Source organism: Anopheles coluzzii, chromosome 2, assembly GCF_943734685.1.
Source record: "Anopheles coluzzii chromosome 2, AcolN3, whole genome shotgun sequence".
Classification (NCBI taxonomy): domain Eukaryota; kingdom Metazoa; phylum Arthropoda; class Insecta; order Diptera; family Culicidae; genus Anopheles; species Anopheles coluzzii.
In genome coordinates, this window is record NC_064670.1 from 40,005,316 (window position 1) to 40,073,869 (window position 68,554).

Sequence of the window (68,554 nt, forward strand, 5' to 3'; positions counted from 1 at the left end):
CAACATCCTGTCACCAGCCCGCTTTTCTCTATTGGTTTGTAGAAGTTGACAAACCCTCTGCGGCTTTAAACGCTTCTCGGTAGATTACTACTGTAAAGTGCTTTGTGGTACTTAAACCCACAAGCTAAGCCACCCGTGCTATCATTACTATTAGCATACACGTACCGACCACGTATCGTGTTGACTCATGGGTTGCTTAGCTATCTCCAGGCAGTGCTAGATAATTCAATCATCCCATATCTATGAATGATGGCAAAGATGCTGCTGCTATCACACTGTAAACGTTATGGTTGGACAGCAAAAGACCAGCAAAGTAACTCGGTGAAAGATGACAACTGGGCTATGGTCTGCTTAACCGCAAGCTAATGAATTCGGTTAAGCAATTTGGTCCCATTGTAAGGTGGGACTGCTGGGAAACTTTAAAGTATGCAAATTTCTTTCTGGACCGTCAGCAGTAGGTAGGGTGGAAAAGTAATTTAATGAACATTCTCACCTTTCCGACACCGGTAGTAGTGTGGAGGGATGGATAGTATTGTGAAAGGGATTTTAGCTTTTAACTGTTTATTAGTTGCATCCAAAATTAGAAACTAATTTTCAAATAAGAAAAATACTCTACACAATTACAGTACACTTTCGCATAATTAGTTTAATTTGTTCCGATGACTTGTTTATTATACGAAATACTCATTATGCGGGAAGCTTTTTATTCACATAATTCATTACATTTCCAAAATAATGTAAATAACTATTTTTGTTGTGTATTTGTCAGGTATGAAAGTGACATGACGCTTCCACAGCACGTCTTCTTCAACTGGCAGCCGATATGACTTAATATATGCCATAAATCAAATCCTATCCCTTCATGAGTAGGTAGAAAAAATTAAGAAAAAGTATTCTTTTCCACAAAATTTTGTTAGGCGCTCGAATACTGTTGCTCGGTAATAACATTTTATTGGCTTAGCAACCGTTATGTCTATTAACTGTTATGTTATGTCTTATCAAAGAGGTATCGGGAGAATAAAGCTAACATATTAGTGATTAAAAATGTAGCTCTTTAAATAATGCTTTAGCAAAGTTCTTCAAAATATGTTTTTTTAGTTTACTATTTAAAACTGTGTAGTATTAAATTGTTTTCTGATCAATATAATTTTTCATGGCAATGAAAAAAGAAGTAGCGTTTGTGTAGTATGTGATCGAATTTGGTAAAAAATATCTTCTTCGGTTTACTCTTTCCACCGTTGTATGTAAATTGTGCGGCTAGGCCAATGTCCCAAGGCTAATTGTTTTTATTGCCCTCGCTAGACTCCATTTTAAAATGCATCGATTCAAATGAAAGCAAAAAAATAATCTTGGCCGCAACCATGCAGATCGGTCGACGGGCGATAGTAGGGTAAACATAAAACCAGGAAATTCACCGTTATCGGTTAACGCACTTTTCTCTTGCAGGTGGAAAACTCTAACGCATTGACGAAAATTAATGCAAGCATACTCATTCGACCGCACACTACAACAACGGTTGTTTCTTTAAGTAGCTAGAACTCTTATACATTCGGGAGGGCCAACATTTAGCTGAATTTTATTAACATGTTCAGCCTGGAGAAAATTCCTTATCACACAGATCGTGAATTTAAAAATGCCTCCATTCTACGAGTCGCCAGTTAGGCTTCCCGTTCTTCTCTAGGAACTTGTGTAAAGTGTTTTGACTCGTATTTCTTTGTTTTAGCCAGTTCCGAGAGATTCCAGTGAGGAAAGTTTTGGCTTAATCCGTTTTGCTGAAGATTAATTTATCGTATCGTACAATAACGGCAAGCTGCATGTCACTTCGCGCGAAACGGTTCCTCATCGTTTGCAGGAAGATTATTAATGGCGTTTTTCCCCCCATCCAGGCTGATTGTGATGATAAAGGTTCTTCTTTCGATTAATTTGCGAATTGTCGGATCAGAGCGTTTTTAAACGTTGTATTGTTCCATTAAGCTCGTTTCTACTTAGCGTTATTCATCCCTCATTCCAAACATTTAGTATCGCTTCCGAGTAAAATGAAGTACAAACTGTAATCGCTTGGATTAGATGAAGCTTGATGGGAGTGTGAAGTAGAGCAAAGCGCACAAACCCCTTCCCGTGTTCTTCTTCTCCTAGCGAAAGCTCGGAAACACGATCAATCGATAAATTGTTGACAGTTTGGTTTTTCTCTTCCGGGTTTTGTATTCTCAACTTCGAGTTCTTACATTCCTCGCTCCGGTTGTGTTTGATATTTATTTACCAGAAAATCATCAATTCCGCACACTGTTTCAGCGGGCGTTGAATGAAGCGGGGGCTGGCAAAGAATACACTTTTAATTGAATCGGGTACGAAGCTTTTATGCGGGAAAATGAGTTTTTAAATTGTGTGAGTTAAAAATCCATTATACGCAGCCGCCTCGTTCGTGGTACGAGAGTTTGCGATAATATTTCCGAGTGGTACTTCCTTCCTGTGTTTTTTTCCCTCCTCTCTGATAAACAATTCTTACAACCCGATGTGACGTGTACGTGGGTTGTTGAAGGATACAGCAAAAAAAAAAGGTAATAAAAAACGTTGCTGGAAGTAAGTGTGTGAGCTTTCGGAAGTTCTTTCGATATGCCTGAAGCGCATGTTTTGCACGTTTAGAATGGGTCACAGAAGACCCGCACAGTGTAAGGCATGCTCCTTGCTCGTGCAACTACATTTCACTCGTTGACGGTAAGGATCTGGCCGTCGTTACTTTGGGCCTTGGTAATGTAATTTAAAATTCTATCATGCATCATTTCATGGCGAAAATGTTTCACGCAAGAGCGTAAGCGTCTGTTAGTGAGCAAGCGAGTTTTGGAGAGGCAAAAATGAGATTTTTCCTTCCCTCTACTCCAGCCAATTTTCGACAGCTTACATGATTAACACTTTCTGCAGTGTTTATTTTTGTGGAATATATTTTTCACACAATGCATTACACATCGTTAGCTTTAACATTATTAAGTGTGAGTGAACCGAAGGTTGAGCGTGCTATGTACTGTAATGCTGGCATTTAAGCTCATTTTCCAACGATGGAAGTTTTCCAATAAGCTTGAGATACGATTAAATATTTACCGTGGGTTTTGGTTCGGTGAAATGCAAACGACCGTATCGCATTGTTTTGATGTTTACACTGTTACATTGTTTTGATGTTTCAGAACAGCCGTATATGTGTACAATGGTGGTCAAATATGAAACATACAGAGGGGAGTAGCTTTTTTACGAGCCGAATAAATGCCGACGACTGATATAAAGCCTTAAAGCGGAAAAGTATAAACAGTAGATCCTTTTATTCAACAATTCTGTAACGCTGATATTTTTTTTTTACCATTGATCCTTTAATTAACAATTTATCCTCATATCAAGTTAGAAGTATCAAAAGTACTTACATTCTGTCACAAGAGCATCGATAATTGTTGATTAAAGTAGAGAAACTCACAAGCATTTTATTAATTTCTTCACTAAGATGTTGGCGAAACATTCGGCTGCTACGCAAGTTTTTAATATTATTTGTTAATTAGTATGAATTTGATTTGTAATTATATTTGCAATTATCTGTTGTACTGGGCTATTTTAACGATGAAATTAAGTATCAAACAAATAGGTTGTCTTCAATGTTGTGCTTTGGACGGAATTTTGTGAACAGAATAATTGAAAACACTACAAAAAGCTTATCGTGAGAATGTGTTGCAAAAAACTCGAGCCTACTAGTGTTCACGATCAATTGTACATGAAACGGCCTGATTTGTGGAAGGATGTCTCATGGATTTTGCATCATGACAACGCACCGTCTCACACGGTCTATAATCTCCCTGCTTACCTGACATAGCCCCCTGTCACTTCTTTCTGTTCTCAAAAATGAAATTACCACTCCACAGACGTTACTAAGAGTCCTTTCAGGTGCTCACATAATGTATATATCCTTTCCGCGAAATCGTGTTAACTCAATGTCCTTTCATACGCTGGGTTTGTTTAAAACGATGTTTCTCTTGCGAAATCAGCTCTAGTTTAAAAAACAAGTAGCTTTAAAAGTGACATAATCTATTATACCTTAAATTTGAATCAAAATCATACAATGATACAGAACATACGAATATTTGTGACCAACAAGTAAAATAACCCACAAGTCCCACAAAAAAAAACATGCACAAACCTATCATCTTGATATTGGAGGGTTCAACAATTTTCGTATTTTATTTATGCCGCTCCATTAATCGTCAACCGATACTGATAAACTAAGGAGGGGAAAAGTTACATTATGCTGTAAAACTCTCCTAAATTGTTCAATGTCCCTGCAGCACATTGCGAAATGAATTGATTACCGTGCTAGAAGTACGCTCTTTCCAAGAAGCACAGTCCCAAAGTGCTCGAGAAAGTTGTTTCACTTACAGCTGCCCCCTTTTTTAAAGCAAATTATGTCGCTTGAACGAAGAACCATGCCTCCTTCCACTAGGTGATGGATGGTTGGACTGGGGTTTCGCCGAATATCCCCGTGCCCGTCAATCACACCCCCAATGGACACCACAGAAGATGGCAACAATCTACTCAGCTCGTGAAGATACGCTAGCCATAAACAAACATTTGAAACTTTTCATCTCATGATGCAATTTCCACCATAGCTCTACTTATTCACCCAATGCATCATTTGACCTTTGTAAAAGGGTACTATTTAATAAAATGTGCCTTGCAGAGGGACACATCTATCATATTTCGGATGGGTTTGAAAAAGAGGGTAATCGCTTACGCTTAGCTGCCCAAGATGCCCTTGGGAGAGATTTTGGTAATAATGTTTTGAACGCTATCAGCTCCACCGCATAAAAGTTATGAGACATGTGACCAAGCTTTTAATATTGGGAACGAGGTAGACAGATGTAGGATGAAATGAAAGGATAGCACTTAGTGAAAATTGGCTCTAGCTTTACAGTACAAGCAAAGCAGTACAAGTAGGTGAGTAATAAGTTTTTGAAAATTGGAAATTACCATATCATGAATGAAAGAATGCTGCTCACCAATATTGCTGATAGTTTAATCGGTGTTTTAACCCAACAATCTCTCAAATAAAAAATTCCTTATTTGTGATGATACTGAAACGCGATACCGAATAAATTGTGCCCAACAGCGACGAGTGGTTTATTTTCTGCTAGAAACCGCAACAACGTCCTAAAACTACATTTCCACGATGTACAATTTATGTTGTTTTGAACACATTTTGCATGACAACAGTAACAAAAAGGCTCTGTCAATATTTCATGTTACCACGCATTGTCAATATTGTGTAGTGTATCAGCGTTTCGAATCGTCACTGTACACAGTATGTTATTTGAAAAAAGAAACAACCAGCAAAACCACATGAATTTCCGTTGGTGATGCAAGGCTTTTTGTTCAGAATTTGAAAAAGGTATCCCAGGGATTTTGCAAACATTGTTTTGATTGCATTGATAACATGGAGCTAGATCACCATTGTACCTTACATTTTCATGATCAATATCGGTGATGTATTGTTTTTCATTCGTATCAATGTTTCTATTCACACTTCCACAATGATGAAATTCTCGTCACGCATTTTGTATGATACAAATATACAATTGTGTATATTTGCACACACATTGCAGTGTAGAAGTAGCAGATTTCTTCGTCAAATGAACGACTTCAGCAATTATTTTACGACTCGCCTTGACTCTGTAATGCTATTTTCTCATGGATATCTGTTAGGACATTTACTTTTTGGTGATACTTTTACCCGTCACGGATCAAACGCTTCTAAAGGGTAGAGATGCATCTTCTCCGGCCAATTAGTATGTAGTAGGAATGCAATATTCCTTCGCAAGAACATCATGCCCATCGTTTGATCTTCGACGAACGTTTCTATAAATTGTTTGTGAGATTGTGTAGAACCTAGCCGCAGGGGTTTGCACATCATTGCGCGACACTGAGAGTAGTATCGAGCGGAAACATTGCTCCCACTGTTGGTCCTAGACCGTGTTGCAGTTTCCGTGTGACTCCGTGGAGGACCGAGCAGTACGAGGCTTTGCGTTCCAGTGCCACAGTGCTTTGGAAGCCGACTCACGACATCAGCGAGCGGATCCCTATCGCGTAATGGACGACGTGATGGAACTTAAATTGCCACTGCGTGGTTCGCGAAGCGGGGCAAACCGAAGCACATTGAACCGTTCGGCCGTTCGAACCAGCCCTCGGGAAGGTGGGTGAAGAAGGTGCACTAACGCGCAATCATTTTTGCGCCCCAACTCGTGTGTTCGTGATGAGCCGCGAGATCAACACGGGACACTAATCCGACCTGCTTGTGGTGGTGGATTTGGGTAGTTCAATAACACCCACCCACAGAATTGGGATATTGATTTACCGTTGAAATGGAACCATAATTGCAGCCTCATCAGTGACTTCCTGGTAAGGCGAAATGACAGTTTGCTGATGTCAGTGATTTTGTTCCTTCAAGCGGTTCGATTGCTGGAACGATTCAACCGGACGCGAGAACCTGATGAAGCTAATCGATCGATTTGCCTGTGATGATTTTGACCGATTGTGGGTCGAAATCGTGAGGACTGTTTGATGGGCGTGTGATATCATTATCGGTATGAGACGGGCAACTCACCACATCCGTTTCGTGGGAAAAATATGTTCATTGACATGGCTGAGTGTGATTGCATCTCAGAATCACTTCCTGTCTCCTTTAAGCTTTAAGAAGAACTGTCGGTTACTAGGACAATTCAACGCCAATGTGTCTCCTTAACGACTCGAACATTTGTTCGTACTTTCCATGAAAAAAGGATAAGCCGAGCCTGTCAAATGATGTGGATAATGGTGCCTTTCCCATGTGCGATTCTATGAAGGGTTCAATCAAATTTCCAATATCAGAATTCATTTCAATTGGCTCTTTGTTACAATTGAATTGGTTTTCTGGCAGAGATTCTGGTGGTGAAAGAAGAACGCTCATTTAATGAGGCAAATGATATGATTCAATCCCAAACGATGGTTGGTTGGTTGTTTGGCTTTTGAGCATCTCTGTTTCATTCGTCTCTCCACAAATGATTCGAGCTGCAATGGTGCACGTAGGTTTGAATTGATCTTTTTAATTAAAACCATCGGTACAAGCATTCCCGCTTCAATCACTACCAACGATTATCGACAACGTTTAATTGCAACAGTTAAGTATACCTTGCTTCCTTTAACCCAAAACTCGGCCCTTTAATTATGGAGCACGGAGAACGGTGAGAAAGGTAAGGGTTTTATCTAGATTAAAACATTTGCTATGGGAAATGCATTTATTTTGCGGCTTGCTCTGGGCGTTCTAGGTTGTGTCGCACTAGCAGGTCCGTTCGTTTGAGCCCGGGGAATCCATTAGCGTAAAACACGTCACGTACGCACGGTAAGAATAGTCGTGTCGAACGAGTACCACGACAAACGTTAGGGACGTACGGGAAACACACGTTAAATGGAAGGCACATTGGGTTAAAAGATGGTCATCGATATTGCAATAATAGTTTGACATAAATACCGCACGCCGTTTGTACATTGGCTATAACATTCTGATTACAAGAATAGCAATGGTAGAACATGTTAAACTATTCACATAATTATTATGCAAGTAGGATATCTTATATCTGTGATACCAATATCAGATGGAAGATGTTCCAATGATACATATTTTTGCATATTTTGAGGTGTGTGACGAAACTCTCGTCCTCAGTTCTTGTATCAAAACTAATTTAATTAACAAAACGAACTCAAAAGCACGATCAACTCATAGAACCAGAACTATGACTATCCGTCTACTACCACTGTGGCACAGCAGAACGATAGTTTTAGTGATAATCCTTAGCTCAAGTGTACGTGATCCGATCACAGCACGATTCGCCTCGATTCCCACTAGTCCCACGGCTCTGTACGGCTACTGTAAGTAATTCTAACAGGATCGACGACTATGTGCCAAGGAACGTGTGTCGTACCTTTTTATCAGGTCGATATCGTGTGCGTGGTGTCGAGTCGGTGTAGTGCTGCTTCGCCGGGGGCATCATTGACATTCATTTATCGCTCCTCCACTAGATGGTCGAAGTTGCTTCTGAGCGCAGCGGTCTCGTAATTTGTAGGCGTAAAGCGTGCGAATAGCTTTAGGTTATGAAATGCGTACACTATATATCTCACTTTGTTATCGCATCCTTCAGAAAAGCTTCAAGAAATTACCCATCGCTGGAGGAATGCTGTTTTGTGTTTTTTTTTTTAACAAGTCGTTATCAAATTACTTCGCAGTGTACTACGGTGTATTTATTATGGTATTTTTTAGATCTGCATGCTCGGATAATGCAGATAAAAAGTGTGTATTGTTGATGCTAATTTGAGTTCTTAATAATTTTTGGTACTATGAATAACGTTAAATATTCCTTTGGAATATTGAACAAAAATAGAATCGAAAACTGTTTTAATACATGTTTAAAATGAGCTAGAAACTAAAATTGTTAATATTCATGATGCATATTGATTTGCTGAGATACACCAGCACTGCATTTTTATGAAAACTGAAGCCTTGCTGTCCGTCAATAGTAATACCTTGCCTAAGTAAGATCCTTAGGCATTTGTAAGAGTTCGAATATTCAGGTTTGAAACCTTATAACTTTCAATCTCTCTTCCTACATTTAAGTTGATCATCTAATCACCGAATCATCGATGGTTCACAGTCCATCGCACGACCATCCTTGTCACGTTAAGCATACTGAAACAGGACCCACGAGAAGTAGCCTAAAAGGCAAGGCGGTACTATGGTTCAGTGACGCTATATAAGTAACTAATGTTCCGCTGTGTATCCAGTTGATCGCGTTCCGATTTGTTAGTAGTGTTCTTGCGTAGTTCCATGCCATGGAATAAAGGTCCTTTATGAACGACACGAATAAATATACCACCGGATAAAAGGTACACGGATAAAAAGGACTAGACTGTACGCAAACACTTTGCAAGCATACAAGTGTCGATGGTACCATTAACAGTAGTCGCACGATGACTCTAAAGATCCACTGAATATTAAAAGCAAAACCAAAGTAAATCTCAACGTTGGGTCTTCCTACGCCGATGAACTTTCCGAGGTTGTACTGGTAAGCAAGAAAAAGTAATTGAAAAGTTTATGCATTCTTTTTTTTCTTTTTTTTTGTAAGTTGAGTTCATTTTTGAGGTACATGGAACATGCCGAGATCGAAGTTAGAAGTGACGCAAAGACAATCTTCCATTATGGGGACAAAGTTGTACGCTACTTGGTGAGCCCTACATAATTCGTTACCGTTTAATGTCGTTTTGCCTTTTCATTGATGTGTAGCAAGTTTTTACTTTAATCAAAGTTTGGTTACATATCTTTTTAAACCTAAAGCTCTGTTATTCCAGTTAAAGCTGTTTTTTTGCTGCAGTTCAATGTTTCTGCTGCCAAGAATGTTGCCTGATGATAAACATCTAGTTTTGTAGGGCAGGTCGGCTCTGGAGCAGGGCCGCAAAAAGCAACAACAATCCCTCCAGTGAACAAGACATATTACTTGCTGTACGTTAATAATAATCATTATGCATTGCCATCCTTCAGGGCAGGCGAAATAAAGAAAGAAAGAAAGAAGGAATCTTCTGACAACGCGCGCTGTAAACACCGGCACCGGTCCGGGACAGCGAGTCCAGCATGGCTAATGTCTATGCATGATTTTTAAAATTTATTATGATAATGTCGCTACGATCTCTTCTGCTGCCGGTACAAGAAGCTCACTGGACTCACCATTAAGTTCTTTCCGTACCGATAGGTTGCAATGTTTTTTTTTTGCTACCTTTAGGTACCTTCAGGTATGTAAAAAAAGGATAATCGCACATCCGGTTGTACCTGTGTGCTTTAGTGCAAACGTGGTGGTGTGTCAGGAAGTGCTTCACGGTTTCATTCCGCTGCACGGACGACAGAAAGATCGTAATGTAAACGTGTAAAGGGACACGCAGGGAGTTGGGAACGAAGTTCAGAAAATCAGCTCCCTGCACCTTTCGTTATTCTCTCGCTTCTGCTGTGATAGCAAGCCTGAGTGCTGGTTAATGGTGTTTCTGGAGATTTTACAAAAGAACGCTACGAATGCATCCTCACCGTGCATCGTTCTAGAGCGTCAGGTGCAGCATGTGTCCGGGGTTGCGTACAGATGGCAACGCGAAAGCGGCAAGAGAGCGGGTTGATTCAGGCGTGATGCATACATTAGGCTGCTGCCTAGGTGGGCTTAGTTATAATGCAAGGATGATGGGTATTTTATCGTCAGAAGCATTTTGCAATTGCTCAATTATTCATTCCCTGTTCGCCGGTAGACGTATAAACACAATGTTGTGTGCCAATTTCAGATCCAGTGGTAGGGAGACATATTTTTCATGGTTAAGTCTGAAACTCTTCTACGGAACTTAAACTAGTGCACACTAGTTACATCCAATCGTGTCCCATTGTTGTTTACCTATGATCTAGAAGTTCCCAGAAGGGTTCAGGAATGAAACGGTATCAAATAAAATAAAAAAATCTAACTAGCAATTATTATTTGTAGGGATACATTACACAGGATACTCATCAACAGTCGCAAGCGGGGATGTACCAAATCTGGTGGTTTTATTTTTGGAGAAAAATCCACCGATAAAACGGGGCTTCCCTGGGATATTGGAGATTTTCAATGGCACAACAGCTAATATTAGGTTTTTCCATTTTGATGTAATGGATATCTATGATATGGTTACTATGCTACGGAGGCGGTCCCGTGGTACAGTCGTCAACTCGAACGACTCAATAACATGCCCGTCATGGGTTCAAGCCCAGAATGGCTTTAAACCGTCCCCCCGTAGCAAGGATTTGACTATCCGGCTTGCGTGGTAATGAATTAAGTCTCGAAAGCCTGTATAGGCCGGCATGTCCGCGTAGGACGTTACGCCAAATAGAAGAAGAAGAAGATATGGCTACGATGAGACTGTTAACAACCATCGATGCACGACGTTTAAGTGATCCCAGTAGAATATATCATACATGTAGAACATAGAAAACATCAAAGCCACAACGTTAAACAGAAAGCGCTTAAGCAGTTGTATGAAGATTTGTAGAGACTGTCAGCATATATTAAAAAATCATATGTTGAAAGTTAATCATTATATCGTTTCGAGAATTATGTTCATGTGGCCCGTCAAGACAGTATTGTTACAAATATGACCTGCATATCGAAAAAGTTGCTTATCATTGTTTAAGACATTTGCAATGCAGCTTGGCGGTTGTAGAGGAAACCAGTCCAAACATATCTTTAGTGTGTTATTTATCTTCAGAATCTGATAATTTTGCTGAACCATCATCTAGAACAACATTGGGAGAAATTATGCCCTTGCTTATACCGTAATTGTACAACGCATTTGTCAATTTCCAGCTCGATCAGTGGATAACCTGTTACGCTTTTTGTTGTGCATCCACTCAAGCTTGCTTAATGACATTGCCATAGTTGCTAAAACCCATTTTTACGACCTTGTTATGTATAAACTCCTTGAAGCTCTTTTTTATATAAGAAGTTGCAGACCACATTAGAAGTTGACCATTTAGATCTAATCTGGAGGATGCCAAATGTACCGGGCAAAATGCTTTGATTATTCGCGTTTGCCACTTATTGATAAGACATGCTATCTTAGAACCCATACAAATATTTGAGGTTTCAATTTGAAGAAAAGTGTTTGCTTTTATCGATTGAAGGTGTTGAAAACTTTATGAATAATCAGATCGTGCTTTTGAAAACATTTTACAAATCTCGTTTACAAATCTCGTTGACAAAAAAAAAATCTGGTAGTACGACATTGTCAATCGGGAAATAACGATGTATTTTCCTAAACTGCGTATACGTATATCGACACGTTGGTTTTATATAAATTTTCGAGACAGATTTTTAATGTAAGTGAAAAAACTAAATACCAGATATAAAGGTACAGCACTGCAGCTGACAGCAATTCGATGGTCATATTGAGAAGGAATGTGTATCTTTGGGTGAAATCGATGGTACTTCGACGGTTATTTCGGCAAAATATAATTAAACGCCTAATAATGTACTCAACTAATAAGTAAGTAAAACATTACTTACTCTTTATTTCCAGTATACATAAAATAATCAAATTTTTCGGATGATTCAATAAATATAAGGCGTACTAGTGACGACATTAATTAATAGTCGATGTTAAACGAATTATCGGCGTGAGAAAAAATGAATACAAAGCAAAATGTTACAGCTTTACTTACTGAAGGGAACAGTAGTTTTCAATTAGTTTTGACAGAACACGTCATATTGCATATTCTCGATTGTCAAGCACTCGGGTTTGCTTTGAAAGTGAAAGCATATTCTCGACTAAACGCACAGTCCCTCTCTGTCCCTTTTTTCGGTGTGCCCTACAGAGTGCAACCACTTTACCAATCTTTGCACGTTCCTTGCTTCAAAATGGTAGACCGTTGGTGCAAACGAACGAAATCAAGATAAAGGCTCGTGCTTGGCATAATTTAAAGCTCACCCCACCCCATCATAGAATGTGTGCTAGGATTGCTTTGGCCGAGGTTTCCTTTCACTCCAGAATGCCACATCGAGCGTGGTAGTGCTAAATGGCTTTCTCAATGCAGCGAATCAAGCTTTTCTTTGTATTTTTTTTTTGTAGAATTTCCATTTCACTTACTTTTCTCGTCCCGCCCGTGATTTCTATCATACACTTCGTGGAGCTTCTGAAGTCCGGAAAATGTAAATATTTTTACTCTTCCAACATCTTAATGCAATTGTTCGTTCGAGTTTTGCGCGGGAAAATGTTTCCCCGTGCCGAGTTCAATCCGTACCGTTGGAGACCGAGCGAAACCGTTCCGCAAGAAGGAAAAGGGTTTTTTTTCTCTTTGCTCAACCCGTCCCTCTATCTCCCGGAAGTCAAGGACTTGAGAGCTTTATCTCGTATCCTTACCAGTCTGCCCTAGATGAATCTAGCGTTTTGCAGCTGAAACGTTCCTACCAAGAATAGCTACCACGCCAGCCCCGAAAATGTTGTTGCGGGCAACCGTCTGGTGTCGTAAACTAGCACAAATGTGATAAATGATTCAACCACTTTCCTTGTACGCTCGTGGACCGGCCACAGCGCTGTATAAGGGCGAACGAGGACAAAGTTACGGTGATAACGCGGTTGAGCGGCCCAGAACGGTTAGCCTCACTTCAACTACATTTTAATTTTACAAAGCCAATAAAGAACAAAAAGTGAGGGAAAATGAATAAAATGGTCCCAGGATGGAACGGTATACATGCTTTTGCAGTACGGCAGCGGTTTTAGTACGTTGGGTGAAGATTTTTAGTACACTACCATTAAAACCGTTCCGCGTAGCGGTTGCTTCCCCACGTGCGGCAGATGACTTCAGCGCACGGAAAATCCCTTGTGAGAGCGTACGGCGAGTGCAAAGTGAGGGAAAATAAATTGCGCTCTAAATTCATTACGATAGAATGTAACTTCTTTAACCGAGCTCTCGAAAGAAGTAAGTGAGGTGCGATTGGGTGTTTGTTTTGTTTTGTGTCTTACCACGGTCGGGCGAGCCCAGCTTGCCATACGCGTTCAACAAACTCCGACCACTTGGCACGGTTGTGGTTTAATTCTTTCTTCAGGATGGTTCTATGAATAACAATGAAATAAAAATAACACTTTTCCATCCAACCCAAAAACAAGACGCCAAAAAAAGGATGATAAACATTGTGAAGCGTGTTCACATCCTTACAATGATGCTAGGAATGTTGCCATGCACCGAGCTTTTAGCATGAATGAAGCCTTCGTGCGGATTGTGCTCGATCGAACACATGCGTTCTTGCATGATTTATTTTTATTATCCTTGTATTGCTTGTAGCTCTTTTGTGCTGGTTTACTGTAAACAGGCTGAAGTGGTTAGAAGAAAACCAGGTGCCCATAAATTGATTATCTCATCTCGGCCGGCTCTTGTAGTCGCTTTTCGAGATGAATCGAGTTTTACCGGTTGGCATTGATAAACTGTTGACAATTTATTTGAGTGCATGTGCTTCGCTTTCCCTGCTCCAGTGGGTCGGCTTTCAATTGCTTACAAAGGATTGTTCCCTACCAGTAAGATAAGGTAAAAAATGACATACAGCATGCTTTTATTGGCTATTAGCATATCGTAACGCAACGCGCAGAATTGCTTAGCTCAGAAAACACAACATAGCTTGTTGCATGAAGCAGTTGATTTTATATTACTTCACTAGCTAACAGTGCAAACGGCGCGGCTCCCAGACAGTTTGCGAACTCAGCCAGCTGGCCGTCGTAGTGGGCAGTTCCGGCAACTGATGTGGGTCGGACTCGGCTTGTTTACTATACCCGACCCGACCTTCCAGATGGTGGGATTTAGTAGCTCATTAATCCATCGATTTCGACCAGACTGGCGTTCCAGCATGATGGATGAATTGACTACATATTTGCCCGCCCGCCGACCGAGACGAACCATTGTTTTTTGGGGCCAGTCTGCTTCGGTACCGGCTCTCATTTCGATCCTCATCGCATTCCTCGTTTGATGCCCCTCCCTGCGCTCTGCTGCACGTTCATACTCCTGGCATCCAGCATTATCACATTTTCCGTTAATCACCGAGGATAATCATCCGTAGTGTTTGTGTTCATGACTCGGCATTCGGATACATAATAAGCTGCCCGGTACGGATAGGTCGCTGGTCCTATTAGATTGTGGAAACGTGTAGAATTTCATCACTTTAAGAGGCTGAAAATTTCATGTTTACGAGCACAAATTTACAATGACTTTAAACCAAATCTCATTATTTTGGTTATAAATTATACGAATTCTATCGGATTTCTTACATAAACTTATACATTTTAGTATAAATTTAGTATAAATTATTTTCTGTGAGTTACGTTATCTTACACCTATTTTTCGTAGCTTTATATCTCTTTTTTAAATGATTTTGGTAGTTATAAAAAATACAAGTGTGATTCTAATCTTTTGTACGCAGTTTGTCAATCGAATTGTGCAGTAAAGCTGCACCCTACAAGGTTAAACACTTCTATGTTTAATCGTGGATCAATCCCATTACTGTGGAAAGCCCTTTTCAGGCACAAAACGATAGGATAAACGGGTAAACTCAACGAGAAAGCGTACCGTAGTCTGGGGGGGGAATAAGCACTACGCAAACTAAACGGTCGCGTGGGGCCCCAAGGTATCGAAAGAGCAACGAGAACTAAATCTTTAGCTAAAAACTTTTCTCGAATATTTTTAACATAATTATTAGCCATCTTGCAGGGTTTGAGGAATGGAGAATACAATACCGACCTGTTGACATTGTAATTATTAGTGATTTTTCAACAACACTAGGATTAATTGTTTGGTTTAGCAATTGAACATATCTTAATATTTGTATAAGATACAATACGATCATCAATTCATTGTTGGTTCATTGTTGATAGCACAGCAGGTTTTGTTGTTTAAATGCATTTAAAGTTTACCGTACTGGTTGTTGGCATTACTCAACCTATTTCACAGTGTCCGTACATTAATCCTGTTCAAAAGGAAACATGAATGGCGAATAGTAGACCTGACGATAAGACAGAGCTTAACGTAACATCATCCTGCTAAATTATTTCCCGCTCTATTTTGCCCCGATTCATCTGTGAGCCACCGACACAACACACAGAAGCATAGGTGCAGGCCAGCTACCTCATCGCGGTCAAAGGTCAAAGCTAGGCAATGTTGGTATTATTAAAACAGCACGGCCAGCTTTGCCGAACGTAGCAAAGTAACGCTAGACGTAACCATCCGTTGCGCCGTTGGGGAGAGAAAAAAAAAACTAACTCCTCTGTAATAATAGTCCATCAGCCGGGATGCGAGGGTCATACCGCGCCAAGGTTAGCAAAGGGCACCGCTTGCGATGGCTCGCGGGATTGCAGCGGGCACGTGGTGGACGGACAGGATCACTAATCCAGTGAACAATTAACCCCGTAACTGGTGGATGGGAGCACAACTAGAAAGCGGGGTATGAAAAAAAAACGCGTCCCACATGACGGGATCGCCACCGGCACCGGCTCGAATGCAGGCAAGATAGAACGAAAGAAAATTAATCTGACAACTACCGAACAAAGAACCCGATGCCACCCAACGGTAAGCCCCCGAGCCACCCACCAAAGGTCCTACAAACACTTACACACGTCTATACGCGCGCACACATCGGGCAAGAGCCAAACGGGAATATTTCTAGGAAAAAATGCAATCCGATGTCATTCGCCGGGGAGAATGGTTGATTGGATGCTGGATGCCATCGCCGGATGGCTTGACAGCATAACTCCATCCGCGCAGCCTAGCAACTCGCCCCGAAGCCAGGTTTAAAATGCAACGACATGCATTTGAAACATGTCGGATTCCGGTTGCCTAGTGTGATTGTCCTGTTAGGTTTTGTTGTGTGTTGTTTTACTTGTTCTTGTTGTTGTTGTTGTTATGTGCTTGCACATACACGGCCACTTCATCTCAGTGATGTTCCGTGCATTTTTTTAACCATTTGTTGTGGTAAATCCTCACAACAAAAACAAAGAAAAGCTTAAATCGGTAAAATTAATGTTGCATTTGTGGGTCGAGCGGTGTGGCAGTGCGAGCCCGTTTCCAGCCCGTTTGGGGTGGTACAATAACGTGGTAAGGTGCCGTTATGCCGATGTGACAGTTATATTCCATTTTTCTCATTTTCTACCGCTCATTAACTCTTCTTTGCCTAGCTTAAATTTGGACATTTAAAAAAATAATCTCGCTGCACTCAGTTTATCAGCGGCAACGTCCGCTCGATAGAGCAAGCACCGTGGTAGAAGTAATTTTAATGGATAAATGTCACAATGAATTGGGGACGGATTGTGTTTGGCCAGTGGGGAAGTACACAGAAAAGAAAACAAAAATCACATCCACCGATAAGGTTCTTGCTGCTTGACGGTGACGGTCCTGTAACTGGGTCAAACTTTGGTGCGTACCATGCACGCGCATCGAGCATAACTGGTGACGACGGTCCGGTGGAAAGCAATTAGCAGATTAACGCGTGGAGAGTGTTCAGGCAACGGCGCCCAGGATACACGTGATGGAGGAGGAGAGAAAAACAACTTATATTTTATTTAAAAAAAAACAAGCTTGCGGGTAATTGCTATGTTTTACTGAAAAAACTTCAAGCTTCGCTTACAAACAGGAACCATCGAGCAATTGTGCATAATGCATATCGAGTGTTGGTGTTTTGAAGCGATGTGTAATTAAGAAAATGAAATCAATCCAATTGAAGTTATTTAATCAAGAGATTAGAGCAAAAAACGTGTGAGTTGATAAAATAGGATAGTTTCTGTATTTCTGATGCATGGGTGGATGCTCTCGTGAGTATTGGTTTTTTTTATTTTTTAAATTTATCTTTCTTTATTTGTTTATTTACATTCAATGGTATTACGACATTGATCATTTATTCTGATTGATTTTTATGTGTTTATATAATTAAAGAGCAATTTTGTTTGTTTTTTTTCAAATGAAATGGGTGATAAAACATGAGAAACTATAAGAACTGTATAATATACACTTTAGACAAATTAACAGCAAATATTAATGATAAGTGAATAATAGTTATCAAATAATATTTTCTGTAGATATATTATTATTATTCGGGGACTTGCTGCACACAGGGATTTACTGCAAATAGGATAGCTATTTAGTATACATCCAAAACTTCACTCATTTGTATCCATTAATGTATGCTTAAAAAATGAACTATTTTCGGCTGGATGTAGAACAAAAAGAGAGATAATAGATTATTTCCTTGAACATCCTTTGAAAGATAAGTATTTAAGTTTACTTGCAAAAACTTTGCAAAATCTACGACCTTGCGAATTGACTTTCGTTAGTTATTGAGAATGTTTGCCATGGCTTACGAAGACATGCGTGTACGAATGTTATTAAGGCCTACCTATTTTTTTATCGATTCCTCTCGGTTTTCACGAAATTGTTGGCGTAGAGCTTTTGCATCATGTTGGTCCAGATAATTTCAATGGGACGCAGCTGAGGGATGATTTCTACTTCCTAATATGTTTGGTTATGCTGGTACTATTTCACTATTTTGCCCGTCGCATAGACTTCCCGGCCAAGCTAACGCTGCAATGTAACCACATGTCCCTCGATCTTCATTTTTAGCCTCCATTGGAACCTCAAGTCGCTCAGGGTCGTCGGGCATTCGATATTTGGCTTTCTTTCGATGCTCTGATTGTTGTCTATTAGTGCCAAAATGTTGTAAATGCTGCAACAGGCTTATACGACGACCACAACCTACCGCACGGTGTTCGTTTTGGACGCTACGGGGTGCCATTCTTTGATCGCGCACGCTCCTGAACGAAGTTGGCCCTGTCCATATTTTGTAGACTCTCAAAGTATACGCAGAGAAGCAAAGAACAAAAAAGGAGATACAAATAATATAAAGCAATACCTACATGTGGAGCGTGATGATGAAATAAAAAAGTTATTTTTGTTCATAGGGAAAATTTTGATTGGCTTCGAATATCCTTAGTTAAAACATTATCACACAGACAGGAGTTCGATAAACAAAGCCACGAACTAACACCTCATCCGTCCACAACGGTCAAAATATGACACAGAAACTTAATCTGATGTAGTCAAACACGACACCGGCATCTCGATCGGCTGATCATCGGCTGTGCGAACAAGCGAGCGTGGCAAAAGGGCAGATCACTTTCAGTGTCAAGTTCAAGACGTGAGTCATAAAAAAGCGCTTATCGTGTCCGTGTTTGGGTGCTGCGGGCTGGAAAATCATAACCCACCGCAGCACGATTTCATCACATCGCTCCGGGGCATTGTTTATCTGGTTTTCTGGTTGTACACCAAACAGACCGTATGGTTGGGGAATGTTTGGCGAGTTTTTGTGTTCCTTTTGTTGTAGAGCCATCATGATTGCTTGCTGTTGCAGTTTCTGTGTTGGGGGGGGGGGGGGGTTGGGGGTAATTTTTGGGTTTGTTTGTATGTCTGTGTATTTTAAACCCGTCTCGCGCGTAATATTCTTATGCTTTTTTGTTTCCTTTATTCGCCTTTCGCTCTTGTTGGCAAACAAGGCAGGTTTTTTTTTCCTGTTTAAACAAATCTGTGTGGAGCTACATGTTGCACAAAAAAAGGCATTCCACCAGCAACAAATGGAAAAGCAACGAGTGAGAATTTTAGAATTTTGTTTCGTGCTGATTTTCATCCCTCTACCTTTTTTGCTTTTTTTTTTGGGTGGTGATGAATCCCTTTGGGGAGAGGGTACTTATAATTCTATACATCAGGGTGTACGTTTTTTCTTTCGCTGGAGGAGACTGTGTGTGTATGTGTGTCTTTTTGTGGTGCTTGTTATTAACAACAACTGGAATGTTTGCCCCAGCGTGGAGCTTGTTGAGAGGATCGAACTCATCGTGCTTTGTTTCATGTTGAGGGGTTTTGTTCATTTTGTTGCTGTTTTCAAAGCTTTTACCGTGTGAGCAGTGTAGCTGCCCGGTCAAACAAGGGGAGTCGAATGGAGGGGCTGTTTATGTTTGCAGGAATTTTCTTCTACGCCCCTGGACCAACCCAAACGCGAGAATGCGTGCGTGCCGTCCCCGGTTCGACAAATCGACCAAGACAAAAGCGCAACAAGCACCACGGGCCCAAGCCCCGGAACGATTTGTTCCCCGAGGTTTGAGGTCCATTTGACGCGCTGTTGATGCTCTGCTGTCAGCCCGAAACTGTAGCTCCTACCGGCTGAGATGCTGGTTTTATTGACACTGTCACTTAGGAAGCCAGACCAATCCAACGACCAGACCCAGGGTGGATGATGTAGCAAGTTGACCGATGGAGAGATAGGTACAAGGCCCCGGTCCGCGGACCATCGTTTGTTTGGGGAATCAATTTGAGCCTTCCCAACAGCACGCACGCATATCTGATCGCAAAGCGTCCACGCCACGGTGATCCCCGTCTGGCATTTCTCGCACACATCCAATTTGCCATCAAATTGTTACGCTTCTGATGCGATCCGATCGAGGGGGGGGGGGGCCTGTGTGCTTTGATCATGTACGTAGGGGAAAGGAAAAACTTCCATTTTCAACCCCAAATAATTCGGCCGATTTGTAACGGTGAGGAAAGGTTGATGATCCGATCCGATGGGCGGCTGATCGGAGATGGAGTTACCGGGGGCTGATTTTTTGGCTCGGGATAATCCGCTTCAAAGCCGGTTCTACTGTAAACAAGGGACAGGGAACGGTTTTTGTCACGACCGCGAGCTATCGGTGACATTGTTGCGCAATAAATTCGTGGTAAAAGGTAACGGGATACGATTCGGAATGTGTATGATTTCTTGTTGTTTTATTTTCGGTGTGTTTGCCCTCTTGCTGGGAACAATCACGAATCATCGCAAAGCGTGCGATGATAGTAAAGAATGCAAATTGTAAAGCGACACGAAACGGCTACATGAAGATAAATTGTCAAATTGATCGACATTTTGCATGAACCGGCCGAAGGGTCAGAATAACAGGAAAGGCTTTCGGGACTTTGGTTGCTGATGCATACTGATGAAACCATTATTTTTAAATGTTGATATAGGTTTTATAAAGCAATGAATTTTGCTAATGGTATCATCGATGTGCATCAATGTACCACACGAACACAAAAATGCAAAGAATATACATGTTTTCTTGTACTCTTGATAATTCCTGCCAGTTCGTAGAGTTCAGGTTATTTTACATTTAATTAGACACACATATGACACACTTTCGCGAATCGTTTTAACTCGACTCTACAATATGTTTAATGACAATAAAGGTGAGGAATCTCGGGAGCATAACGCTGTTGTTTAAGCTGTTTTATAAGTATGCTTACTGTATAAGAAAAAAGGAGTAATCATGCACGTGGAAAAGAAAGTAGGATTTTTGATTCAAAGGGAAGACTTTGTTGGAATAATAATATTTATTGCATCAAATTTTTGCGAGATCACTCTAGTTTTCTGTGCCTTGATGTGATAACATTATGTATTAAAGACCATTTTCATTTATTGTTTAAATTATCAACAAATAAGGCCAATAAGTTTATGTTGTGTCCTGAATAAGTAAAACAACAAACGTTTCTTGTTCGCTAGAACTGATTTTTATTGCAATTCAGCTGACACATGAGTGATACAATTTATTTATCTGTAATAAATCCAAAGAAGAAGTTGAGTTTTTAGTACAGACTTACTAAAAAAAATCAAACTCATCATGAATTAATCAATGTTTTTCAAAGTGTTTTGTTTTTTCTTATACTGTTCTCCATTGACACTAGAATCGTCATCAGTCGTAATGTCTGTCCTTCAATTCAATTCCCATCACTTTTAGTTGACTCAACGCATGTCTGAATAATACAATTTACCATACGATCACATGAGAAAAACAACTAATATTTCTCATTGTAGTGGTATTTCAGGTCGGTCTCGTAGTACAGTCGTCAACTCGTACGACTTAACAACATGCCCGTCATGGGTTCAAGCCCCAAATAGACCGTGCCGCCATACGTAGGATTGACTATCCTGCTATGGGGGGGAATCAATTAGTCACTGAAAGCCAAGCCCACAAGCGGGTACAGGCAGGCCTTGACCGACATCGGTTGTTGCGCCAAAGAAGAAGAAGAAGAAGTGGTATTTACAACCGATTAAACAAACTGTCGTATTATAAATCCTGTATAAGTGAGAAAAAGTTCCTAGTTGTTGGCTTTCCCAAATGCAAGAAATGCTGATCTCTTGGCACTTTTCAGACTCCCTCACCAAAGAACCCGAATGACTCGAACCTGAAGAACTCCGGTTTAACACCACAACGTCAGATATCTCTTCAAAGACCATAGAACGCTGAAAACGACTTTAGGTCTGTGCTTTGTGCTACTGCTGCAGCAGTGGTCTGGTCCCACGAAAGAAAGAACAAAAACGTCTTTTGCTTACCGTACCAGTCGAGATTCATGCAAACGAATCTCTTTTCCCGGAGTGGCTTATTACGATGCCCGGTTCCAGTGTGCCTTCCGGGTGTGCCGCTGTTGTGGCTCCATGTTTGCTGATAAACCTCCGTAAACCCGCTGCCCGCTGCATACCCGCTGGCTTGACTTTTCACAGCCAAAGAGCCGGTACGCGTAATGCTCAGCGCTATAGAATGCTGTTGTTAGTTTGTTGACCAGCTTGACGTGCTCCACACGTACACCTTCCTGTCGCGTCTCTTAAACACCCCCCTACCCTCCCTGTGGACCCTGTGGACAGGCGTTGGAGATGGTGCAGAGATGCCTCCATCGCGGGACAAACATACGCCGGGGCCGAAAGTGCAGCCACCTTCCATCCTGCACCGGGCCGTGTACCGATTATGCTTATGCTGCTTATTCCATTTCGTTGCGTTTGTTTGTTTTGCCCGGCACTGTAGCCTTTTGTCCTCCGTGCATTGTGCAGAAGATGCATTTCCAGCAAAAGCGTTTCTTCTGGTACGGTTTCAGAACGTTTTTCATAGTTTCCTCCCCCTCCCTTATTTGGTGTTACGCCTTTCCCATTTTTTTCTCACACAAAAGCTCCCCTACAATTTCATCCTTTCACACATTACTCTTATCTAAGCTACTTTAACGCTTTCCGGTGCATCGCTGCGGTAGAGCCTGCGCTCCGGGCCTTGCCATCGATGCCATCAAAAGGCTCTCTTTCACATCGCCAGCTAACGAGATTATTGTTTTGGAGTGTTTCGGGCGTTTTTATTGCTTTCCGAGCTTTCGGGCGCTGTTGTTGGGGAAGAGTTGGTACGGTTATAGGTTCCGTAGGGGCTTTAAGAGCTGTCACCCGGTGAGTGTTTATGACAGTGGCGTGATTTGATAGAGTGCTAATGCCCGGAAGGTACTTTACAAGTTTGATCAGAACAAAAGTGCGGTTTAGAAATGTGGTAGCTTATTTTTTGACATAAAATTGTACGGTAGATCGGTAATCCTGACACATTGCTAATGTATGACTAGAATATAAAATAAAACCCTTTATAAAATCGTTTATCAGAGTTAAAAGAGGCTGTAGATTGGTTAAAACTGCGTTTAAAACAATCGATTAACGAATCCATTGCCAAAGCATAAAGAAAAGGTATCATCCCAAACCATCAATGTCAAAGACATGCAAAGGATCAAACGAGAGCTTGTTGAGTCGGTGGGAGCATTATTTGATAAAATGAAAAAAATAAAATAAAAAAATGAATAAAACCACGCACATACACATACACACTTATCGATTGCCAAAGGGTTTTGCGGTTTGGAAGCATTCGAACCGTACCTTAAACACTGAAGATGCGCCGGGCGATGGCAGAAAGATAAAACAAAACGACCAGAACCTCAGCTGCAGGCGGGTTGAAGATGATGAAGGTGTCAGAAGCGGGATTGCTGAAGTCGCGAAAGGCACAGCGAGGGAAACTGACTTGAGCGAAGGAGGAAGAGACAGAGTAACCAATAAGAGAGAATGAGAGAAGATAAAAAGTGCTAGAACAGTGTGAAAGGGGAGATTTGCGAAAACAAGACAGAATGCGTTAGGAACGGACGTAGTAGTAGTAATTGGGAAGAAAAAGTAAGAACGCAAAGAACGCTACACTTGAGGTGCGCAGGGCAAAGAAGAACCGAAACTGGAAAGAAAAGAAAAGCCAAGAAGGTAAAATGAACACAAATGGGCCTCTCTAACGTTTCGCGGCCCGAGACGAACGAGCGAACGAGAGCAAACAATGCGAGAGGGTAGGAACGGCACGGTCTGGTCAAACGGCCGTTGTAAATTATACATCTTCGCTTACAGTTCTGCCGTGGCAGGAAAACTGACGATCGGCGACCGCCGGGAAGGTGAATGAAGCGCTTGCAAGGGAATGGAAAGGAAAGAAATGAAAAACACACACATACACAGGGAGAAAAATGCTGTAAGAGAAAGAAAAGATGAAAGAAAAAGCAACTTGAGAAAGAAGGTGAGGCAGCTCAGGTGAGGGATGCTGAGAACAAGCGAACGCGAACGCGAACCACACGATCGACGGTGCAGGGTTCGCTGTCCTCGTTTGTTTGGTGCACGACTGTACGCGATCGTTCTCGATCGTCGGCGGATCAGGTGAGCTAAAGGGTGGAAACGGCATGGCTGTGTCAAGGGATGAAGTGAAATAAGGGAATAAGAGTAAGAAAGAGAGATGGATACAGAAAGAGAGAAGATATAGAGAGAGATAGAGAGAGAGAGAGAGAGAGAGAGAGAGAGAGAGAGAGAGAGAGAGAGAGAGAGAGAGAGAGTGGGAGAGAAATGCTGCAGACAGCTCAGAACAGCGAACTAACGACGGTTCGGCGGGCGGTGTGCAGGGGAAGCAAAGTCCAGGATGAATCTCGGTGTGGAACGTGGCGGCGGTGGTAGCCGGGCAGGTAGTTTCAGAACGTCTTCGGCTAGTGCAAGCCAACTTTGTGCCAACTGTGTGCCAAGGTGTGTAAAAGAGAGCTGAGAGCGGGATAGGAGAGGAGAGCCCGCACAGGCCCTGCGAAAGAAAGCAAAGAAAAGAGAAAGAGCAGCAAAAGGCAAACCGTCGCTGGTGTATTTATCCCGCGGGAAACTAGCACCCTTGCAGCCGTGTGCCTCATCTTCACGTTCCATCGGTGCCATCCTCGCCACTTCTCTCTCGCCCTCCGCCGCTCGCCCCCTTTGCCCCTCGGGGGTCCCATCGGATGCGCGATGGAAATGCGTTAAGCGGGACTGCTCGAGCCCAGCTGCGGTCAATTGTGCAAGATCGTCCGAGAGAAGCGGGTCGTTTTCGTTCTAGTGCTCCGGTACTGCTGCTGCGGACTTTGTGAGATTGCCAGAAGAAGTTGTGCTGACTTGACGCACCACCAATCCCGAACAGTTGCTACTTAGGCGGTTGTGATCTTACCGAACTTGGTGCTTGGCGTTAAGTTTTACTTGAGAGGTGTGTTGTTGAACCCCGGCGTGGAAAGCGTGTATCTTGGCGGTGTGGAGAAAAACCCCGTCGTCCTAAGTGGTGCTTGTGTGCTAGCGATCTGTGATTAACCTAATCGTTTGACGTCCGGTCAAGTGCTGCGTCATCCCATTGCGCAAAATCAAACGAATCGTCCCAACATGAAGTCCATCATTTTGTGCCTGGTGTTTGTGCTGGCGTACGCAGGAGGTAAGTGGCACACCCGATTCTATGCGATCGGTATAAGTGAGGATGAATTGATTTTGAAAATAAATGAAAAGTGTTACCATGCCAAAAAAAAGGATACAAGAGACGAGCGAAGAGCAAGCTTTCATTAATTTATTCTGGAAAGCACGATGCACTAAAATACTGGCGCAAGCTGTTTGCTTGGAGTTCTAATGAAGCAACACTCCCATCGCGTGAACCACCAACACGCTACTAATGACACTCTCCAATGAAGGGTGAAGTGTCGGCATTGATGACGGTGAAGCGTGGCGCGCTTTTGTCCCGATGCGGAATGAGTTTTCCGATTTAATGACACACTTCACATTCACATGCTCACGTCCGATGGTGCAAATGGAACAAAAAAAAGAGTATCTACACAAAAAAGAAGCCACGCATAACCACTTCGAGACATTTCCATACTCACTCACCTGCCCGGGACGTGTCCGGTGAAACGGTTTTCGATGGGGCGCCGATTTCCGTTTTCCGTCCGAGAAGTGGCGGGAACAAAAATCCATTCCCGTTGGCCGGATGTCGCTAAAGCTATGCCATTATTATTACGGTACGGTTGGAGGGCATTCCTGCACCCCGCTTCGACGCTCCGCGGTGACTACAGTTCCTTCACCATCGTGAGTCGTTCGTTCGTTCGGGCATCGGAAATTAAATTTATTCCTTTTTGAACACGAATCTGCTCGGTTACCATTGCAGCGGACGCTAGCAGAAGAAGAGATCACCTTCACGCTTCACGTTGGTGGCGATGGCAGCCCGTCGCGCGTCACGCACTGCACAGAATCGCCAATGAGACAAGCCCGCGTGGATGCCCGCAGTGTGACAGCATTTTACCGGCTTTTGTGCAACTGTGAAATTGAAATAAAGACAGGCCAGTTGGCAAGCATCTGCTTCTCCCCGAGGTGTCCCTGTGCGCGATTTGTAGCTCATTAATTCCGAGTGCTGCCATAAGTAACTCGAGTTGGTATGGCCCGTGTGTATGACGAAGCACGTAAAACGTAAATGGGACGTTATGTACCGTGCCAGGGCGTCCGTTGCACACTGGAAGGAAATGAATGTGCTGCACCAAGACACCACGCGGACACCCGCGTCAGTTGGACGGCAGAACAGAGAGCAGTCCAAGCAGATGACGGTGACGGAACTCGGTGAAGAACGCCATTGCGCAATGCGTTGGGGGCGGTGGGTTTTGAAGACCACCTGCAAAGACAAACAACTTCGATATGGGAAGAGTACCGCTCCACGCGGAAGCTCCACAAGTTGGGGGTTTGAACCCTTGAATGTCGGTTAGAGCAAAGAAGAGTTTAATATCGCGGTAGCGATTGAGACTCGCCTATCTCGAATTGAAAAGAGTATTATCACTTATAAACCTAGCATGGTATAGTTGGTAGACCCATCTAATCGCACGGGTAGGTTATTTTGATCATTAAATTGAATAGCAAATAAAAGTATTGAAATATTCCTGCCCTAGCATATGAAGGGTTAATACATACTTCTTTTCACCACATTCCTTTGAATGGTCGCCTCCATGCGAGGGAATGTAGCCAATGGCTCCCTCCGGGATATTGTATGCTAGAGATTCTTCACCGGACCGAACGCCACACTGCTGTCAAACCAACTTTGGAAGGCAGTTCCGTTAGTAGCGGTTCTTTGTCAACTTTACTGCAATGGTAAGGAACGAACGAAACATATCTTATCCGTAGTGCACGGGGAGAAGCAAGAACACGGCCATTCTTCTACAAAAATGGTGTCCGATTGTTGCCTTTTTTATGTTTGACTTTGCTAGCCCGTCAGTGTGGTACATTATCCATTCCCCTTTCTTGGTTGGAATAAGCAGTTGTCGCTGTGGTCTGTAGAAACTGTAAATGGTAAAGTTCTATTGCATGGCACGACGGTGGTTGCGGTTTTCTCAGCACTATTCTTGGACTTTTAATACCACAGCGCTTGGAAAGGGCTGTCGGCATGGAATGGAGCATCGCCTTTTTTTCCATATCTTCATACTAAAAAGCTGGTCACAAAGTTTCCACTATGGACAGTAAAAATGCGCTCGGAAACGTGAACCAACGGCACTAGAAATAGCAACGACAGGAAGTCGGTAATTAAGTGCACGGTTTCGTTGATTAGATTTGGTCCCAAGAATGCCAATAAGATATTAAACTTCCTTAGAAAGGCATAAATTGTGCTTTTACAGTAAAATAAACCAAAGTGGTCGGTGTCCGTTCAACCGAGTGGGAAAGAATCACAGACAAATAATGGAAAATATTAGGATCTTTATTGCGGGCACAACAAAGATTGACGCACAAAAAATAAAGGCGTTTGAAAAAGGTGGAGAATGTTCTTAAGAAAAGGAAAAACAAACTTCTGTTGTTTTTGCAGGATGTACGGGCGTGTGTGTGTGTCTGATGTTTGTTCTTTTTCTGTTTCCTAAAAGCGACCGCACTGTTTTTCTTCCCGCACCATCTGGCGCTGGTCCCGGGATAGCGTCTCTAGTGTTCGCAAACATTTTATCGCTACGAAATAAACAAACATTCACCTTAAACTCCCGAGATCGGTGTGATAAGAAAGAAAGGTTGCCGAATATTTTGAAGGACGGTTTTATGGCGGTGCGCATTCGCCTTTGGAGCCAATCCATTGGGCCATTTGTTGGGTCCCAATCTGTTACGAACCAGACGCTCAAATCATGTCAAAGTCGAGAATGTGCGCATCGTTTGTCTTATCTTTCCGCTCGATCCTGCCCTAACGGAGAACGCTAGAACCCGTGTCCGTGATGGAGATATTCCGGCAACCGGGAAAGCCAGGAAGCGAAAACAGCCCAAATAGCAATCTTTAGCTTTTTGTTTCTGTTTTATGTTTCCTGTCCCCTTTTGCATGTCCCTCAAATCGACCATCGCAATGCTGTCGAAAAAAAAGAAGTATTTTGAATGCTTGCTGATCGAAAGAACCGTTCAGTTGACCGATTGAACCGGTGGCCGGTTTTCCGGTTTTTCGTGGTAGAAAATTGCCATCGGCTCACCTGCTGCAACGATCAACGGGCGCTGATCGCGGGACCCTAGCGGGTGGGCAATTTCGATTCGCGCACCCTTCGCCAATCCGGTTCTGGTGGAACGTTGGATTTGCATATGTGTGTATGGAGAAGATGGCAGCAGTCGTAAGTTTATGACATTTCATGGGCTTTTTTCCTGAAGTCTCAAGAATCCGTTAGCTGGAATCGATGAAAAGCTCTAAAGCGGTTCGGTTTAATGCTTTGAGGCCGCAAACGATCGTACCGCTGGTGGCGATGGTTGTGGGAAATGGAAACGATAAGAACGTTAATTGTGCTCGTCAAAGCAATAAAAGCATACAGCCATAATAAAAAAACACACCCGATGCGTCCGACTTATCCCGTCTTTGCTAATCCGAGTTGCAATTCTATCGCTCGAAACCACTTTTCGAGCTGTCCCGTTAGTGTCGGTGCGGCCAAAACCGAACTTCAATGCGGGAATTAAACCGTTACCTGTTTAGGTCCCCGTGCGGGTCTTGGGAGGAACTTTCTACTCCCATCCCACTGACATGTTTATGTTTTAGCTCGTGCAAATTGGGAAATTTATGCGGGTAATTTTGTGTGCCTTGCCTTGCCATTTCCAACCAGAAACAGATCCGATGCGACCGAGACATACCTGAGCGAGTGCTATGGGCTGTAACGGCCACGTTCATTCTTCGCCGTGGTGCCGCTCGCTACTTCAAAATTTGATAACCAAACACATACCAGCATCGAATGTATCCCCAACCGTACCGTGAATGACAAGGCTGGCAAAGTAAAATGCACACCGAAAAACCATTGGTATTCGGGTTGAGAAGAATGGGCTTCGCTGCGTTCTGGTTTTGCTTCTTTCTCGCCAGGTCTACTTTCATAAATTCGCGTACACATCCACCAGATCGTGGTCTCTTCGAATGGTGACGGTGCGAAGATGGGGCAGGAGGAAGATGCGTTCGTTACTTTGCAGAACTTTGAATCCGAAACGGGTGCGGGGGGCCTCATTAGATATTCTTAGCGCACAGTTGAGTCAATAAAACGCAACTGTACCCCCATCGATTACCATTAGTGGGCTGAAGTTTTGTTTCGCCGGAACCGGGTCGGAGCCGGTGCGACAGATACAAAGATGAGGGCGGCCGAGTTTTGGGTTGTTCCATCGAGCCACAGTGCAACAAGTTGCGAATTGTTTGGTAGCAAACAAGAAAAGAAAGAAAATACACAACAGATACCTACACACATTGCTAACCGCGTAGTGTAGCCGGCTCGGGAAATTCCTTGGGGCGAGTTTAGCATAAAAGGCCCACAGACGTATCAAAGCGCTGGAAAAAGTATCGAACAAAAGGAAATGTGTGAGAAATGTCTGAGACCACATATTATATCGTGTGAATCCGGTTGGATCCATTCTGGCTTTGAGCAAGTTTGGAGATGAAATTGTTTAATTTGGATGCTTTGATCCACTAAGTTGAATGTTGCCCTTTTTCCTTTCCAGTACAATGGTAAGAATACATAATCTTGCTGGAAGTACTTCACGAACTGATACGCAACTATGGGCTAGATAGCCGTTAATATTGATTGGAAAGAGGCAAAAGTCCTCTACCGAAAAACTCTTGAGCGCATAAATTCTCATAATGCTATGTGGGCGTTAAATAAACGCTGATTCGACACGGATAGCTCTCCATTGCCAACCAGTGCCGCACCAACGACAGGAAACCGGAAATGATCGTTTTTATTACCGCGTGCGTGTGTGTGTGTGTGTGTGTGTCTCCTTCTCTATAGCCACTTCTTTCGTTTACCGTGCCAGCCCTTTTCCGCGTGACTCGTGAACCTTTGCCTCTTTACATCTCTTACTTTTTCGTTTTGCCCGCCGGCGTTCAATCTCCGGCCCGCCGGGGAGGTTGTGTTTCCATAATTCATGAACCTTCAACAGGGTGTGTGATTCGGTTTTACCCATAAGCCACGAATCGCAGTAAACCCTGCGTGCATCGTCTGTGATGGGCAGGGCGTGGGCGTTCAGCGATCCTGCCACGTAGAGTCTGCAGACTCGGTGGGCCGAGCCAAGGAGCGAGCAGACCAGCGGAAGTGATGATGTTCGCACGTTCGTCTACCCAGCCAATGATGAATCTCTTGTGTGTGTGTGTGTGTGTGTGTGTGTGTGTGTGTGTGTGTGTGTGTGTGTGTGTGTGTGTGTGTGTGTGTGTGTGTGTGGCTGTGTGTGAGATTCACTTCTTGAGCTTTGTCTTACTCATATCGTACCACGAAAATTCGATTATATTGTTCGTGCTTTGCCGTGCTTGGAAAGTTTGCCGATACCCAAGCACATTGTGACACAGAGCGGTGCAAATAAGGGCCGTGATGTGTAAAAAGGGGAGCAAATTGAATTTGTACCCTAAACATAAATTTTTGGGCTGCTCTTTTTAGACCGATGCCTCACGGTTCGCCGTATTTTCGTAGCATACTATTTAATCCAGGAAGGACTCTATTGCTTTTTCCTATAAAAATACTTACGATCAGCTAGGAACAATTCAATGAATTTTCAAAGAACCGGAAGTGTCTCCCAAACACGAACACAAAATGACCTGCACCGAGCAACAGGTGGAACAATAAGGAAAGCCTTTTTGGAAGCGATAAGATTTGTAATTTCATTTAGATCAGCAAATTTATCGGAAAAAATCAATCATCGGTTACTTGTGGCTGGGGCTTGAGTACCTTTGCTGGCAAAACGTTTGTCAAATTTCTCAAGCGTTCGATGTTGGGGTTTATATAAAGTTATTGTGTTACATGTCAAAGAACTCGCTCAGAAATGTTTTTCTCTTTCATAGTCGACCATCCTTTTTTCCTAGGGAGCTCAGACACTGATATCAAGTTTATTCGATTGCTTCAGCTTCGATTACTTCAATCGATTACATCAATGATTGAATCCTACTGCTGACTGAACTAAATAGTCGAGCTTATCCAGCATGAATGTATCCTACGGGGATTAATATTGCTTTGAACTCTGGTCGGGTTGCTGTTTGTACTCTTTCCTTTGACTGTTTGTTCTACCTTGCCGCAGATAATAGTGACCGCTTGCGATGCAAAAAAAGATCTTGATTTTTAACTCGCACTCAACATTCAAGCCCTACAGCACGTGCTAAGAATTCTAAGCACGCTGTGCTTTCGCCTAAAGTTATGGAATGTTCAACACCGTGTTACCTTTCCGCGTACATGTTCAAAAAATTCCAACAAATAAATACGCTGTACTTTTAGTGCTACAGCAGTACTCCCACAAACAAATCATTTCTCGGGCACGATCTTGTCACAGGCTGTGGGAGTAAAAAGGTTTAGAACGAGAGGCTGCGCTTATATTTAGTAACATTGGGCTGATCCGCATACGCAAATGTTCCGAGGAAAATGGGTAGTGCATGAATTAACCTTTCCGAAAGGGACAGAAGTTGGTGTTTAGAATGGGGTGGAAAAATTATGCTCTTTACTTTAGATTTCTTAGTACTGTACCATGATTCATGCACTTTTGCTGTTTTTGCTATCTTAGTTAGGCATTACCATTCCAGGAATCTGTCTGTGTGTGAGTAGTCCAGCAGATATTGAGCCTATGTGTACGATGAAAATTCCGAAATATGTATTTGTTTAACCTTTAAAACGCACCACAAAGATAGATAAAGAAAAAAGAAATATCACAAAGGTAGCCACGTGTTTTTTTTTCTTCTCTCCTCTCCAGTTGCCCTTAGTATCGCGGAATCTTTATAAAGAAACCGCCGGGCGGGCTGATCCGATCGGGTAGGAAGTAAACCAATTTTGCCGAAGATGGCTTACCCGATTTATGCTAAATCTATGATGCACGTTGCTGGAAAATGGCACAAGCCGAAATGGAATGGAGTACAGTAAAAAAAAAAAAAAAACGTTAAAAACGATAGCACAAAACAAGGCGCCAGAGTTCGTGGTACGGAATCAATTCTTGAGATAATTTTCCCTCCCTGGCCATGTGGGGCCACAGCAGATGTTTGATTTTCCTTTCGGTGGTGTTTGAGGGTGTTCGGAGAGGCTGCAACAGCGTTTTATCATGAAATTGATATTTCTTCCTTTGCTATCGAGGGACTGTCAGCGGGACTGTTTGTCGTGTTGATGTCGCGCGCCTGACATCGAACTCAATCAATAATATCCCATCCAAAATCTTGAGAGCTTTTAGCAGGATGATGAAGCAAAAAAGAAGAGGGAATAAAATAAAAAAACTCCAACGATGCACTTTGAAATCAATCCCAAATGCTGCGGTTGTTGTTAGCAGTTAGCTAGCTAGAAAAGATAGAAGATAGAAAAATGGGGTTTTGATTACTTTTCAAACTAATGCCCGTTGCTTTGTAAATGTTGAACACGAGGCAATGTTACAGATTAGCCCAAGCCGTACAGAAGCTTTCGATATTTTGCTATTTGTCTGGTTAAGCATTACGCATTTCAATGCGTCCATTGAGCTGGAGCAATCGGATTAGAATCCGTTTGATTAACCTGCAAATAATGCCGAGCGACGTTCCGCTGGAAAGCTGTTGGGCGCTTGGCGCAAGATTGTTACAGCGGAATTGAAGGTGACATTCGGCGGGCATTGGCGAAGGAGATTGAAACCGCAAGCTGGTGGTGTAATATCTTGCTTGGTGTCGTCACCAGCCAGCCACGATTGAGACAAATAATCCCGAGTGGAGGGGACAGATGCACAATCAAGCTATTTAATAGAAGACACCCGGTACGGGCAGGTTCGCGCGCCAGCATCCGTTAGATGGAGAAACGTTGCTGGCAAATGCTTTGGCGTGTGCTGCTGTCGCTCTCGAAACACAGTTTCCGTGTGGTTTGACACAAACAAAGAACACACTGGAGATTGTCCCGACTGGTGTAAAACACAAAGCTCCGATAGAACTACTGCAATAACAGTGCACTAAAATCTGATTATCCCCGTCTGCTTACAGGACAGCGTATCACCACGATCCAGCTGGACGGTGTGCAGTACTTCATCAGCCGGATGAACCCGTACTCGCCCGAGCTGAACTACTTCCTCGCCTACCAGTACTGCCGGTCGCTCGGGTTGCAGCTCGCCTCGTTCGAAACCAAGGAGAAGGTGGAATCGATGACCGAGTACCTGCAGAACGCCGGCTACGGCAAGTACAACTTCTGGACGTCGGGCAACCGGCTCGGCACCGGCATGTTCCTCTGGATGAGCACCGGACTACCGTTCAACGCCACGTTCGACTACTTCGAGAAGTCGCCGGAAACCGTCGGCATGGACCCGCTGGACCACAACAGCAACACCTCGCCCCAGCGCACCGCTCGCGACAGGTAAGCATCTGAAGGGTGTGTGCGTGTGTGTACTCCTTACAAGTCCTTGCTAGTACCATGTGGCTAACGTTTCACACTTGTATCGTTTTCACCATTTACAGCAGCAGCGGACTGCAGAAGGGCTGCGTGCACCTGAAGGCCCCGAGCCTACGATGGGCCCCGGAGGACTGTTCGGCCGTGAAAGATTTCATCTGCGAGCAAACGCGATGCTACTACTACAACTACGGTAGCATTCCGGTTTCGTCCGCGCAGGGGTAAATATTGTCCCAAACCCAAACCCTGAGGACTGAAATGCACTGAATGGACACCTAAACACACACAAAAACACACACACACACAAGCAAACACAAACACAAAGAGCCTTTCTCCATTTGCCCAATTGTCCTTCCCCATTTCAAGACGGCTCGCAAAACAGACCAATCAACCGATGGACATCAAACCGAAAACCAAACTCTCTCCCGATCCCGGCCATATCCATATCCCCGTCCCCGACAGTCTTATGTAATCGAACGAGTACCGAAAACGAAACCGAACTCGACACTCAAAAAACACTGAACTGACGACATTGAACACCGTCCAAATGCTGGACCGGTTGTGGTGAGCGGATAATGGAGCAGAAAAACGCAGCAAGCAAACGCGAAAGGAACCACTGCTCCAATCAAAATAAACAGGCATCACAATTTGTTAAAGCAACACTGGCATAATGGCTCACCTCTTGCCTCTCTTACGCTTTGATGGCGCCCTCTAAGAGAACTTTGTTCACAAACCCACGCTGTTGGCATGCAAATGCAGACCCGAAAACGTGAAAAAATAAAACAAACGAATCACCCAACGGGACGATGGGGTGTTGAGTCCCAAAGGCGTGTCCTATGTAAAGTGAACAAACGTAAAATCGATGTACGATATGCACAAAAAACACCAGTACCGAGGTTCACGAGCATTGGGATTTTTGGTTGTTTTGCTGTCACACTTTGCCACGTAAAAAAATCCTAGCAAATACAGAAACGAAACTTCATCGTTGCGATTGCGATCGGTACCGTGTCGTAGGTGAGCTAACGTCCTTTCCACCATCCTTAATGTTAAGTTCCACCTGTCTCTACCCGCTGTCTGTCTCTATTCGCCACACTGATTTAACCTTCCGTACATAGAAAGTTCATAATTGCTCACTAAATGAAACACTAATGCACCACAAGCTGTTACGCTTAGCGCTTGTTCCTTCCCGTTTCTTGTCGAGTGGAGGGGAAGAGTGTAAGGCAGCTGTGTGGCTAGTTTTACCCGTATCACGTATATTTTACTTGTAGAGCAAAGTTTGAACCGTGTAAACAGCTTGCTTCACCTGTTAAAATAAAAATGCATTTTGTTCTTTTTTTTTTGTCGTTGCACCGGTGAGACAATCTTCTAGCACACTTTCGTAGTTTGTAGAGCCTTCATCATCGCTTCACTACTCTTCCTTTCTACATTAATCTGTATTAACATTTGGCTGGTGGTTTGGAGTTAGTTCATTTAATGTAGGGGAGAACCAAAATGAGCTTGAATAAACATAAAACAAAAACAATACCCTACATTAATTTCAACACACCTTTCGCACACTTGGTACGCACACCGCTAGGGCAAATGGGAGGGCAGCGTTAAGCGTTGGAGCTTGTACAAAATACGCGTTAGAAATGTATGCTAAATTCAGGGATTAAATTTAACAAGGAAAAAGGTGTTACACGTGTTTCGCTGTAGTCTGTCATCCAGTTGCTTTCATTAGTGTGTAGTTCTCACCCGCTCAACAGTACCCTGTACGATAACCTACCTCCAAACAAAGCTACCAATATGGTGCGCAGAAAGCTAACGTATTTTTGGCTCGTTTCGATTGACTTTATTCCGACAGTCGTCCGATTCAAACATCAACCAGCACGTCGCTCTACACTACTCTTGCCGCCACCACGACAACGACCACGACTTCCACCACGACGGAACCACCAACGACACCGGCTGAGGCGCGCCAATTTTCGACCATCTCGACGGTGATGCCAGCCCAGCTGACCGCTGAACATACGTCCCCGCTTGCCGCACTGCTGAACGGGGACATCCTGGATCAGGATCGTACCTCCGCTCGGCCCGCCATGCAGCAGCAGCAGCACGATAATGACGCCGAGGAGGAGCACGATGAGGAGCTCGAACACGACCAGGAAGATGACGAGCAGCACCACGAACTCGAGGAGGAGGATGATGAGGTGAACGTGGTCGGGCGCAGCAGCAGCAGCGCGAATGCGGTCGCCGCGGAGGAGGACGAGGTTGAGCAGGAGGAGGAGGAGCACGAGCATGAGGACGAGCACGAGCAGGACGAGAGCGACGACGAGGACGAGCAGGCGGCCGAGCTGCACCATCAGCAGGCGCTCGCTGCCGGCCAGGATGCGGTCGGGTCCGTCCTGCCCGAGGACATCCCGGTCGAGCAGAAGCTGAAGCAGATCACGAAGGAGATTGAGCAGCTGTCGGGCGGGGCGGGCGATCGCGAACTGCGCCTGGACAGTCGCCAGAGTTTCCTGTCGCTGTCGGATCTGATCAAGAACATTCGCCCGGCGGAAAAGGTGGTGCCGCAGATCGATTCGTCGTACGCTAACACGATGCGCGTCCTTGGCGAACCGCTCAGTCAGAGAAGATAAACCTTAAGGTACGGGGACAGTTCACAAAACGGGGGTTTAAATAAGCGGATGAGAGAGAGAGAGATAGAGATGAAATGAGAGTTTGAACGTTAGGTTAAACTATTTTTAAAAAGAACCGCACGCATTTAAACCATGCATATACCACTCATCCGTCCAGTTTCGTTCGTAGTGTTTTTAATACCGATTCGGTGCTTCGTATGTCCCACAGATTCTGCATGTGAACAGCTCATTCCATGCGCTTCCCACTTGGTGGTTCTCTCTGAGGACAGACCATCCCGATAGGCTCCGAGCTACTAACGCTTGGGCCAATCCGGGATATTACTTCTCGAGGGAACCCACCCCTTCTCCAATGGCTTGTAACCCGGCGTTGCCATCACTAATGTCATACGTTTCTCATTCCATCATACTAGTAGATCACAACTCATTCCCAGCATCACCACCACCATGCTCATCATTACTGCGTAATCCTGAATTCCCCGGAAGGCATACGGTACACTTTGGCAAACATTTTAAAATGAGTTTTTGATTAACTTTACCAGTTGCCAACCGGTTTGCTGGCATGGTCCGTTTCAGGACGGTGTTGCAGGAGTTGCAATTGGACTCGTTGCTGCCAGCGCTTGCGGGCACTAATTAAAACGTCGCTTACACTTGATTCGTTTCACACCGAATTTCCCATTTCAACCTTTTCCCTACTTTTCCTGACGCCATTGGAGAAGTGGGCTGACATGCGAAGTCGTTCAACATGTTGCGAAATCATTCCCTAAAAAAAATTCATTCAACCCTATCCCCTTGCTTTCCAGCACAACCACCTTTCAAGAAACGAGAAGAGTAGCGCGAGCGATGGTATTAAGATTAAGGCATTAAGCAAGTAACAGAATACGAACGAATAGCGTAAGTGTACTAGAATTCTTGTGATTTAAACTGAACACGAAGGAGAGAGATCATTGTAAGACAAGACAGGTGCAGTGACAGCGACAGGTTGTGTAGCCAGGGCTTGTCCGTCCGATAGCCATTGCTTGTGGACAAACAATGCCGGTGCGCACTGAAAGCCGTGGACAAGAACAGAGTATAAATGAATAAATTGATAAGATTTGTACAAAAGTCGTGCGTTATTGGTCCATTTCTGCGGAACTCCGAAGATGGTTATTTTATTTCCCTAATCCATTGCAACCCCAGCAATACTACTCACGCACCCCAAACGACACTCTCAATCCAATCCAGCTGCTGGCGGACCTTGGTGAAGATAAACTTCTGGTGCGACTGATCACACTCGTGACCCTTGGCCTCGACCCCGATAAGCCGATACACGTCCGCAGAGTCACGGTCAAGCGTTTGTAGCAGCCCACCGGCATCCCCTTCGCACAAAGACTTCCACTCTACCGGAGACTCGGCACACAGCAGCGCATCGGTAACGCCTTGTGGGTAGTAGCCACTGTCCGTGTACTCACGCGAGCATTCTGCATTTGGGACGCGGCTCACCTGTATCTTCACCAGCCGTGTATCCTGTGTGTCATTGACTACGATCCGAAAGCCGATTAGAAGCTGCTAAATCAACACATACTGCGCTCGTAGCTTACCCAATTTGCCCATCGTAAAGCCGGACGATGTTAGCTTTGTCGGCTCGGCCGCTTCCTCCTCCGTCCAGAGACAGGCCGGATAGATGTGAGAGGTAAAGGTGACGGGCTGGGCAAGACGCACCAGCGCGATATCGTTGTACGATGCCTTCGTCTGCTCGTCATAGCTGGGATGAAGAATCAGGTCGTCTCGTTTGATGGACAGCTCTGGAAAGGTGCCGTTGCGGGTGTAGTCATGTCGGCCGAGTGAAACCTCCTCGTCGCCCAGCGTCCATAGGCAATGGGCAGCTATGAGCACGTAACGATCGCTAATAAGTGCACCACTGCAGCGCAGAATGAATGCCGTATCGTCTTCGTCCTCGTAGAACCATTGTCCGACGCGCACCTGGTGAGGGAATTCACCCTCCCGGGCCGGTAATCCATTCGGAGGTGTATCGAATACGTTCGTTCTACCGATCACTTTGGACGGAAAGGACGCTATGGTCTTGCGATATTCTTGACATTCTGTTCGGAGATGAGTGTAAAAGAATGTTTGTTAGATATAGACGTTCACGAATATCATCCGGAGTTAGTACTCACTCTGTTCCGCCAATCGGAGACCTTGGGAGATTAAATGATGCGACAATCGTCATAAAAAAATAAAAATTTCAAAAGATTACACTAGATACAAAATAACTTTCCCAAAAGCTTACCATGAGTTTCGTACAGACAGCCAAACAGCAAAACTGCACCCAAAATAAAACTCGCTCGTTTGTCCATCTTTGCACACCGGTTTGTGCGTTGCAGCACTTCTCTTAGCCAGGAGCGAACTGATACCGTATTTATACCCTAATTCCGCGTCAAGACCAGCAGAACCAATTCAAACTGCAATGTTTTGGCAAAGGGGTCACCTGAATTGATGCTTGAACCGGCCTCTACCACTGAAGGTGATAAGCGGGATGATGAAGAAAGGTCATTAAGAATAGCTTGGACCGACACATGGGATTAGCATTAACAACTGGTAGGGCGAGGTTTCTTCGCACGTTGATAAGGTTATTTTCAGCTCGATTATAGCTAACATTATAATATCACGGTTTGGTAAGAGAGACGTTCACTCTTTCTCGGCAAGCACTGTACTCATGAAAGAGCACATGAAACCACTACCAACATACTGTGCTCCATCATTAAGCTGGGTTGTTTAGCAATCAGTCTGTGTCGGAGCGTGTTATCAAGCACAGCTCCAGCATCATTACCAGATTGATTGACCTCTGTCCACTTCAAAAACAGCGTGGTCTACAGTTTCCGAGAAATGGTGCGTGGCAAACTATTCGGCTACATTTCTCTTCTGCTACTGGGTCATCTGATATCGTTATGTGATGGACAGACAGGTAAAGATGAACGTTAAATTTGTGCTGAAGTAGTGAGCCGTGTACTAACGTGCAGTTTGTCTTTCGTTTTGCAGCCAAGAGAATCTCTGTGCAGAGTAAGTAATGCGCCCGAATCTATGCAACGTACAATGCCAAACAACTCGTTTGCTTTGTTTGTTTGCAGAGTGTGATGAATATCGTAGAATAATTTCAAACAAGCGAGGTGTCATATCACTTACGCTGAATCCGAAACCGTTTTACTACCAATCGTACAACTGCTCGAACGTGGTGGATCTTATTGTCGGCGGTGAAGCAGCTAAACATGGCGAATTTCCCCACCAGGCACTGTTGGGTTACCCGCGTGAAGATGGCTCACCTGAACCGTACAGCTTCAGCTGTGGTGGGTCGCTGATTTCGGATCGCTTCATCCTGACCGCTGCGCACTGCTTTAGCTACGGCGATCCGGTGATCGTGCGGTTGGGCGAGTACGATCTAACCGTCGACTCGACGACACAGCTCGATTTCGGTATTGCCGAGATTATCCGCCATCCAAAGTATCGTAATTCCCGCTCCTACCACGATCTAGCCTTGGTGCGGCTGAATGAGACGGTATTGTTTTCGAAGGTTATACGTCCTGCCTGCCTGTGGACCAATCCAACACTGAACGTGAGCCGGTTTGTAGCGACGGGCTTTGGCAAACAGGAAGAAGGTACGTTGGGACAATCATTTAGTGGGTGTGGAAGTTTTTCATTTGATTTATCTATGGACCAGGAAGCACGGATCTGTCGACCAAGCTGATGAAAGTGCAGCTAGATCTATTTCCGTCCAGTGATTGCGGCGAGCTGTTCCGCGATAATCGCAAGTTTCGCGATGGAATCGACGAGGGGCAACTGTGTGTGGGCAGTTTGATCGGGGGTAAGGATACGTGTCAGGGCGATTCGGGTGGACCCCTGCAGACGATCACGGAACCGAGAAGCTGCATATACAACATTGTTGGCGTAACGTCTACCGGGGCTGCGTGTGGCGTTGGAAATTCGAAGGCGATCTATTCGAAGGTGGCACACTATCTGGACTGGATCGAGCAAGTTGTGTGGGGTGTTTAATAGTATTTGATGTATATGTTGGGTGTTGCATTGATTTGAATTGCTTGTGGCTCAACTTATCAAATATTTCCAAGGAAGACATATCGAGGTTGTTTGGAGACTAATCACACCAACAATGTCATTGACCGTTGTTTGGTATGGACTAGTTGAATAAAAACATTATAACGATAATTATTGAACATATAGCGCTTATTTTTCGTTATTGAGTTATTCTTCTTTGGAGCAACAGTGGTAGTCGTTCAAAGCCTGTACCAATTCATAAAAAGAAGGTTATTCATAGAAAGATAGTTACTCCTACGTTCTCGCGCAAGTTGACGACTTTACCACAGGAGTGACCAAAATCAGTTATTGGATAACCTTCTCTTAAAATTAAGATCCGATGATAATCGAAATAAGATTCATCAATATGTAAATGAGTTGTTTATATTTGCTACGTTAAACCACAATCAGCTGGTTTGCTTTATTGTAATAAGCTATTTACACTTTATGTCTGCAGCAATTATGGCTCCTTCTTCGGAGTAACTGATAAAAAAATCCTGGAATTATAAACGATGCCTGAGTAACTGATAATCCACCCTGGAATTATTATAAATGCTAGTTTAGCTCTAGAATGCCCTTCTGCTTGTTGATGTTTAGATAGCCCGCTTCCTGTATTTTAATTCCTGGAAGACACTAGAGCACACAACCATTCGGTTCTTTTAATAGGTTCGCGATAGTAAAATGATTTGTTGTAATGTTTGCATGTTAACTTGCTCCAAGCCATCCCCTTGAAATGTAAATATATAATACTACGAATGAATGGTAAACAAGACGTACATGTGCATATGATGAATCGTATCCCAGTATAATCTTATCAAGATGATAGCGGTTTTGGGATTTCCCTACGATCAACTGGAACGAAGGCCGTAAAATCATACTATTATGATGATGCATGCATATTACAAAATACAGCATGATCAGCTGAATTGTAATGAAATAGTCTGAGTGCAGTTACTAATGTCAATTTAAATTGAATTAAATAAAGCCTTTCTATTGTTTCGCGGTACTGCGCTTATGCGGATTCGAAGACAACCAGGATTCCAAATTTAAAATAGTCACAAACCTGGTTAGTTCGCTATCAACTCTCGTAGGTTGATCACTCCGTCTAAACTTCTAAGAGCCAACAACGCTTGGATCGTCACAAGAGAGTGAAAATGATTTGAAGATGTCAGAAGAGAATGAAAATGAGCCCTATCCCATTGATTTAGGGTTTGTAGGCTCCCTGCCGACATTACGCAAGGTACAGTAGAGTTGTTTGGTGATGGTGAAACAGATTTGGGTGAAAAACATTCCTTGCTAATATTTATTGTCTCTCAATAGCGGATATGATTGCAGTTAAGAGTAAGTAGCGCAAATCCGCAAGATATTGGAAATACAACCACTTCCCTATTCCCATTAGAGTACGAAGACTACCGTCAAATCATCGTGTCCATCAGCACGTTCATCCAACTGCTTCGCAATCCAACGCCCATCGTCATCAAATCGTTCAATTGTAACGAAGCCAAGTACGATGATTTTCCACAGCAAGCAGTGTAAGGAAACCCGAAGCTTCGTGATCCTTACCAATATGATTACATGTGTGGAGGAACATTAATCAGTGAACAGCACGTACTAACTGCCGCCCTTTGCTTTTCCGACCGTGAACCAGTGGTCGTACGATATTGTCGGTGTGTATGATATTAGCGCCCCAACCGTGGGTGAGTTGCAGCTCATCATCGATCGTTATCGCCAACATCAAAATTATCCACGCAGCCAACCATACAATGATATTGCTTAGATTCTTCTGGAACGTCCGGTGCAGCTGCCGAAACACATAGGGCAGCATGTCTGTGGGTCGACACAGCTGGACCGTCCCTCGACACAGCTGATTGCGTCCGGATTTCGATACAGGAGCATTTTCGACGACAAACTGTCACCCAAGCTGATGGTCGTACCGCTGGAGAAACTTCCGAAAGAATATTGCAACGATTTTTCCTATAAAAACACTACAAACCGTGACATAAGATCGGATCAGCTGTGTGTAGGGAGCAATGCTCCCGGCAAGGACATCGTTGGAGCTAATGACTAATGTCCACGTACCATGTCGTTGCTGGCACATCGTTTGGAGGACCGTGTGGAATTGGGAAATCGTACGCAGTCTATACGGAAGTAGCATACTATTTGGATTGGATGGAGGAAAACGTTTGGGATGCAAATGCGTTGTAAGATTCTTTTAGAAGGAAATAGTTTAGCCGACCACACATCATTTTGCTAACAAATACAGAATATTCTACTATGACCTTCCATGGTAGTCCTATCATCATATCATAGCAATATTTTATCCTGAAGGATTGGAGAATGTACATCCAAACATAAATATAATTCAACATATGTTCACGGGGCAAATATTTACATGAATACAGTGCAACCTCGCATAACCAGTTTGATTCGTTTTTTTTATGTATTCAGAAAAAGAAGAAGATTTTGTATACTAAAATATTCTATTTAACTTCATTGTGACTATTAATAGCGACTAACACTGTGAAATTCAACAGTATTCAAAGGGACTACCGAATTAGCATTAGCGACCATCGCAAACCAACGCCTCCAGCAAAACCGTAGCCGGTTTCTTACAAGCAAAAAAGAACAAAACAAACCCAAACAGTTCAGTATTGAAGCGCATCACTTCGTTAGTAGTAGCAGAAGATTACACAAACTAGTTTCAGTAGCGGCGCGTCGCCACAGAAGTGGAAATACCAGTTCATTTGATTGACCGTTCCGCGCTTCGTTAACCGGTCAGTGTGGGGATGTTTCGTGTCGTGGATCGCGCACAGTGTAAAACTTGCCGCCGAACGACGGTGACGTTTGATGGGTGTTTGAGAGTCGGACAGCCTTATCAAGAAGTGGCTTTTGCAATTACGCAGTGCTAGTGCCGCCTGGAAGTCCATCCCAAAACAATGTCCATCTGCAGGCTACAATGTGTGGTGATAGTATTGGTGCTAGGTTGGTGGGGATGCATCGCTCAAGGTAAGATGCGGTCGGCAAAGAAGCCACTTTGTGTATCTAATATGTTAATAACACTGTTATACCGTTTTCGTGATACGCTGATCCATCCCGATCGTATAATTGGTTCGGAAACGCTTACAACGCACAGGTCAACGGCTAGCCACCCGAAGTAAGTAGGCTGCGGCAATGGGGTCATCGTCGATCGCGTATAGTACAATAACTTTCCTCCTCCCTCTTGCGCAGAGTGTCTAGAGTATCAGAATATAGTGGTCAACCGACAGACGCTAATACCGCTCACGATTAAGCCGAAGCCGATCCAGTTCGAGGTGTACAACTGTACCAACGTCGTCCAGCTGATCGTCGGTGGGGAGCAAGCAAAGTACGGCGAGTTTCCGCATCACGCTCTGCTGGGCTTTTCCAAGGAGAACGGAAACCAATGGGAATACGATTTCCGCTGTGGTGGTACGCTCATCAGCGATCAGCACATCCTGACCGCTGCTCACTGCTTCGCGTACGGTGATCCGGTAATCGTGCGGGTCGGCGAGTACGACACCGAGTTGGAAACAGACGACGAATATGACAGCGACATTGCAAGCATCCGTCGGCATCCGAACTACTCGAACGTGCGCTCGTACGATGACATTGCACTGGTGAAGCTCAAGCACCCGATCGTCCTATCGAAGCACATCCGGCCAGCCTGTCTGTGGGAGACGGAGGAGCGCAACAGTACGCGCTACATTGCGACCGGGTTCGGGTATAACGAAACGTACGGCACTACACTGTCTACCGTGATGATGAAGGTGAATCTGGACGAGTTTCCCGTCAGCGATTGTGAGCGCAATTTTAAGGGTGATCGTCGGTTCAAGCAGGGTGTTCGTGATGGGCAGCTGTGCGTCGGTAGCATCGTCGAGGGCCGCGATACCTGCCAGGGTGATTCGGGTGGACCGCTGCAGGTGGTGACCAACACAAAGTCCTGCTCATACGGAGTTGTTGGCATCACGTCGGTTGGGGGGGTTTGTGGCATTGGCAATGCGAAGGCGATCTACACGAAGGTTTCACACTACATAGACTGGATAGAGGACAACGTGTGGGGTGCTAATGCGATGTGAGAGTGGTGGTGTTACGTATGATGTGTGATTGATCGATGGCATTTGGGTGACAAAATGAATGACAGTTTGGCACATTTCGTTGGTAAAAGCATATAAAACAACAACAAAACAATGAACGAGTTCTTCATTTATTCATTAAAAAAATAGATATCTCTACCTTGTGACTTTGTGTACGGTAAGCAATAACAATTAAATGTTTCCATGAGATCTATGAGCAGTTAAGTGAGTTAAAGCAGCAACCTTTACAATCAAATTTTGTGGTAGCATTTGAGAAGGCTTATAATTGTGCAATGTTTTTTTTTATTTCTCATCACTGTAGTTACGCTTGATAACAATCTATTTAAAAATTGAAACAAATTAACTTTTTCCATCATAGAAAACGTATTGACAGGTTGTTTAAAACATTGAATATAGCATAGTATAAATATTGCAATCATATCAGTCTGTAGTGAACTAGTGTTACCATTATTATGCGAATTTGGCCATTATTGTAGAAAATATTACCAAGAAATACATTTGAGTAAGTCAGCTACATTTCATAGTACATGGGATCCTCGCGTTCCAGTGCCTCACTTGTTATGCGAAAAGCTGTTTTCCATATAACGTGAATGTAAAGTAAAACAATTGGTTTGAGGAGCAAAACAAACAAAAAGCTAAAACAATACACTATCCTAGGAAACCTCTCGTAATGGTACTTTGCGTATTGGTCGTTTTTTTAACAACATTAACGGTAATGATGCAAAACAATAAATAATAATGCAAAAGCTGTTGCTCGTTTTGTGAAATTTCGTTCGTCGCGTTTAGTTCAGACACTTCGCACATTATAGTAACATAACTGAATATAATTTACAATCATCGATTAATTCGAAGTTGGATCAGCGATCGCATGAAAAAAAATATGCTGGAGATTAATGGTAGGAGCTTTGTTGTTGTTGTTTGCGGTCAATCGTGTGTCAACACAAGATGTGTGTCAAGATGTGTGGGTAATTAGTGCAATATGTCTATTGATAAGTGATGGTGGGTCGGTATAGTTCGCTACCGTTTTTAAAAACATAAACATGTTCCCAGTGGTGTAAATTTAGTATAAATAGAGACCCGCACGATCGGAAAGGCAAGTTGCAACTTCTATCCTGAATGATACAGTACGCGACTAAGAGCTCGAAAGGTCTTTGTAATTACTCAGAGCCTATGCCGTCTGCGAGAGTTTAATAGTGTCCAAGATTAAAACAATGTCCATCTGGAGGGTGCAATGTGTAGTGCTAGTGTTGGTGCTATGTCGATGGGGTTACATCGCTCAAGGTAAGATACGGTCGGCAAAGAAGCTACTTTCTGTATTTGATAACAGGCTAATGACACTGTTACACCGTTTTCGTAATGCACTGTTCGCCTTCCCGGATGGGACGATTTGATCGGAAACGCATGCAACGCACAGGTCAACGGCTGACCACCCGAAGTAAGTATGTTGCGGTAATGTAGTTGTTCATCGATCGCGTAAATGTACTTTCCCTCTTACGCAGAATGTGAAGAGTACCGAAATATAGTGGTCAACCAATCGTCGTTGGTACCGCTCACAATTAATTCGAAACCGATCCGGTTCGAGGTGTACAACTGTAGCAACGTCGTCCAGCTGATCGTCGGCGGGGAGCAGGCAAAGTACGGCGAGTTTCCGCATCACGCCCTACTGGGCTATCCTAAGAAGGATGGAGAGAAAGGTTACGATTTTCTCTGCGGTGGTACGCTCATCAGCAATCAGCACATCCTGACCGCTGCTCATTGTTTCAATGAAGGTGATCCGGTAATCGTGCGGGTCGGTGAGTACGATACCAAGTCGGAATCAAACGACGAATATGATAGCGACATTGCAAGCATCCGGCGACATCAGGACTACTTGAGTACACGCTCGTACCATGATATTGCGCTGGTAAAGCTAAAGTACCCGATCATCCTATCGAAACACATCCGGCCAGCCTGTCTGTGGGATACGGAGGAGCGCAACATTACGCGCTACATTGCGACCGGGTTCGGGTATAACGAAACGTTCGGCACTACACTGTCCACCGTGATGATGAAGGTGAATCTGGACGAGTTTCCGGTCAGTGATTGTAAGCGCAGTTTTAAGAGCCATCCAAAGTTTCGTCAGGGTGTTCGTGATGGGCAGCTGTGCGTCGGTAGCATCGTCGAGGGCCGTGACACCTGCCAGGGCGATTCGGGTGGACCGCTGCAGGTGGTGACCAACCCGAGATCCTGCTCGTTCGCGGTGGTTGGTATCACGTCGATTGGAGGGGTTTGTGGCGGTCCCAATGCGAAGGCGATCTACACGAAGGTTTCACACTACATTGATTGGATAGAGGACAACGTGTGGGGTGCTAATGCGATGTGAGATAAAAATAAGATAAAAATATCACCACAATACTATCGCATGGTAGAAATATGTTAAGGATGCTCCTAGTGTTATGTTGGTAAGAACTTATTTTTCATAACATTATACGACAATATATTTTAAATTTTTAATATTTTCTCTAAAATTAAGCTTGGAGCAGTAAAAACAAAAAAAAACAATAATGTGTGCAATCTGCTAAGAATGAGTTTGAAATAAAATGATCGCATTTAAGCGAGGTAAAAAACAATGACATAAAATGTCTCAAAACATGACCAATTCAGATCGCGCCAAAAATATCCTACGAAATAAGGACTGAAAAAAACGAGGAGATTACAATATCGGTCGCCGCGTTAGAAAAAAAACAGCGATTCAGATAAAATACATAATTGTGAAATTCCCCACGGAAAATCACGATACCATAGAACATATAACAGAATATGAAAATGATTTCGAGAACCGATATATGAAACAGATAAAAAACTCCACTGATTCAACTTCTATAAATAGAGTAAGCATTATAATCATGTCATCGCTGCCAAATACGTCCTGGTAAACGTTATCCGGTTTCTTGCCAGCAAAGCATAAGAAAAAAATTCTACATGGGCCAAAATTCTAGTATTTAGACACATTATTCTGATAGTCGCGGCAAAAGATCACACAAACTAGTTTGCAGCGGAAGCGCTTCGTTATAGAAATGGAAATACCAGGTCGTGCAAGTCGACTAGTTTGGGACGAATCCGTGTTGATCCGTGCTACTTCTAACGCACAGTGTACAACGTTCCGCCAGACTACGTTGACGTTTGATACAGGTTTGAGAATCAAAAAGCTTCATCAAGAAGCGTGTTTGCAATTACCTAGAGCATATGTCGCCTGTGAGAGTTTTATCAATGTCAAAGAATAAAACATTGTTAATCTGGAGGCTGCAATGTGTGGTGCTAGTGTTGGTGCTAGGTTGGTGGGGCAGCACCGCTTAAGGTAAGATGCAGCCGGCTTAGAATCTGGATTAGCCCTTTGCGTATCGGATATGTTAATAACCCTTTTACACCGTTTTCGTGGAGCGCTTATCGATCCTGATCGTACAATTGGTTCGGATTCGCTTACAAAACACAGGTCAACGGCTGGCTACCCGAAGTAAGTACGCAACTTGCTGTGGAGGAGGGGGGAGGGCCATATCAGCCCTATTGAGTGTCGTGTTAACAGTCATATTGAGCTTTGCCTATGGAGACTTCATCATTCAAACTACAAAAAAGGGAGGACTTATGCTTCGCAATGATGTGTCGTTTGACCTATTTTCGTAGATGTTAAAATAAGTTTCGTGAGCGACAAAATATGCAGCACACATTGAAAAATGACTTGAAATCCCCTGTAAGAGAATGCAAGAACACCAAAATTAAACGAGTTCTTCGTTTATTTATCATACAATACACGCAACTCTAAATTGGGACTGATTGGATAGCAAGGTAATGTAGGTAAAGCTAAAGCCTTAATACATTAGACCCAATTAAGTGAGTCATTAGGTTTCATTACGCCTTTGGTTTTGTTATACCATGCTGCTTCATTGCGCTTCCACGATTCGTAATGTATTTCAATATTGTTTTATTTTTGTACTTTGTTTCTGAAAGCTACAACAGCTTTACCTTTACAATTCAATCTCAAAGTGAGAAGTTTGATAAGTCTGATAAGTGATTAGTGATTTTGTTCGCTTACTCGTGCTTTAAATCATCGTGTGTGTGCTTCCCACTTGGGAAATACCCTTTCCTTTTGTACACTATACATACACATCCCCGGATTGTGCTTATGAATCCTTACTAATCCACGTATCCGGTAATCAAAGTCCAAGAACACTTCAATTGCTAGCAATTTTCAATCCTTAACCTTGGTTTTTTTTGTACGAAAACAACAAGATACATGAAATCTAGTACAAAAGATTACGCACAGTCTTATCAATAAAAGTTAAGAGGATCCTTCTGCACAAGATGTATGTAGATTACTGTTTTCCTTGACAATTGTAACCGAAGTTAAGGTTTGAAAATGCTTGAAATCCAAGTATTGCACCTTGATAAACCAGCTTTTATAGTAGTTGCCGTGACAGCAGTGTGACCAATAGCGTCATTCCAACGGTGGAAATCGTTAGGCTGTGGGTGCGCCCCGCACCATTGTCCTTCTCGGTCGTGGTCGTCATCATGGTGGTAGTGCTGGCTCCCCCCGGACCGTCGGTCGTGGTAACGTCCGGTTGTCCCTGCATCCGGATGCGCCATTCGATCGCTGGATAAATCGGCGAGTAGCGCTTCAGATATTCTTCCGTTATTTCATATTCACCGAAGGTGAGCAGCTGTCTCGGTGAGCCGGGTAACATTTCGTACCCATCGCCTCCATCGTACAGGAACTGGCTTAGTATGACGCGGTAGACCCCATCGTCCTGCAGCTCCTCGTACGCAGGTACTTGGCACCGGGCGCACCGTACCTTCACATGTACCACACGCTGCATCGGAGGGCGCGACAGATCGTATTCCACATTGACGCCCGCCATCTGTAGAAACTCCCCGTACCCGGACACCCCATCGTACCTGTGCACGCTCTGCTCCAGCATTTGACGCAGCTGAGCACCGGTAACATCCGTCACCACCATCGCGTTGCCGAACGGAAGCACCGTCTTGAGATCTTTCATCGTTATCGGACCGGCATTGACAGATGCTCGTATGCCACCGCCCTGTATGAACCCGATGGCAGCATCCGTCCAGAACCCGTCGTTGCTCTGCTCGCGTGTCGTCGCATACGTTATCACCAGCGAATCGGCGATCATGTTGCCGATATTGCACTCCTCGAACCGACACCGACTAGAGTCGAGAAACACGTTTGAATGGCCGATCTGTGCGTCGAGCGCTAGGATGCCTGGTCGGTACAGCTCCAGCAGCTGCAATACGTCCGAGTCACGCTCTACTGTTCCGTTGAGCAGTAAAGGCGTTCCGTCCAGCTCGATCAGATTACCTTCCGTGTCGAACTGCAGGTGCAGATAGCCAAGATACTTGGTGTACGCGTACGCCTGCACTACGGGCACTTCCTTTCCGGCTGCGTTCTTCACCATCACCGGATATGGACCGGCCGGATCTTCCACGTCCGGGGCGGTACCGCTGTAGAGGAAGGTGTGCGAATGGCCACCGATGACGAGATCTACGTCGGGACACTGTGCAGCAATCTCTTTGTCACGCTCCAGTCCGCTATGTCCGAGGGCGATCAGAATATTGACGCCTTGATTTTTTAGTGACGTTGCCTCTTTGCTGAAAAGTGGTAAAATGATTTTAATGTATGAATTTAGGCAGCAATTTATGAGCAATAGCATAACGACTGAAAAAACGACACTAAAATTGCACCGTGGAAGCTGCAATACAAATTGCATAGCGTAAGGCGCATTACTTTGCTCGCTAGCTTATGATCTTAAACCAGCCTGCTAGTATGCAATCGACGTCGCAACAACTTATGATGCAAGGTTGTTATCAGCAGTTTACTTACTTGATTTCTTCTATTTCATCAAGAAACTCGACGGTGTTGATAGGGGCCAGCTGTTTCGTTTCCGGAGTCAGATATCCGATCACACCGATCCGTACGCCCGCCTTCGTGAAAATGATGGAACGTTGTAACGATCTGCTCGTTTGCATTTCAGGCGTTTTTGACAGGTCAAGATTAGTGACCAGCACAGGAAAGTCAACCTCGTTCAGGAACGGAACCAATCCTTCGACGCCCAGATCGAACTCATGATTACCGAGGGACTGAAAATAGTGTACAGTGTGGTCAGAAAGGTCGTGCATACTGCTATGATGTTTGGCAATTAACGTACGATAGCGTCGGGTTTCAGTATGTTAAGGAATGCAGCGGTGATGTTATCCTTGAACACGGAAAACCATGGCGTGCCGGTGTAAGTATCGCCGGCATTGAGATACAGAACTGGAAGACCACCAGACGCCTCTGTTGCTCGATATTCGCGAACCCTGCCAACATAGATAAACAGTTTTTATGCATGAGCATCGAGCGCTATGGAAACGTGCGTTTTGCACTAGCGCGACCGCGATACTCACTTGTGCGCTACGCGTGCAAATCCTCCGTAGCAACGGTTGCTGGCCACATCGGACGGTTGACAGTCGTTGCTGTACGCGCCAGTTTGCTCGAACCGTGCGTGCATATCGTTGTTGTGCAGTATGATAAGCTCCAAACCACCTGCCTTCGGTGCGGCAAGGCTAGAACAGACGGATGCAAGAACTATCGCCACGAGCGGAATGTGTGTTGTTCTCCGTGCCATGGTGCCAGGATTAGAATGTCCTCAGTCTTACAGGGTATTCAAAGATTCCAGAAGAAACTAGCTTGCAATCACTAGACGTAAGACGATACGATGCTTTAAGTTGTTTGCTGGAATTTATGAAAGGTAACACACTTTATCACCAGATGTACAACAGTCCTTCTCGTGCACAATTTATCTTAAACCCCGTAGAGCCATGCCACTGCTCGGTCACGAATGTCGTAGAAAAATGCTCTTCCCGTGACCATTTACGATCATCCCACCCTTACAAGACCAATCTACTATTCCACCGTGTTATCGATAACAATTGGCGGTTATCAAGCGGTATGTATTGTTGTGCCAAGTGTTGTTTGAAGCCAGCTCGGTTGCCGATTCTCAACGAGCGCACCGTGCATTCGTTAAGACGTACGCGTGCTTGGCGGATGCGGCTTATCATAGACGGTAAGGTTATGGACGCGTTTACCACGGATGATGTATGCTGTCGCGCTTGATTAATTGACAATAAAGCTTTTGTGAGCAGTTTTGATTAAGTGCAGAACCCCCACGAATTTTGATGGAAGGAAAAAGAAGGTTCAAACATATCGCCAATAATTGCATATGCATAACATTGATTGTATGTAAAATAGAAATTCCTCGCATTTCAAAGCTATTGTTGATCTAGCTATTTGAGTAATATAAAATAATATATAATAGTATATGTCACGCTGTGTGATAAAACAAGAATATACCAGTTGTAAATTCAATTATGTCTCTGAGCGAAACAAAACATTGCAATAAATTTGTAATCAATTGTTTAATAGACATTTTACAGTTTTTAAACAGATTTGAAATTGCTGCAAGCAGCTATAATTAATATGACTTAATTAAATTTAAAATATGTCGTCAAATTTATGTGCTTCCCATTCTGTATTGCTACAGCTACAAAAAGTTGCTTCCCGTACCCGAAAATCCCAGAGATTTCAGCATCCCTGCATCAAACAACAAAACAAATGTTGAAAATAATATTGAATTAAACATTAGCCTGGGGTTCAGTAGCAGGAATGGTCATGTTTTTATTTTACGTAGTTTTTATGGTTTAAGAAATAAATTTTATCGTCCAGTTTAAATGATGTAAATTTCAGAACCAAACATCAACCACTGGAACCATTTGAGATGTTCGCAATGTTAACTGTCGGCATTTTAAGCGCTAGTATCAACCAGCTCCATTCTGTTAATTCCGTTTATGATTGACACTAAGACCGAGGCAATTAACACTACCTTGATCACCATTCCAACGTGCTGTCGTTTTATAATGCAAGATAATGGATGACGCTAATTGTTACGAACTGTAATAGCTAAATTGCCTCCACATTGTGATGATATGCACAAAGTAGAACACAAAACGGTAAATGTAGTTACTGGAATAAGATGAAATAAGACAAAAAAAACGTTATAAAGTGCAATGAATAGCAAAATAATGATGCCCAATTGCAACGTTCTGTTAAATAAGATATCTAACTTCGTAAAAGGTTAAAGGAAACTATCAACTCAATCTAGTTTTAAATAACGAAAAGTAATATTATAGTAAAAACAAGTACATTCAATAATTGCCATCAGCTACTATTTCAATAAAGTCTTTTAGGAGCTCAGTTCTCTATCATAACATAGTGAATATAATTATTCGCAAGAAATATTACTTATCGAACGGTTAGTTTGAAACACGTTGTGGAAGCTAAGTATAATAGAAATTACTGGAAATGGAAAAAAACGTATTTCAGTAGATGAGTCAAGTAAGTAAAATGCACCGGAATTAAAAAAAAGGGAATTAAACATGCATTAGCGATTTTAATGAAATAATAGCAAATTAAAATTGTTTTGTCCTATTGTATCTGGTTGAACGTGGAAACATTTGATGGGTGTTAATTATTGTGTCAGCAATTGTGTTTCGAACAAAAGATAATTGCCTACTATTATATTTTAATGTAGATTTCCCCTGTCTAAAGTCTCTTCTCAGCCATTTGTACATTTTGAATAGAACGTAATGATTCTGTTGCAAATGTATTGTTCCACTCGTAGCTTTTCCACTAAAATCTTTAACCTTGAAAGCGCGTATCGTTGGATTACTGTTCTTTGGATACACATGCACACCTCACCATGAAAAGATTTTTAATTAGCAGCACATTTCAAATCGATTCCGACATTTAGCTGCGAACAAAAAAATCCACAGACAGACACGAGTATGACTTTTTTTCGTTTCTTGAAGAAACAAAAAATAGACAATCCAATAATTGTACACCGTGGTCCATTAATGACACCTAATGCACGTGGTCATTTTTATCTCTATTTGCTTTTAAACACCGGAATTATTTCCTGCCTTTCGTAGCAAAACGTGCCCACGTGGTTTCGTCGTTCGCTGTAAACACTTTCACTGTCGCCAATGTCACGTGCTTACAAAATTCCTGCCTGTACCTTTTTTTTGCAACGCATGCTACGATGTCGGTTCGTTTCAAACACTTTCTCGCAGTCGAAACACTTCACTAGGCACAGTCGGTAAACAATTTACTCATCACCTGTAGCGTCTTTGACGTGTTATCGTGACGCAAATACGCCAATGATACAAACTGATCACCAAACACGCGCTCAGTGGTGGACAACTATGAAGTAGAACGTGTATAAATCTATAAAATAGCGGCCATGCAAAATATCATCAAGTAACAATAATAAATATCAGTGCAATAATAAACTTCAAGTTGTAATACAGTAATATAGTATCATCATCAATCAAGGTATCAGCAAAATGAATAATGGTTTTAGGAAGCAAATAATGGCATGCGGCTCAAAACCATACTTCGCCGACCACTGTACTAGCTAGCTCGGTAGTAGGCAAGATGCTAAGCCGAGGGTTGAACGTCCCAGGAGCGGGAAAATGGATATAATTAACTTTCAATCGACAGCCGGTCGTTGCGCGTGTCCCCGTGCTCCGATGACAAATGGAACGATCGGGAGCACAGCTTACCGTTTCACAATTTTAGTTTTGTTTTTTTAGGTTTTTGTTTTTGTGCGTTTGCAGTTAAAAAGAAAACCGAACAATCTGCCGATGGATCTTTGGAATAGCCTCGTTTCGGCAGCGCTAAGTGGGCAAACCATTTGCGTAAGTGACATTTAACCTCGAAACATGAGAAGAGTGGAGCATTTTGCTACATTCTTGTGGTCTGTGTCTCTCAACCGTCTAGGTGTAAAGCCTCTCCCCTCTCTAGGAAGAGATACGCGCGTATCTAAGCAAAACGATCATACCGGCTGAAGCGAGCGTTACGTTTCGCATCCTGCTATCGGTCGGCATTGGCATCGTGTGATCTATTTTCGATTTACGTTTGCAGCTTCAGTTCCACAGAGTGGCACCCAAAGGTTTTTTTTTATTTCTACCTTCAGCTTGTTTTATTCCTTTTCAACACAAAACACTGTTATGAGACGTCCCGCAGCGGCTCACATGCGCAGTTTTGGTGAATAAAATGTTTTGAAAATGATTTGTAAACCACACTTACAACACATACATACACTCTTTTGAACTTGAGTTCACATACATAGCAAACAGGTTAGAACACAAATTCACGCACACATTCCGAATTGTTGAAATCAAACGCAAGCGTATAAAAAAATTGACACGCATTGTAACTCGAACAAAGCAACACAACACAACGTAATGCATCATTGCTGCCGGTAATCTTCCAGCAAATTACCACTTTATCGTGTGGTTTAGTAGCTTTTTGCAACGTGTTTGTGAGCCACCGGAGGCAATGGTCACGTTTAAGGTCACTAGCATTGTTCGCCATATTTTTTTGCAACGCATTTACTTCCTCTTCATCACTTTCCAGGCGATTTCGGGCAAACTGGTTGCAAGGTTTAACCACTTTCACACCTTCCGTGCCCCGTGGGCTTCATAATCACAGCCCTTAGTGACTCGTTTACTCACGTGATGATGTATTGCCTCCAGCACCTGCACACGCCAACCGGTATAGTTGATCAGTCTAGTACGGCATTTTGGACGCGATCGTGTTCGTTTAGCGATGGTGAGATGTATAGCATCACCTGTTTGTGCTACTGCTCGTGGACCATCGATTTAAGAGTAGTAATAAGCTGCTTGCATCCGGCAGGATTAACAAACTTAAACAAGAAATTATTTTTTGTGAAGAAAAGCATTCAAAACTGGCCTATTACTGCCGTTTGCCTGTGTGGCCGTTTAACGCGGCGTGCCGATCCGACAAACACGAGCTCCGTCGGCACACTAAATATGAGTGATCGTACGCAACAATATTTAGTCGGTTACCGTCGGCCGATCGGGTCGGGCAGAGGGGAAACCGGAGCGCTCCGGAGTAAGATGGTCGGGTTGATGATTGTGTGATATGTTTTCTTATTTTCGTGATCGCGTGCGTAGCAACAAGAAGGATCGGGATTGCATGCCTCACTCGCTAAGGACAACATGGCAAGAGAAGAATTCAGGAGCCAGTATGAGGGCAGACATGCACAAAAAAGAGTCGGAAGAGGAATTTTGAGACAAAATGTATACATGCATAGACGTGTGTGTCTGTGTGTTTTTGTTGCATGTTATCAATTTGCGACGGAGAGAAGAGGACAGATAAACGGTATCTTTTCAACATGTTCTTCCCACATGCGTTCTTATCTAAATGTATTCCGAGGGCATTGATGTAACAAGGTCGAAACGTGTGCGAGGCAGAATCATGCATGAACTGTTTAAATCTTTAAATTATCTGTAACGGAAAGCTTTCGAGGTGATAAACACTGAAAAAATACCAAGATAAAGTTAAAGTATTGTTAATTTAGTTGAAAATACCTATTTCTTCAGAAATTCTTTAACGAAAGACTCCATAGACTCGAGTGTACAATCTCGTTGTGATCGATTCACGTACAAGATCTATATACAGTTCCAAGTACCAGAGTTGTTATGTATCATTTCTTCACAAAAAATCCCATTTAGTATTTGTTTTCTTGCAACACAGTGCAATCTGTTCAAACAGTATCGCGAGTGTCATACTTTACTGGCGACACCAATCCAGCACATCATCGTGATAAGCTATCATGTATGTGCATACAGTAAGTTCGTTGTTATTTAAACGCGTGTCAAGCAGCCACACTAGACAGCATGCAGGTACAATATTACCTTTTCGTAGAAAAGATCTAAAAGTTTTAAATTCATTGATAAACCAGCATTTCGATCAGGTAGATAGAATTCAATATTCAACAGGATGTAAACTAGTGATGGGTAACCGGAATCGCACCCACGGCTCGGAATCGCTTCCGAGCATTGCTACTCCGGCTCCGATTCCGAAAAATTCAAATCGTCGATTCCGCCCGGAGCCGTCGGAGCCGTCCGGAGCCGTTCGGAGCCGTCGGAGCCGTCCGGAGCCGTCCGGAGCCGTTCGGAGCCGTCGGAGCCGTCCGGAGTCGTCGGAGCCGTCCGGAGCCGTCCGGAGCCGCTAGTCGGCAGCTGGAGCCGTCGGAGCCGTCGGAGCCGTCCGGAGCCGTCGGACCCGTCCGGAGCCGTCCGGAGCCGCTAGTCGGCAGCTGGAGCCGTCGGAGCCGTCGGAGCCGTTCGGAACCGTCGGAGCCGTCCGGAGCCTTCGGAGCCGTTGGAGCCGTTGGAGCCGTTGGAGCCGTTGGAGCCGTTGGAGCTGTCCGGAGCCGTCCGGAGCCGTCCGGAACCGTCGGAGCCGTTGGAGCCGTTAGAGCCGCTAGTCGGCAGCTGGAGCCGGTCGGAGCCGTCGTAGCAGTTGGAGCCGACGGAGCCGGTTGGAGCCGTCCGGAGCCGACGGAGCCGACGGAGCCGTCCGGAGCCGGTCGGAACCGTCGTAGTCGTTGGAGCCAACGGAGCCGGTTGGAGACGTTGGGGCCGTCGGTGCCGTCGAAGCCGACGGAGCCAGTTCGAGCCGTCGGAGTCGTTGTAATAGTCGGAAGTCTTCTGAAGTGCTTTAATTTCCCGAGATCAGCGATGATTTCATTTAAAAAAAAACAGCTTACGAGTAAAAAAATAGTCTTCTTCATTTATTACTCTGAAGTTTTTTTTTGTTTTTTTTTTAAACAATAAAGTCAAAAACAATTGTTTGCTCCGTATATATAGGGAAAAACTATGAATCAAACTATTATTGATCTTTATTTTCATAAAAGATGGACGGATGATTGATAGTTATATTCTTTGTCTTGTCCATGTGCCATCATGTTATTCGGTAAAAAACAAGTGCGGCCTAAACCATACACGTTAGTCGATGTAAACAACCGTGCAAAACTGCCATAATTACACTCGTCTGCCTCGTTGTTTCGTATTTTATCAAACCCACCTCCCGTCATAGTTCTATTGCTCCTTGACCTCCTAATTTGATTCATTTTTTTTCCTAAATATATATAGCAAACAATTATTTTTGGCTTTATTTTTGAAAAAAAACACACACACAAAAAAAATTTCATATCAATAAATGAAGAAGACTATTTTTTTACTCGTAAGCTGTTTTTTACAATAAAATTATCACTAATATCGGGAAATTAATGCGCTTCAGAATGCTTCCGACTATTACAACTACTCCGACGGCTCCGACGGCTCCGGACGGCTCCGACGGCTCCAACGGCTCCAACGGCTCCGACGGCTCCGGACGGCTCCGGACGGCTCCGGACGGCTCCGGACGGCTCCGGACGGCTCCGAACGGCTTCGAACGGCTCTGAACGGCTCCAGACGGCTCCGAGGTCGGAGTTTCGCACCTACCTTCCGGAACCGCTTCCAATTTTGGCGGAGTCATTCGGAAGCGATTCCGGATTTTTGTTGAATTTACCCATCACTAATGTAAACCATTATCATTATGGAAAAATGCTCGTAAAAGTGTCCCATAATAGGCACTTTGAAAAACATTAAAGTTCATCACAGTGCAGCGGTACAGATAAAGTTTCGATAAGAGTAAATGAATGTATCAGTCACACGCGTTTTACTTTATCTGAGAATTGGTTTCTTATTATCTTCTGTTCGAACTATCTGGTGGAAAAAAGCACATATTTCATTGCATCTACAGAATTTTGTTTGATTCTTGTACTGAGCGGCTTAATTGCACCTACCGAATAGATAAGGTTGTCCAGATGTTCGCAGTATGTAACAGTGAGGAATCAAAATAATTGCTCTTTATCAGCTGATATATTTTACACTTCTGAACCTTAACGTTATCATATGAAATAAAGCTGTTATCGATAATATCAAGGTAATGTAGCGATGGAGAAAATCATGCATCAATATGGGAATCTTAATGATGCATTTTTCCATGCATGTTATGCAATGTAATGTAGTGATAATGAAAATCATGCATCAATAAGGGAATCTGAATAATGCATATTTTCCTAACAATCGCCATCAATAATATTGTTTAAAGAGAGAGACACAAAGTAAGACAGAAGGAGAGAGAGAGAAAAAAAGAAATGGATGGTGAGAAAGATAGAAAGAGAATGAGAGAGCGAGAGAGAGAGAGAGAGAGAGTGAGAGAGAGAGACAGAGAGATAGAAAGAGAGAGAGAGAGAGAGAGAGAGAGAGAGAAAGTTGAATTGAGTGTTTCTCTTTTGCTTTCGCTCTCTTTCAATTTCCCTGTTCCTGTTCAGACACGTGCATTATTGACATGGTCAGGGCAACAACAGTTCCGATGCATCTTCCTGATATCCGAAAGGTTCAGTGATAAACACTTTCACGATCCATCCATCCTGGATGACCGACAGGATGATTGGATCACTATCAATCGTAGCAAGCTGCCAAATCTGTTCCGGTAAATGAGCCGCTCAAATACTCCCAGAGATGGGACATGGGTTTCTATCGTTAGATGGGACATGACTCATCGTTGTTGAACTGAACAATATGACTCACATTTCTTACAATCTCGCAGACTTCAATAAAGGTAGCTCGATTTCGTTGAACAAAGCGTTTTCCAAATATCCCTGCTAATGCGCTGTTATGCGAATCTTCGACCAAATCTATACTGCTGCTCAATCGGATCCTATCACAAGCTAAACTCTTTCAGTTGGACGTATACTGTACACTCCTTTGAAATCTTCTTTCCAATTATTTCGATGTAATCCGCAAAACTGCAAATATTGTATTGCCTACCGCTAATGCGTTGTCGAGGATGTCTGAAATTTGTTGACACCTTGCAGAGCTAAAGAGTAGAGAGGAGAGTACGTCACATTTCCTCAAGCACTTTGAACAAATCGGACACCATTCTCTCATCTCATTCATACTGGCTTCCAATAAGCCATCGTTTCGATCTCTGATATTGTAGCCCGCCTTAATGCCATTGAACAAGTGGTGCATTGAGATTAGTGTTGGGTAAATCTGATTCAGATTCATGAATCAATGGAAATACATGAATTTTAATTTTCTCAAGAGATTCATGAATCTTTGGAGATTCATGAATATTTAGAGATTCGTGAGTCTTTAGAGATTCATGAATCTTTGAAGATTCGTGAATCTTTAGAGATTAATGAATCTTTTAAGATTCGACTCGAGATTCAAATCACTCATCCCTGATTGAGATCAGGAGTTCTCGGTATTTCTAGAGAAGCACTAGTATCATGTCTGCAGAACATTATAAGAGACAAGATTGTTTGCGTGGATGTGATTGAAAACTGTGACGAATATATTCATTAATTGTTTCATTTATTAATACATACGTCTAGATGGATAACATTAATCATTCGCTCTTCCGGTAAATATTTCTACGAGAAGATCTGGTCTCGATCAGATGATACATTAGATGACTTACGCGAGTAAGTCTCGCCTGACGCATCTTAAAGAGCTCCGCCGACAGACCATCGCTGCCAGTTAATTTGTAGCAATTCACGATTGACAACGCTGGCAACTTCTATCCGCTGGCAAAGACGCTGGGACACCTCATCCTCTGTTCTGCCGTTGCCACTAGTAGCCCCCCTCCTGTTTGTCTTGTTTGAGAGAAATATTATTCGTGGACTTATTGATAGACATGTTCAATATATATATTTATTGATAAGTAATACAGAACGTCTGTTATCCTTCTAGAGGCTTGAGACACAGTTCCGGTTGAGTGAAGTATTGCTGTATAGCACTACAAACAGGATATAGAAAAATAATGTTAACAACAATAACGTTTATTTCCTCCTCCACAGACTACTGGCCCCACTCGGTAATGTACCATATAAAAGCTGCAACCCTATTCAAATCAACCGTATGCACGGCAACATCAATTTATTCGATTTTATGAATCTGATTGACTTGAAATAAGACTATGTATGTAAATGACAGTAATTTTACTCTGTCATTTTCATTTCATTGGAGACCGTGTGTTTTTTATAATTAATGATTGTAATATTCATATTCTAAGCAACCGGCAGACAGCGCATTTGGAGGGTTTATAACTTTTCAATTTGTAATTCAATTACGACGCAATATTCGGATGAAAATTCAATCAACTAGTGTAGTTTCTCACGCGGTCGTAATCACGCGTTTTATATAAACTACATAATTCTTCTCTTTCGTATTCGTTGGCTAGCCTAGTTGCTTGGCATAAGATATGTTTACGGTTCCCAATGGCGACGTTAGAGCCTTTAATAACAATGTTCATCTTTAATGCTGAGTGCACGTAATTGAAATGAGTAGTTCATGCCGCCACCCAAATCACAGGCAATATTGTTCGATATCGCTTCCGACAAATCACCTAAGGCATCGAAATTCATTCCATTCGATCAACTAATAATTGCCGTTCTACAGTGGGCGGGGAAAGATTCCACCGGCAGCTTTGATGACATTTGTCAGAAGCAAAAGTTTCGCCCACCCGTGTGCAACTTTGTACCGCCGGTAGCACGGAGCTGCCAGTTCAGGCCGGGCTTTAGTGACATTGTCTGACAGGGTGGAAAAAAGTTTTTAATATTGCGAATTTCCTCGCCACCCCTGCAGCTGGCCGCTCTTCGGTAGCGAAATTGAAATGTGAATATTTGTCTACCGTTAGTTCAACCGGAAACAAGGACGACTTTTGAAACGAACCATTTGGTTTATGGCATCGCAAAATATCGTGCCAAAGTGGCGGGGGTGTTTCTAACAATAGTTGCGCTTGCACTACTTTCCGCTGCATCTCGCTGTTTTGCATTGCAAACTCAGGCCGCCGAATACAAGTGAACGAACGTTCACATAATCATTACGATAAGAAGCAATGCGCAAGAACGTGAAAAGCTTCACGGGTTGGTGAAAGGCTAGCAGGAGGGAAAAACTTTTTCCACAGCGTGCGATCACTTTTCACCTTCCATCAACAGAGCTGCATGCACTCTTTGTCCTGCACGCGATGTGGTGCAAAAAGGGGAAAGTAGAAGGGCAAGTTTTTTTTTGCTGAAAGAGACGTGTGCTTTGCCGTTGCGGTAGCATCTTTTCCAGTTTAATGGAATGATAACAATTCTAAGCAGGCTGTCACCAAAAGCTGTCTAACACGCAAAGCACAGACAGGAGCAGGTTCTTGCTTGGTAGTAGTAGCAAGTCATTTCGGTCGTAGCGTGTTACCAAAGCCGCCGTTCATCCACGAAAGGAGGGAGCTTGTTGTTCTAACGATGTAATTTGGTGAGTAAATGAACTTAAGATAGCGTTGCAGATGTAGATGTAAATGAAAATATGTTGCAAAGTCGGTTGTAAATTCAAATTGCAAGCTCATGTTTGCAGCTGCAAGATAGCACTGAAAAGTTTGAGGATTTGCACGTGCTGTTGGTAGAATGCTATAACCATGCAAATGATTTACATGTGATGTACAATTGTGATCTACAAGGGGAACATTTAAACTAAATTAAACGGCATATTGGATAAAACTAACATTGGGGCCTTTCACGACATTAGCCAGAACTGTACATGAAGTTTGACAGTTTGCGGATGAAATTATTTCAACACTCCAGATAAAACCTCATATTAAACTGTTGCATAAGGTTACCATCATAAATTATTTCAGACATAGGCTCAGACAGACAGACAGACATAGACTGGATGAGGCTCGAAGAATTGTATGATACAACTGGTACTAAACCTCTAACTGAAATCGCATATGAAATGACCGAACGGATCAAAGAAAAACCCCAAAAATCTAAGTTCATTCTTCTAAGAGCTCTTTTTGATATAAATAATAGTTCATAATTTATTTTTTCGTTATGTTAAGCTAGATTAAGTTAACAAATGGCAAAAGCCGTACATTGTTTAAATCTAAATGAAAAAGTCAAACTATCTGTTGACAAATTTGAACTTGGCGTTGAAAAGCGATGACACTAAAGCTCGCAATCTCTTATCTTATAATTATATAAATTATTTATATATTTCGAGAGGGGCAAGACAAAATGGAGTTTTAAATTCAAGAAAGTACCATAATTCAGTCCAACCAGAAAAATGGATAACATAACGAGTTTGAAATGTATCTTAGTTTGTACACTGTCAAAAATCCATACAGCCAAACGCAAATGTCAATTGGGTATGGAAAATACATACCCGATGATGCATATTGTTTTACTTTCCCTTAAGTTCCATAGCAGTATATTCAGTCCTAACGACGTTTGTGGGGCACGGCCTGTACGGAGCTTGAACCCACTACGGGCATGTTTTTAAGTCGCGCGAGTTGACGACTGTACCACGGAACCGGCCCTATTATTCTACTGATAGGTTGAAATATCAGCTTTTATCTGACACTATGAAAGAGGGATGTTTATGTGAAATGAAGTATAGCATTGGTATGTTAACGTGAACTAGGCATATCTTCATTCAAATAAACAAATCAGTTTTGTATTTGACAGCACCGTATACATGGGAACCATATTGTATTGCGTATACATCGTTTTTACTGTTCACTGTGAGCCTCTCTACTTTCAAAGGAGATGATCATTCTAACACAGACCTTTGATAGGATGAATTAAAGGGTGGTCCAATGCATCAATGCTGGACTTGAAAATATATTAATTGAAATATATTAATTTATTCTGCTTATTTCTAAATGGAAACCATGCAAATACAGCCGAAGCTGAAGATATAACCATAATTTAAATAAATATAGATTTCATTTAAATAATTTAAATAAACCGATTAATCTAAACATTCATCTCATTCGTTGAAAAATATGGATAGCAAACCGAACATATGTAACATACTTTTATAATTTCTTCAGTTTCCATATTACTGTTTGTTTTCAATCAATCAATCCAACTCAATAAATTTTTGTGGAAAATGGGAAAAAACCATGCCCCTATTTTAAATCTCTTCTGCAAGATAGTACCGTAGCCTCTAACTAAACTCTAACTAAACCCACCACGCCAACGGCATGCAGAAAACTAAATTTACTAATGACCAATGACAGCTTCATTATCGTGTGCGTTGATTTGATGTTGGTCGTCCTGGCGGCAGATTACACTGGAATAGTACGGAACGATAAGTCAATTTGATTTATCGATAATTTTGTAATCACAGAGCAATGTAAATGTAAATACAGTCTACGTTCAGCCTCATCCGCGCAATGGTGAATGCGAACAGTGAACCTACTTTTCGTCCAGTGTAAAAGGCTAGCGGCAGGAACAATCTGCGTAGGTTCGCCAATGGGAAAAGTCATTACACCCGGTTAAAAGTTTTGTCAATGGCCATGATTAATTGACTGATAATGGTGATAAATGAGTTGGAAGTATGAAGGCCAAGTGCTGGCGCCGGTACGGATGGTCAGTAAAGATTGATAAAAATAGCACACAAATATAGATGCAAACACACACCCTCGTAGCATGGAATGATAACAAAGTTAACGATGCTTGTTTTTATTTCAGATGTTCATTCATATTTATAGAATATATTCGCTTTGGTAATTTTATTTTGTGAGTTGTAGCAGGACTGTCCCTGTCTGGTATACATTTTGCTTCCTTTCCTTTTCGTGTAATAAATATTGATATATTTGTTAAAACCATTAAAAATATAAGCAAACAATAAGATTCAACCATGCAATGGGTATCCTAATCATCTCTAGCGAATGCTTGGCCCTTCCTACTTCCTTTGCCTTCCGTATCTGTTTTCATTAGCTTTAGCCCAACCTTTTCCCTCATTGGGCTAATGAAAACCATCGGATGCAATCAACCAAAAGACGACAGAAACTGTTTGGTAAGTTAAATTTCGGTTGAAAGCATTCCCTTTTGTGCTGCATTACATCTTCAAGACGGTGAGTATGAGTTCTTGTTTGGCTTTTGCCGCATAAACTAGATAATATAGACTAGCGGTAGGAGGGTTGCTAAAGAAGGATACTTTTTTCTGGCAACCCGCTCCCGGCATTTTATGTATGCGAAAAAATCTGACTGGATCTTTGTTTCCAGCAGGAAAGATATCTCTTATTATTAATCTACTAATCGGTATGCTGCTTTATAGCCTGCACTTAGTAATACTTCACTTGAGCACTGTTAAAGAACACACATTGACGATCTGTAATGTAATATCATTCTTTGGTCACATCTGTTCCATCTCCATCGAGTGCAGTTTCCTCAGAAGCGCCTAAATGTATGCAATGTATAAACGGAGATCTTCACCGAGCAAACGGTTGCTCGCAAAGTTTCGCGGATTGTTCGCGTGCTCGGAAACGATGGTATTCCGTAAAAAGGGATTCAGCTCTTTGGTATGAGACATTCTTTGTACTGCTCCATTTCCCGACTAGAAACTGTTACTGTGGCCTTTTTTGTAACTAGCGTACCACCGCGTTCTGCGTTCCCCTTACGATGCACGTTCTGTCGTCAAATGCTCCGCTGGAACATCACGCTCACCAGACGACGGCTGCACTTTGTACACCAAATTGTGCCCGAGATAGGCGCTCGCTAGCAGATCCTCGGGCGATAGGTTCAATCCGCGCTGCTGGGACATCCGTTTAAGCCGCTCGTACATGAACACTGCCGTTACCGGTGCCGGACGATCGTACCGGTGCCCGTCGGCGGATGCTTCCACTGCACTGGGTATCATGATGATGATGACGATGATGCGCTGGTAGACGCCCGATTGTTGCTCTGAACCGGAAACGGGATATTTAATTTGTCGCACGACCGCAACGGTAGCGGTTAGCTATGTACCACAACCGAACGAACGCGGATGGTACGGTTTTGCGTGAATATTACGAAACTTTAACGTGCTTGTGACCTAATATCGAGCTAGTCGAGCCGCACCGTACGATTGACAATATGGGACTGTGGCTTCAGCGCTTGCCGTTGCCGAACGCAGCTCTCGGTCGCCCTGTTTCGTCCAGTCCACGGTTCGAAGAATGTACACACATAGTGACTGAGCTACACACCCTCTCAGGAACGGTATGGTTTTAAAAGTTTCGTTCCACGCTCTATGCGCCCTGTGTTTCCATGTGCAGCTAGGGGGAAAACCGAATCTGGAAGCCATATGATGCCGACCCCGGTCTGAAGCGGCCGCAGCTGATCGAAGGTATCAGCACAACGGTCGTTCTAACGCAAGAGAGTGACGGACATGCAGCACGCGAGTGAGATAGGTTGCTAGCCTGGTAGCGAACGAACGTGCAAATGCGTCCTTCGTTACCATGACGACCGCTGCGTTCTGGTATGAAAAATACACAACAAAAGGAAGGGACTACACAGATTGGCTGAATTTAAAGGACTCGGCTTCCGGTAGAACTGCATCGCTAGGGTCCTGTTTGGAACATTTTTTTGTGTGCACTTTCCCAAAGCGCCTTTGAAGCTAGTTGGTAGATTTTCTTTTGGAACATAATATAAATATAAAAACTAATTACTTTTTTTAGTCTGTTTTTTGTTGATGCAAACAAGATAAAGGTTCCATTTTTATCGAATTTCAATACATTTTATTAGTAATAAAAATTAGCGTTAAAAAAATCGATTTGATTTCCAACTTGATTGAATAACTTTGATCTTTTCAATCCCTCAAAAAAGTACTTCAATGGTTGTTAGAACTTAAAATTAGAAATTAAACGAAACGAATTTGTTGTTGATTATTGTCAATTCTAGCATTCGTTGGTTATTTTCATCCCGCCGCAAGTTTCTACGGCTGTTGTGCGCTTCGGGGCATGTTCCTCTTTGTTCGTCCTGCGTACATATGTTGGCGTCAAATGGTTTTGTGTGGCGCACGGTTTCGAGGACCTTTTCGACAGCCGAGCATCAGTTGAGCGGGCACATCTGGAACTGCCATGAAGCAGTGGTTCAGGGCCAACGAAGCAAAACCGCTTCGAATGCATGAATAAAATTAGCTGCATATGACTGTACGGAGCGCGCGTGCTGTACGGTTGGTCTGCTTGGCCGCGGGCAGTTTGCTTATGGTTTTGTAGCGATACATGTGTTTCTCAGCAACGGATGCATGTATGTTGCTTTTTTGTTTTAACTCGAATTGCTAATTTGCCGTCTATCTTTTAATTGGCAGAGAGTTCTACTTTTTTACGCTAATAGTGAGTGGGGCGCACTGCAATAGAACGAAACCGTGTGAACGAGCTGTTCTTCAAATGTTGTTTAGAAATAAAACAATTCCTTTCCACTACCAAGCTGTTGGTTGGAATTTTATACAAAGTTAGTGCTTTTTTCAATAGCGCACTGATTCAACCATTAACCACGTACGGTACTTCCAAACCTTGTGGTGTAATGGAAACAGGCAAGTAGTAAGCTTGGAATATGCTATCTAAAAATGTGACTGCCAGTATAAAGCGTATCATCTGCAGCTGTTCTGTTCAGTTTATATTTCCAACGATACATGCACCATACTCGCCTGAGGGAATTTTTCTTTTTAATCCAAACAATAACAAAAAAAAACATCCTCTACATCGTCATTTGTTCGTTCGTGCAATGGGAGTAGTAGTTTGGACTTATAGAGACTTGGAATCCCGGTACTGTATTTGTCTCTTTGTTCGCTCGTGCTGTGGTTTGACTTTTGTTCGAGACTTTTTTTCTCTTTGACATACAGCACCCAAGAACTGGCACGTCTTTTGCAAGAGTATTCAGAAAACTATTCAGCAGCTTTCTGGTGGTTCTGGTTAAATAGACAGGGATGGTACACTACAACCTAGGAGCAGATTCTGTTACAATGCTCTGCTAAAGTCTTCAATGCATAGTATCAACAAATAATACAACCATTTCACACGCACACACGCGCGAATTTGCGTATTAGCGTGATAATGACTGTACAGATACTGCAGATGCTGTAGAAAGGGAAAGGAAAGTGAAACCTGTATATTGTTTCATAAACTTGTTCAGCAGAGACTATAAAACATATACAGCACACGCATATTAGAGAAGAATTTATGTAAAAAAGATATCTACATTATACCTTTATTTTACCGATGAGGTTCATGCTATTTGTATCATCAAAAAACTTCTGTAAGCTTACTAGTAGACAACATCATCGCTTATGTTTAATTCATTCAAACCAATATCTGCATAAAGTTTACCGGTCTTGCTATTCAACGACGTTGTTTTATGTTGTGAGTATCGTAAATGTTCTTTCTCCAAGGTCTAATCGGGCAACTTATTGTTGTCTACATTACTTTTTTTTAATTTATTTGTTTATTTGTAATAGGTCTTGAGAAATATTATTAAAATATCAGCCAATCATAATTATCACATATGCAAATCAAATATACTATAGGCATGCATTATTCCTTATAATTAAAGAAGATTCATTTTTTATTACTATTTTTTCAACACTACAAACTGTTAAGGCCGCGAGATAGAGATCGGCAAACAATATAACTGCATGCAGTCAATTGCCTATCTTTAGGCGCTTGATGCAAGCACGAAGCTGTTATACACAGTTCTGTTCGAAGCTGTGTAACCACGCACGTTATGCTCAACTGAAGCAGCCGTACATCCGCGTTACAACAGCTATAAAATCGTTTTAAATCACTGCTGGTCTTGGTTTCGTACAAAAGATTTATTTACTTTCATAAGCCACCAAGAAATATAGCCTCACGTTGTGAAAACAATAAATAGGAAAAAAACGAATACCTCTCACTCATTGTCATTTGCACACGATGGCTATTGTTTGTCTCATTATTGTCAAGCCTTGCCAAGTGGAAAATATTTATCCGTACAGCGAGTGTTCAGGACTGTCGTCAAATAAACTTCAACAACAGCCGAAGCCACTGGCTTGTTCGGGGTGGAGCATCCCAGAAGGACTTGTTTTTTTTATCAAAACTTCCTAGGAGAAAGGCAGTGGTTGCTATTGTTGGACGTCACAGCACCACCCAAAAGTGCTCGATATTCTGCAAAAGCTTCATGCCAGTGCGGTAGTAAACGATGAATGGTTTTGTAGGCTGTGGGTTCATTTGGCGTTCGGATAAAATTATTATTATAAACATTTGTTTTGGCATTTCACCGCAAATGATGCGTAGTAATTGCTGTGTTTATTTTGATTGTGTGCTTATAGGGATTATAAACTTTTGTAGGCACGCGTAGGCGTAAGCTTTTTCCAGCGAAGCAACAACAACAACAGTATTTGTCGATCTCCTCCTGTTTTAATTAAAACATTTCAGGCCTTCCTCTAGC

At 43.0% G+C, this 68,554-nt stretch overlaps 6 protein-coding genes across 11 annotated transcripts; 4 read left to right on the plus strand and 2 right to left on the minus strand.

The window, feature by feature from the left end:
* The first annotated feature begins 24,695 nt into the window (after window positions 1-24,695).
* On the plus strand, window positions 24,696-37,302 carry LOC120953701 (ribosomal biogenesis protein LAS1L). 5 transcript variants are annotated; one of them, XM_049606418.1, is made up of 4 exons: window positions 24,696-25,203; window positions 33,184-33,550; window positions 33,655-33,804; window positions 35,427-37,302. In XM_049606418.1, exons 1-4 carry the CDS (start codon window positions 25,155-25,157, stop codon window positions 36,199-36,201), a joined length of 1,341 nt encoding a protein of 446 aa, XP_049462375.1. In that variant the 5' UTR covers window positions 24,696-25,154; the 3' UTR covers window positions 36,202-37,302. The 5 variants fall into 5 exon arrangements, 3 of the variants coding, with proteins under 3 accessions (XP_049462375.1, XP_049462374.1, XP_049462376.1); XR_007452018.1 differs by having other exon boundaries at window positions 24,697-25,203; window positions 33,655-34,597; window positions 35,427-35,589; XM_049606417.1 differs by having other exon boundaries at window positions 24,707-25,203; window positions 33,652-33,804.
* LOC120953699 (serine protease snake-like) lies at window positions 36,681-38,817 on the minus strand. Its single transcript, XM_040373864.2, has 4 exons — window positions 38,468-38,817; window positions 38,355-38,375; window positions 37,779-38,279; window positions 36,681-37,718 (listed from the first exon to the last, which is right to left on the minus strand). Exons 1-4 carry the CDS (start codon window positions 38,532-38,534, stop codon window positions 37,387-37,389), a joined length of 921 nt encoding a protein of 306 aa, XP_040229798.2. The 5' UTR covers window positions 38,535-38,817; the 3' UTR covers window positions 36,681-37,386.
* Window positions 38,818-38,936: 119 nt separating this feature from the next.
* LOC120953697 (serine protease snake-like) lies at window positions 38,937-40,403 on the plus strand. Its single transcript, XM_040373860.2, has 4 exons — window positions 38,937-39,142; window positions 39,217-39,237; window positions 39,306-39,830; window positions 39,893-40,403. Exons 1-4 carry the CDS (start codon window positions 39,064-39,066, stop codon window positions 40,222-40,224), a joined length of 957 nt encoding a protein of 318 aa, XP_040229794.2. The 5' UTR covers window positions 38,937-39,063; the 3' UTR covers window positions 40,225-40,403.
* A 2,601-nt stretch (window positions 40,404-43,004) lies between these two features.
* Window positions 43,005-44,469, plus strand: LOC120953696 (serine protease snake-like). The gene is made up of 3 exons (XM_040373859.2): window positions 43,005-43,269; window positions 43,397-43,417; window positions 43,492-44,469. Exons 1-3 carry the CDS (start codon window positions 43,200-43,202, stop codon window positions 44,355-44,357), a joined length of 957 nt encoding a protein of 318 aa, XP_040229793.2. The 5' UTR covers window positions 43,005-43,199; the 3' UTR covers window positions 44,358-44,469.
* Window positions 44,470-44,585: 116 nt separating this feature from the next.
* Window positions 44,586-46,984, plus strand: LOC120953698 (serine protease snake-like). Of its 2 annotated transcripts, none has more exons than XM_040373861.2 (3): window positions 44,586-45,656; window positions 45,790-45,810; window positions 45,875-46,984. In XM_040373861.2, exons 1-3 carry the CDS (start codon window positions 45,587-45,589, stop codon window positions 46,735-46,737), a joined length of 954 nt encoding a protein of 317 aa, XP_040229795.2. In that variant the 5' UTR covers window positions 44,586-45,586; the 3' UTR covers window positions 46,738-46,984. The 2 variants fall into 2 exon arrangements, with proteins under 2 accessions (XP_040229795.2, XP_040229797.2); XM_040373863.2 differs by having other exon boundaries at window positions 45,586-45,655; window positions 45,775-45,810.
* Window positions 46,985-48,313: 1,329 nt separating this feature from the next.
* Window positions 48,314-55,270, minus strand: LOC120953694 (protein 5NUC). The gene is made up of 5 exons (XM_040373857.2): window positions 54,978-55,270; window positions 50,811-51,138; window positions 50,573-50,723; window positions 50,248-50,504; window positions 48,314-50,015 (listed from the first exon to the last, which is right to left on the minus strand). The coding sequence occupies exons 2-5, from the start codon at window positions 51,029-51,031 to the stop codon at window positions 48,809-48,811; spliced, it is 1,836 nt and encodes a 611-aa protein (XP_040229791.2). The 5' UTR covers window positions 51,032-51,138; window positions 54,978-55,270; the 3' UTR covers window positions 48,314-48,808.
* Window positions 55,271-68,554: the final 13,284 nt, after the last annotated feature.

Coding starts and splice junctions, on each gene's coding strand:
- LOC120953701 (XM_049606417.1), top strand. CDS start 25,155: ATGAAGTCCATCATTTTGTGCCTGGTGTTTGTGCTGGCGTACGCAGGA. Junction 25,204..33,183: donor TGTGCTGGCGTACGCAGGAG/GTAAGTGGCACA, acceptor GTCTGCTTACAG/GACAGCGTATCACCACGATC. Junction 33,805..35,426: donor CCGGTTTCGTCCGCGCAGGG/GTAAATATTGTC, acceptor TTATTCCGACAG/TCGTCCGATTCAAACATCAA.
- LOC120953699 (XM_040373864.2), bottom strand. CDS start 38,534: ATGGACAAACGAGCGAGTTTTATTTTGGGTGCAGTTTTGCTGTTTGGC. Junction 38,280..38,354: donor TCTCCGATTGGCGGAACAGA/GTGAGTACTAAC, acceptor ATCTCCGAACAG/AATGTCAAGAATATCGCAAG. Junction 37,719..37,778: donor CTTTACGATGGGCAAATTGG/GTAAGCTACGAG, acceptor TTCGGATCGTAG/TCAATGACACACAGGATACA.
- LOC120953697 (XM_040373860.2), top strand. CDS start 39,064: ATGGTGCGTGGCAAACTATTCGGCTACATTTCTCTTCTGCTACTGGGT. Junction 39,143..39,216: donor GTTATGTGATGGACAGACAG/GTAAAGATGAAC, acceptor TTCGTTTTGCAG/CCAAGAGAATCTCTGTGCAG. Junction 39,831..39,892: donor CTTTGGCAAACAGGAAGAAG/GTACGTTGGGAC, acceptor TCTATGGACCAG/GAAGCACGGATCTGTCGACC.
- LOC120953696 (XM_040373859.2), top strand. CDS start 43,200: ATGTCCATCTGCAGGCTACAATGTGTGGTGATAGTATTGGTGCTAGGT. Junction 43,270..43,396: donor GTGGGGATGCATCGCTCAAG/GTAAGATGCGGT, acceptor TACAACGCACAG/GTCAACGGCTAGCCACCCGA. Junction 43,418..43,491: donor TCAACGGCTAGCCACCCGAA/GTAAGTAGGCTG, acceptor CCTCTTGCGCAG/AGTGTCTAGAGTATCAGAAT.
- LOC120953698 (XM_040373861.2), top strand. CDS start 45,587: ATGTCCATCTGGAGGGTGCAATGTGTAGTGCTAGTGTTGGTGCTATGT. Junction 45,657..45,789: donor ATGGGGTTACATCGCTCAAG/GTAAGATACGGT, acceptor TGCAACGCACAG/GTCAACGGCTGACCACCCGA. Junction 45,811..45,874: donor TCAACGGCTGACCACCCGAA/GTAAGTATGTTG, acceptor CCTCTTACGCAG/AATGTGAAGAGTACCGAAAT.
- LOC120953694 (XM_040373857.2), bottom strand. CDS start 51,031: ATGGCACGGAGAACAACACACATTCCGCTCGTGGCGATAGTTCTTGCA. Junction 50,505..50,572: donor TACTGAAACCCGACGCTATC/GTACGTTAATTG, acceptor CACTATTTTCAG/TCCCTCGGTAATCATGAGTT. Junction 50,016..50,247: donor GATGAAATAGAAGAAATCAA/GTAAGTAAACTG, acceptor ACCACTTTTCAG/CAAAGAGGCAACGTCACTAA.